This window comes from Pyrus communis, chromosome 5 (genome assembly GCF_963583255.1).
Source record: "Pyrus communis chromosome 5, drPyrComm1.1, whole genome shotgun sequence".
Lineage (NCBI taxonomy): Eukaryota > Viridiplantae > Streptophyta > Magnoliopsida > Rosales > Rosaceae > Pyrus > Pyrus communis.
Genome location: NC_084807.1, coordinates 16,835,685 through 16,907,773, shown reverse-complemented (window position 1 = coordinate 16,907,773; position 72,089 = coordinate 16,835,685). Strand labels below are relative to the sequence as shown.

At 37.2% G+C, this 72,089-nt stretch overlaps 3 protein-coding genes and 1 pseudogene across 4 annotated transcripts; 1 reads left to right on the top strand and 3 right to left on the bottom strand.

Moving 5' to 3' along the window:
• Positions 1 to 15,745: 15,745 nt before the first annotated feature.
• On the bottom strand, positions 15,746 to 17,564 carry LOC137735459 (putative UDP-rhamnose:rhamnosyltransferase 1). Its single transcript, XM_068474883.1, has one exon. The coding sequence runs from the start codon at positions 17,466 to 17,468 to the stop codon at positions 16,059 to 16,061; it is 1,410 nt and encodes a 469-aa protein (XP_068330984.1). The 5' UTR covers positions 17,469 to 17,564; the 3' UTR covers positions 15,746 to 16,058.
• A 19,589-nt stretch (positions 17,565 to 37,153) lies between these two features.
• On the top strand, positions 37,154 to 48,402 carry LOC137734824 (probable polygalacturonase; annotated as a pseudogene).
• A 104-nt stretch (positions 48,403 to 48,506) lies between these two features.
• LOC137734825 (mitogen-activated protein kinase homolog MMK2) lies at positions 48,507 to 53,575 on the bottom strand. Its single transcript, XM_068474115.1, has 6 exons — positions 53,140 to 53,575; positions 51,866 to 51,995; positions 51,251 to 51,388; positions 50,087 to 50,419; positions 49,557 to 49,740; positions 48,507 to 49,208 (listed from the first exon to the last, which is right to left on the bottom strand). Exons 1-6 carry the CDS (start codon positions 53,301 to 53,303, stop codon positions 49,036 to 49,038), a joined length of 1,122 nt encoding a protein of 373 aa, XP_068330216.1. The 5' UTR covers positions 53,304 to 53,575; the 3' UTR covers positions 48,507 to 49,035.
• A 10,209-nt stretch (positions 53,576 to 63,784) lies between these two features.
• Positions 63,785 to 66,559, bottom strand: LOC137734164 (protein BPS1, chloroplastic-like). 2 transcript variants are annotated; one of them, XM_068473475.1, is made up of 2 exons: positions 66,432 to 66,559; positions 63,785 to 65,069 (listed from the first exon to the last, which is right to left on the bottom strand). In XM_068473475.1, exon 2 carries the CDS (start codon positions 65,054 to 65,056, stop codon positions 63,998 to 64,000), a length of 1,059 nt encoding a protein of 352 aa, XP_068329576.1. In that variant the 5' UTR covers positions 65,057 to 65,069; positions 66,432 to 66,559; the 3' UTR covers positions 63,785 to 63,997. The 2 variants fall into 2 exon arrangements, with proteins under 2 accessions (XP_068329576.1, XP_068329575.1); XM_068473474.1 differs by lacking the exon at positions 66,432 to 66,559 and adding an exon at positions 66,184 to 66,350.
• Between the last annotated feature and the right edge of the window lie 5,530 nt (positions 66,560 to 72,089).

Below are 72,089 nucleotides of genomic sequence, written 5' to 3'. Positions count from 1 at the left end.
TTTGAGGCGAAGATGCAAGATTAAGTCATCACTTTGAGACTAAGTCTTTGAAGTTGTGCAGCTAAATCATGAGCAAGTTTTCCAATGTCTTCAATGCATCAATGTCTTCCATGAATGAGTAAGCAGTAAGAACAATGTGAAGCAAAGAGTCCCGGAGGCGGTGCAACCATAGGCGTAATGTGCATCAAAGGCAGTGCTGTCCCAGAGGCGGTGCAAGCGCAGAAGTGACACCTACATCAGTGGTAGCTAGTAGTAGCATTTCAGCTTGTCATCGTAGCGGCATCAAAGCTTGTCATCACACCAACGTCACAGCTTGTCTTCATAATGATCTCACAACTTGTTGTCACTGTGGCTCATCCTCCAAGGGAAAAGCAGTACATGCAATCTGACGACTTCCTTGCAGCAATGGCGATACGTGCAGTCTAGCAACTCCCTTGTGGCATGCACACTCTCTTGCGGCAAGCACATTCCTTTACGGCGAGCAACCTTTTGCAGCGAGCACTTTATCTTGCAACGAACAGCCTCTCTTGCGACGAGCACACTCCCTTGAGGCGATCAGCCTCTCTTGTGACGAGCACACTTCCTTGCGGCGAGCAAGCTTCCTTGTAACAAGCAGTCTCCATTGCGATGAGTAGCACTCATTTGCGACGATCACACTGCCTTGCGACGATCACACTCCCTTGTGGCGAGCACACTTCCCTTATGGCAATCACACTCCCCTGCCGCTTCATGTAGGCACCAGCATCTTCAAGAGCGGAAGTTTGAATGACATGCTTGTTGAAAAAAACTCAAGCAATATGGGGCAATCTTCGCTGCAATCTTTAGAAGAAGGTTATTTCCCTTCAAGCCTGCGGTTCGCGATCAATCTCTGCCCTTCAATTTCAGCACTAACTACCATGCATTCCGCTCTGCGAAATATCAAGTACGGCAAGGCATCTCAAGACTCGTTTTGGAAGGAGGCGGTGCTTCGCTAGAAACTGGAATGATGCAACTAATTGGTCGTCTGATGGCACATGTTCCTAGAACTCGTCGAAGAAGGTAAGGGCAGCAGCTGTGAAGAGCCTTTAGAGCCGATGCCATATAATGAAGGAAGAAAGTCATCACAGATGTCAACCCTAATCTAATTCTACAAATTAAAAAAGGAAAATCAGGAGCAAAAGTGGCATTTTCGTCCAAGTTAGGAATGAAGACGTGATTTTTGTCTGAAAACAGGAATGAAGAGAAACGATCAATACAGAGGCAAATCCGGCAAAAGAAAAAATAAATAAATAAAAGGGAGTGATGGTTGCTGCGGAAAGCAAATGTAAAAAATAAATAAATAAATAAATAAATGATGGTCATCATTTGATAAGTGATGGTGGCGTGTGGGAACCCAACAAAATAATAATAATAATAAAAAGAAAAAGAAAACTTTAACGAAAGCTTTCAATACTGTTTACTTTAACGAAAAATTACATTTTTACACTAAAAGGTCAATTCTGGTACTATTTACTTTTCTTTATTTTGTCCTTATCGTTAAAACTTTTCAAGTCATTTTCATTAGTTTTCCTTAAAAAAAGAAAAAGAAAGTGATGGTGCCGTGTGTGTATATATATGTACAGATATGTATACGTTATATATATACACGTGGATGGCACAAAGCAGCAACTCAAGTCTAGCTTCAATTGGGTATTTCAAATCAAGCCAAATTCCTTCTATATAAATATTAGGCACTCATTCAAAGCGGGGAAGCAAAAAAAAAAAAAAACAAGCAAGTGCAAGCCCCAGACATCCAGAAATCTCCTAAATCTCCAAACAATCATGCTCTTCATCAAGCTCGTGCAGAATCAATGAGCACAACAAATATACATGTCGATTCATACCCAACAAAGCCAAAGACCATGCACCACGTGAAACTCCTCATGGTCCTATTACATTTAAGATCAACCCTTGGCGACTCTTGAAGAAATGACAAGTCCGATTCAAGATCAAGTGTCAACCACCTTTGGATCAATTTCGACTCCAAAGAAATGAAGCAAAGCCAAACCTTTGGAGGAGACCAAAAAGCTCTCTGGCCAAAGAAAACACTCGTGTTCTTCATCCAACTCATGGAGAATCAACAAGCACAACAAACATGTGCCGATTCATCCTTCACCAAAGCAGAAGATCACCCACCACGTGAAACTCCTCGTGGTCCCATTTCATTCAAGACTAAGCCTTGATAGCCCTTGAAGAAACATCATGCCCAGTTTAAGACCAAGCCTCGACGATCCTTGAAGAAACTTCCATCCTAATTCAAGACCAAGCCTCTACGACCCTTGAAGAAATTTCCAACTCAATTCAAGATCAAGTCTTGACGGTCCTTGAACCGACATCTATGTTGAGGGCCTTCAAAGTATAGTGGTCAAATACATTCAATATGCGAGGAACTTCGAAACACATCTTCTACATGTGACAAGCACATGCATACGACGTGCCATGAAATGGGGGCATTTTTAGATGTTGAAATTTCAATCAAATAAATGTTCACCAATACATTAAAGTTTCGACATGCCAGGGCATACGTGGCATGTGCCAAGTGTGTCCCAAATTGTATACATAGATGTGGCCCATCAAAATCAGACGAGTCATCAAGAAGGCCACGTATCAACACTTGGCGAAAAGAAATTATTTGATTTTAATTTAATTAAATCAAATATTAATTGATGGAGATAAATCACAAACTAGCCCACAAATTGAGTCCTAGTTCTTTCGTCAATTAATCAAGCCCACAATCAAGGTCAAATCCATCCGTAGTCAAAACTTGGAAAGTCTATAAATAGGAGGCTCCAAGACAAAGAAAGGCGTCTAATGAGTCAATATTATATTATATATTCTACCATATTCTTAGTATAATTTGGTAATTATTTTGGTAGAAAATAGTGATTCAAATTGAAGGATGTTCGTGTGTTCCTTAGCTTGTTCGTGTCAAAATTTTAGCAATTTCTACCAAGCGGTTATTTTATGGCGATTAAATAAAGAAGCAATGCGCGTTGCTGGAAAGTGACGCTTTTGGGCTTAAATGCAATTTTTGGAGCCCAAGATCACCTCAGATGGGTTCGTGGCTTTCTGGAGAAGTGTTCAAAATAGTCCAAGCTTTAAATCCAGCTATTTTGGGCAAGTTTTGGAACTGATATGGGTCCATAATGTGGCTATGCAAAATTTTGGACGAATTTATCATGTCAATTTAGGATTATGTTTCCTAATTTATTTGGTTTCCTAGTCAATTCTAAGACCTTTTACTAGGAGGATTTTATTTAGAGTAGTATAAATAAGCCTTTTGGCCAGCCTTAGAGGGCTCTCTTTCATGCAATATCGAAGAGAAGAATTTGGCTAAATCTTAGAGATTTTCAGACTTTATTCAACAAGGTGTTTTCAATCTTTTTCTACTTTAATATAACTCTTTTGATTTTAATTATGAATATGCGTAGCTAACTTTATTTTGTTAGGGCGATGCCTTGGGCCTTAGCATGAATATGTAGTTTTTATTTAATGGCTTATAATATTATGCATGCATACTTTGAATTATTAATCACTGTGTTTGAAACTATCTTTGTGTCTTAATGATTCGCAACCATTAGGATGTTTAGATAAGTATTTGGATGCAATTCGGTCGAAATACCACTGGGGAATTGAGTATTGCTTGTTGTGATTAATAGTTGTAATTTCACCTAGGGCAAATACCACGTCTTAGGGGTTGCATGATTTTTCGAAGGGTTTTCACAAAGCGTAATGAGTCGTGCATGTTTATATTTGATCTGAATACCATAGATGGATTGCATGTTTGATATACATTCTAACTTGAATACCATGAGTAGAATATGCATTAGGAAAACTAACCTTCAAAGTTGCATGGGTAATTCATAAGTAATTAGTAAATCTACATAGAATGTTAAGGGGATGGCGGAACCCTAGTGCTTTTCCAAATTTGTTTCTCAAAACCTTTTCTTTTTGTTTTGATTTCTTAATTGGTTACTAGTTGTTTATCCTAAATTACTTTTATTAAATTCGTTTTTATTACATTTAAATTCAAAATCAACCTTTTACAATCTTTGTTTTCAAATAATTAACTAAGATTTTGGTCTTGTATAAATTGTTTTAAATAATCTCTACGGAAAACAACTTTGCTTGAGCCGTTTATACTACAACTACCTTGTTCTCTTGTAAGTATTTTGTGTGATTTTAATCTCTTTGCGCAAGTACCTAAAAATCCTATCAGGGTCCAAAAATCATTTCACGCCCATACGCTGAAGTTTTGAAACTCTGAAGCTCTCAAGCACCCAAATACTAAAACACTCAAGTAAACTCGAAAAACCCTTCATGTTCTTCGTCAAATCTTGTGAAGAACCACCAAGCACCCCTACACATGCTGGTTCCTCCATTGCCAAGAGCCAACCTTGTGGCATTCGTTCATCCAAGATCAAGTCATCGCGACCCTTGGATCAACAACTTACACATCCACACATCTTTTGGAGATTGAATCAGAGGAAACCTGTAAACAGAGATTGTAACCCTACAAATTCATTAACACAAACATTTACTTTCTACACGTGTTCTTGTCTCATTTGTCATGAGATTTTCGTGTTTACAGGGGCCAACAATGAAAATAAACCCCATTTGAATTTTGAATTAGAATACTATGAAGACCACATTATTGTAAGAAAAGAAGCACATGAGCAAATGAGATTCTTTGCATTCAACTTTTATAGCCAGTAGTGGTGGAGTCATGATTTTTATATAATGGAGTCAAGATATCGACCAAAAACATCTCATTGGACTATTTTGTCAAGCACTTAGTAGGCAGCTGCTAATTCTTAACAACATATGCCGAAACCTTATGCCAACATATGTTGAGAACTACCATGATCGGTAAAGGCTGGTCGATGGTAGTTTCAAAACACTATGGAGTAATTTTGAAGACTGACAAGGCTTGAAACAAATTTATTTCGTCGAGCACATGGTGCGCATAATAGAGTTGCACATAAGAAGAGAGAGAAGGAAAACAAAGATAATAGAAGAAAATAAAAAAAGTAGGAGTAGGAAGTTGTAATTTTGGTTTACTCTAGCTATTTATAAGGATCAAACCAATACAAACAAATATACATGAGAGTTTTAAACTTGTTAGAGTCAAGGACAACCAAACACCCCTTAGCTAGCTCCACCACGGATGGTAATTCCACCAAACAGTCAACAATGGCATTCTTTGTGTTTCCACTTCACCTATCAATCGGTGCATGCACATGCTAAAAATCTTGGGATTTTTGCATCAGTTCACAAAGAATTTGATTTATATTATTTTAGAGTAATATTAAAGAAATTACATTTTTTTGGTTATATTGGTATATTACCGAATTTGATAAATGACGTGTACATATTACATTAATAAATAAATGGGTAAAGTATAAAAAACTACCTCAACTATTGGTGTCACGACACTTTCATATCTCATATTTTAAAATTGACAATGTCATACCTCATCTTACCAATTTGGGTCAATGTTATACCTTTCGTTAGTCTGCCATTAATTTGTCAGTTAAATGCTGACGTGACTTGATCCGGATCCCACTTTCTATTAAAAAATTTAAAAAATATTAAAAAAAAAACTATAAAAAAAATCATTTAATATTTTTAAATATTAAAATAATAAAGAAAAGTTAAAAACCAAAAAAAAAAAAAAAAAAAAAAAAAAAAAAACCTTTCGCCCCTTCCACCCACCTCCTCCCCCCCCCCCCCCCCGGCCCCCCGCCCCGAAGGAAGGAGGAGAAGAAGAAAAAAAAAAACCCCAACCCAGTTTGTAACCCCCCCTCCCCCAAAAAAAAACCCCTGCAACCCAGAAAGAAGAAGAAGAAAAAAAAAACCCAGATCTCGTTCACTAGGCCAATTCCGCGGGGGGGGGGAGGGGGGGTGGTGGGTGTGAGGTTGGGTGCGGAGGGTGAATGCGAGGGAAAGACGAACTGGGATTTATTTATTTATTTTTTCTGGGTTGCAAGTAGGGGCTCGGGTGGGGGAGAAGAGAGAAGGACGCCGGGGGGGGGGGGAAGGGATGAAGTTTTGTTTTTTTTTTTTTTTTACAGCAGGTAGATGGGGGAGGGAGGAAGGGGGAAAGGGATGAAAGGTTTTGTTTTGTTTTGTTTTTGTTTTTTTTTTTTTGACTTTTCTTTATTATTTTAATATTTAAAAAATATTAAATGATTTTTTTTTTGTTTTTAATAATATTTTATTATTTTTTTAATAGAAAGTAGGTCCTGAATCAAGTCACGTCAGCATTTAACTGAGAAATTCACGCCAAGCTAACGAAGGTATAACATTGGCACAAATTCGTAAGATGAGGTATAACATTCTCAATCTTAAAAGATGAGGTATGAAAGTGTCGTGACATTAATAGTTGGGTAGTTTTTGTACTTTACCCTAAATAAATTTATTTCATTGGTGTTGATTTTATATGCATCACTAGGCACATTACAGCTCATTTGGAAGTGGTTTTAAAATTAATTGAAAGAATTTTTAGAAAAATTGTTTCTGAATTCCAAAAGCACTTAAAATTACTAAAGATTTGTTTCTAAAATATTAAAAAATGCATTCAGCCATTTACAAAATAGTTCCAAACGAGCCCTTAGATAATATACCAATGTACTATATGTTGCCTCCTTACTATTACTCTTTATTTTCTAACTAATTCTAGATGGTACTTTTTATAAGTCTTTAAAGAAAAAAGAAAAAAAGAAAAAAGAATTGTTTCATTAGAATCAGGACTAAGCAGCAAGGAACTTAAAAAGTTATTATTTTTTCCGGAGCACTGTTAATGCAAGGAATTCTTGAATGGGAAATCACATCGTCACTTGGTATTTACTAATTTACATATGATAATACGAGGGAGTAATAGAGGTGCCACTTTTCCAACTTAGAGTATAACGCTAATAATTAAATACATATATTATGTTGAAATATGCCACATCTATTGTAACTGTGAGAAAAAATGAATTTAAATATCTCAATCCCACTCTAACTAATATTGAGGTATTGAGGTATTTGTGATAAAACTTCACATCTGATATATTGTGCGTGTGATAATTACTAAGTTTGAGAATATTAATGTTATTAGAAGTAGACTTTTTAACCTGTGTCCGTGATAATTCGACATTTCACCCCCAAAATCTTACGGAGGTGGAAATGGAAATGGATTTTGGATGTTTTTTTGGTGTAGATATGGACGAGACAGCTTTTTTCTTTTGTTAAAGCTATTGAAAGTTGGAAAAAGGGCACCATGTGGCCAAAAGCAGACCGTGGGATAGGATGGGACCATCACAATACAGTTTTTATGTGGCATGGAATTTGCAATGAGAGACTTCATACGTAGTTTTGCGCCAGATTGTCTAGAAATTTTTAGCTTTGACGAGAACACAGATGATATATCACGTGTTTTTATATAAATGATGAAAAATTTTAATTTTTAAATTATTAACATTTTAACACACATAACTCATTATTTTTATAAGAACAGATGGTGTATCATCTACAGTCATACTAAAAAATCTCTCTAGATTGTCGGTGTAATGGACTAAATGACGTGCGTTAACCGTTGGGGATTGTGCTCCTCCTGCCACATGTTCCTGATGTTAAAATAAAGTTCCGCCTATAAAATTACAGCGCAGATTTATTGCTGTTTAGTACAATATAATATTATTTCTTTTTATTTATAAATAAAAATGCCTTAAATTTAAATATCGTTAATGAAGATTTGATACCAATTTATTTTTCTCGGTCCTTAAAATAAAAACACTTTTTTGACATATACTATACTATTTATACTAAGGGGCTGGAAAATGAGATAAGCTTCACAATGGATTAGCCATAATAATTTAGTTCGAATTCGTTTTTGACGAAAATTAAACCTAAGATGTCTTACTTACAAGTAAAGAAAAATATAATTAAACTGTAACATCCCGTCCCGGGATTATTAAAATTCACGTGTAGTTTTGTGTTGTGTGGTGTTGTAGGACCACACACACTCATACCCTCTCTTTCTCTCCCAGGATTCCCTCCCTCTTTCCCTCACTTTTTGTCTCTCTCTCTCTCTCTCCCCGAGTTCTTCTTCTTCTTCTTCAACATACGGACACACACACAAACATACTCAAATCTTCACGAATCAAGAAACCAAGACCACCCTCGTGCTCGTGAGGCTGAGAGGAGTCCAGTGGTGCCATTTCCAGGTAAGAACTTTGACGTTTTCACGTCGATATCACCATGGCCGATTTGAGCACTGTTCATGCAAACCTAATCTAGCTTGTTTTAGGAATTTCTAAGCTTGTAGTTGTGTTTGTGAGGTTCCCAGGAGCTTGGGAGTAGCTCGTTGGGTGAGTTTGGACGTCGGGATCGTCCTGTTCAAAGTTGGCCGAACTTGGATTGTTGTTGCAGGTATGATCTAGTGAGTTTTAGCTTGTAAAAGTGGTCTAACGTTGTTCTACTAGTCCTAAGCTTCATTTTGGCATTTGAATCATGAAAAAAGGTGGAAAAACGAGAGAGAAATAGTGAGTTGCAGGTTTTCCGGCGACGGCGACGGCGCCGGCGTCGGTGACTGATTGGAGAAGGAGACGGAATATTCCGTCAAAGTTGACGGAATATTCCTGACGCCGTTAACGGCGGCCGATTAAGTCTAACGGAATATTCCGTCAGTTTAACGGAATATTCCTGACGGCGTCAGTTGACGCCGTCAGTGTGCATGGCATGTGGCCGCGCGTGGGGGCGCGTAGGTCCGTGCCTAGGACGGCGCGTGGGGGCGCGTGCGGGTCCAAAAATTATTTTAAAAATATAGGTGTGATCCTTAGGTTGTGTAGAGCACGTTGGTATATTCAATTGTCCAATTTGAGCAATGTATGAGAAGTTATTACGAGAAGTTGGTTATGTGCTTTTAAATTAACGTTTTCGTAGCTTTTTCGCGTATAGGTGATTCGTTTTCCGAGGACGAGCGTACACACTCGAGGCAGGGGGGCTACGACCCTTCCACTTATCAGTGAGTGGGCTTTTGTTTTCCGTATATACCTATATACATTTAAATTCCCAAAAGTAGATTAAAAAGAGTAATTGATTTATGCCATGCATTTTATTATTATCGCTTATGCATCATCACATGCATTAGTAGCGGCATACATTTATATATGTGTATTTGGTGCTGTGGACGCACAGGTAAGTGCCAGGTAAGTGGTATTCATGTTTGTATGCAGTAATAGTTTGAGATGTTTAGAGAGCTCATAATCTGCACCCCCGGTGTTAGTGCTCCCGCCCAGAGTTGGGGCATAGCCTTCACGTGTATGTTCACCCGCACCGCATGCTCGCCTTGGATCCAAGTTAGGTGCATAGGCTTGTCGTACAGACCACATTAGGTGGTTCCGACTCGTAGGTGACCCGCGATTTATCGCCCAGCTTCACGTGATTGTAGCACTAGAGCATACATATATATATATTACACCAAGCTTGTCGTACAGACCACGTTAGGTGGTTCCGACTCGTGTGCAGATTCAGTTATTGAGTTGAGATTGGAGCTCTATATGCAGCCGTACAGGTCACGTTAGGTGACTCCCGGCTGCCAGATTATATGTTATTGATGTGAATTACGCTTAAGCATTTACATTTGATTATGACATTCTGTTGTGGCATATTCTCGAGCATGAATGGCATATTTTAGAGCATGATTGACATATCTATACATACGTATATATGTTCATTTTCTGGGAAGTATACAGGTTTTACGGCGAGGGGTTAGAATGTATTTTGCTAAAGAGTTTTCAAAGAGCTTTGTTTTTGCCCACTCACGCTTTTGTTTTGCACCCCTCCAGGTTCTAGTGGTCTAGCAAGTTCGGTGGTTTTTCCCAAAGGGCGTCCCGGTATTTCTGACAGACAATCACCATTGTAGGGTCACCTTCGGGCGTATTTATGTCGTATCTTTTCCTTTTGGACTGTTGTAGACTTGCTTTGAATTGTGTCTCACATACACTAGCACTTGTTTTAGTACTTTGTATGCTAGTAGTTTTTAATTATTCGTACTTTTATATTACTTTCATAATAGCTTCCGCACGCGCACATGGCTACGTCACCTTCGGGTGACGGCCAGCACGCCCTGATCTCGGTCGGGGTGTGTCATAAACCGTAGTACTGAGATACAATATATATTTACATTTTAAATGAGGTCATTTTTCTTCAATGTTGTTCATCACTAGTAACTCTTGCTTGAAATATAGAAATTCCAATTTAATATTATATGTATGTGTGTGTGCGCGCGCTCGTGCGTGTGTGTGTGTATTTTAATACGTTATGATTGGTGGGCATATTTTTTAATACATATTTTGTAAAGTCTACTTTGTAATATGATTTTAACAACCCAACTGCCTATCTTTGAGGTCTTTCTTCAAATATCATGTTTTTCAAAAATCACTCAAATTCGACCATTGGATAAAATGATAATCATTTTAGTGTTTCTTTGCAAAATTGTATTCTTCCTTATAAATAAATGTCTTAATGGTTTTAAAATTGTCTATTTTTTTTTATAAGGATGATCTATAAATAATGAAGTGAAATATAGACAGTTCATATCCTTGAAAATTTTTATAGAGTGGCCATAAATATGGTGTTACCACGGTTGTGGGTCTGGTGTTGCGGTTGTGGTGGATTTGTTGGTGTTGCTGCAGTGATACATCTGGCGGTGGTAGTGAATCGTTGGAGGTGGTTTGAGAAGGTCAGTGGGATTGGAAATTGGGAGAGAGATGGTACAAAGTTAGAGTGGGTTTGAAAAACTCATAATTGAACAAAATCGAACCAAATGTGGGTGGTTCGATTTTGGTTTCTGAGAAATATGGTTATGAAAAAAAGTTGATGAAGAAAAGAGATGGGAAAGGAATAAGAAAAACTAATGAAAATTGCTTCAAATCTTTACATTTTAATCAAAAGCCATCCATTAACTTTATTTAGTAATAAGGACAAAAGCCATCCATTGCGCTGGGTGCATAACCCCCTTCCCCAACCCCCCCCCCCCCCCCCCCCCCCAAAAAAAAAAAACTTCAAACACTACACTTTTTTCTCCCACCTTTTTGTCCCTTCGTCAACTACAATAATATATATATATAATTTTTTTTTTGCGTAGAATAAGAAAAATACTTCGAATTGAATTATATTCTCCTGTTTTATTTTTGTGGTGTTGTTTTCCAATAATAGTCATGATGACGAGAAACTTTTCAATGTGCCAAGAACACAGGGTGGTACACTCTATACAATTGATGAGATTCTTGTGTTAAAAAATTAATAACATAAAAAATAAATTTTTGGCTTTTTAGCCAAAATGGTCCTTGAGATTTGCATAACACATCACTTTGGTCCCTAAGATTGAAAATCAATAGAAATGGTCCCTGAGATTGTCCACCATCTATTATTTTGGTCATTCCGTTAAAAACTCTGTTAAGTGTCCTAGAGCTCTTGGCCGAAAGTTGGGCAATTTTCAAAGCTTTGTAACTCAATTGTTTCTTAACCAAATTCGACCCATAATATATCAAAATGAAGAAAAGAAATTGTAGAACAAGATTATACCTATTTGGAAGCCCAATGGTTGCCGGAGATGGCCGGAAAATAGTCTGAAAGGTGATTGGTCCGTGGGAAAACTGGGTAAATTTTAAACGTTTATAACTTCTTCAATACTCAACAAAATCAAGTGATTCAAAAACAAAAATCATACTTATCGGTGAGATGAAGAGAATGGTACCTTTATAGATGGCTAATTTGCAGTGGTTTGGCCGAAAAATAGCCTAAAAAGTGACGGGTCCGAGGAAAAACAGGGAAAACTCGCCGAAAATTGGGTAAACTTTAAACTTTCATAACTTCTTCAATACTTAATGAAATTGAGTGATTCAAAACGAAAATCATGCTTCTCAACGAGACGAAGAGAATGGTACCTTTCTTGATTGCTAATTTACCGTGGTTTGGCTGGAAAACGGCTTGAAAATGGCTATCTTGGTCTTGAGTTAGCCACTTTCAAGCTGTTTTCCGGCCAAATCACGACGAATTAGCCATCAAGAAAGGTACCATTCTTTTCATCTCATTGAAATGTATGATTCATTTTTTAATTAAGTGATTTCGTTGAGTATTGAAGAAGTTATGAACGTTTAAAGTTTATGGCGAGTTTTCCAGTTTTCCTATGGACCAGTCACATTTCAAACTATTTTCCGGCCATCATTGGCAACCATTGGGCTTCTAAATAGGTATAATCTTATTTTACACTTTCCTATCTTCATTTTGATATATTATGGGTTGAATTTAGTTAAAAAATGATCGAGTTACGAAGCTTTGAAAATTGCCCAAACTTCCGGCCAAGAGCTCCGGAACACTTAACGGAGTTTTTAACCAAAGGACCAAAATAATGGATGGTGGACAATCTCAAGGACCATTTCTATTGATTTTCAATCTTAGAGACCAAAGTGATGTGTTATGCAAATCTCGAGAACCATTTTGGCTAAAAAGCCTAAACTTTTCCACCACTTATATAATAACACATGGTATACCATTTATGTTACAAGCACAAGGAAAATTTTCTCCAAGATGACACCCAAGCTCAAGAAATTGGATGGAGAAGTACATTTATTATTGCAGGTATATGAAAAAAGTGAGGATCAAAACAGCTTTTTAAATAAAATTACTGTGAACATAATCTTTTCAAGGTTTTGATCTAAAGAGTCACTTCTGGGTTCATTATTTTCGGTGCAATGGGTGCTTTTACAGGACCAAAAAGGGTCTAAGTTTCAAACCTTATGAAACTGAACTAAGAATTAAACACTATTTATAAAACTTCACCAATAAGCAGACACTATTCATGAAACTAGACCAATAAGTAGACACTATTTATGAAACTAGACCAATAAGTAAAGACTATTTATGAAACGAAAACAAGAATTAGGCATTATTTCCAAAATTAAACCAATAGGTGGAAACTACTTTAGAAACTAGATTATATACTATTTATGAAACTAAACAATATTCATGAAACATGACCAAGAACTAGGCACTATTTATGAAAGTGGATCAATAACTAGACACTATTTATGAAACCAAACTAAGAAAGAGACACTATTAATGAAACTGTACCGATTACTATACATTATTTATGAAACATTCAATAATCAACATCCACACTATTTGATTTAAAATTTTGATTTTCCTAACATTATATTGATTAAAATATGTAGGCTTTTTAATCAAAACGGTCCCTGAGATTTGCATAACACATCACTTTAGTCCATGAGATTGAAAATCAATAGAAATGGTCCCTGATATTGTCCACCATCGATTATTTTGGTTATTCCGTTAAAAACTCCGTTAAGTGGTCTCGGAGTTCATACCGGAAACCGAGATTTTTGGCTTGAAGTTTAGGCAATTTTCAAAGCTTCGTAACTCAATCGTTTCTTAACCAAATTCGACCCATAATATATCAAAATGAAGATAGGAAAGTGTTGAACAAGATTATACCTATTTGGAAGCCCAATGGTGTCAGAGATGGCAGGAAAATAGCCTCAAAGGTGACTGGTCAGCGGGAATATTGGAAAACTCGCCGAAAACTGGGTAAACTTTAAACATTCATAACTTCTTCAATACTAAATGACATCGAATGATTCAAAAATGAAAATCATACTTCTCAACGAGACAAAGAGAATGATACCTTTTTCGATGGCTAACTCATCGTGGTTTTTCCAGAAAACGGCTCGAAAATGGTTAACTCGATGAGACCAAGACAACCATTTTCGAACCGTTTTCTGACAAAACCATTGTGAGTTAGCCATCGATAAGCTACCATTCTCTTCATCTCATCGAGAAGTATGATTTTCGATTTTGAATCACACGATTTCGTTGAGTATTGTAGAAGTTATGAACGTTTAAAGTTTACCCAGTTTCCAGCGAGTTTTCCAGCGGACCAGTAAGAATTCAGGATATTGTTCGGCCAAACCACATCATGTTAGCCATAAAAAAAAAAAGGGGTGCCATTCTCTTTGTCTCGTTGAGAAGTATGATTTTTATCTTTGAATCACTCAATTTCATTGAGTATTGCAGAAGTTATGAATGTTTAAAGTTTACCCAGTTTCCGGCTAGTTTTCCAGTTTTCCCACAGACCAGTCACCTTTTAGGCTACTTTCCAGTCAAATTAGCCATTGAGAAATGCACCATTCTCTTTGTCTCATCGAGAAGTATGATTTTCGTTTTTGAATCACTCGATTTCGTTGAGTATTGAAGAAGTTATGAACGTTTAAAATTTATCCAGTTTTAGGTGAGTTTTCCAGTTTTTCCGCGAACTAGTTACCTTTCATTCCGGCCATCTCCGGCAACCATTGGGCTTCCAAATAGGTATAATCTTGTTCAACACTTTCCTATCTTCATTTGCTATATTATGGGTCGAATTTGGTTAACAAACGATTAAGTTACGAAATTTTGAAAATTGTCCAAACTTGCGGCAAAAAATCTCAGTTGCCGATATGAGTTCCAGGACCACTTAATTATGTTTTTAACGGAATGACCAAAATAATGGATGGAGGACAATCTCAGGGACCATTTCTATTGATTTTCAATCTCAGGGATCAAAGTGATGTGTTATGTAAATCTCAGGGACCATTTTGTCTAAAAAACTAAATATGTACGGAAGGCAAACCCGAATAAGGGTAACATGTGAACAATAAAAGGGTAACACTTGAGTAGGACCCCATGATTTATCTCAATTCAGAAGCAAAATGGTCCACTTGTTATAAAATCATTGGGGTAATCTGTCGAGAAGTTACGTCTTTGATGTATATTGTGAATAGTCTGAACCACTAATGTAGTGATGATTTTGAAGCATCTCATGCAACCATGAGTTGTATGCATTGATGAACAAGGGTGGGTAGGCATCTACAATGAGGTTTTGTTGTTGTCTTTGCAACTCTCGTCTCCTCTTACGATTTAGGAGGAGTGCTCAATTGTAACCTAAATCACCTATTTGGCACTGGAATATTAGAATTAAATTTCATCTTTCACAACAACCAAAAAGAAGAAGAGTAAGTATGAATGTTGGGCGTAAATTTTTGCACGTATAAAATGTTTTACGATTCACGAGTTTGTTACAAAGATAGATTATATGTGCCTAATGATTGGAGAAAGAAATTATTGGATGAGTTGCACACTTTCAGTGCCTGTTGGTGATCATTTTGGGTGTTTGAGGACTTACAAGAGGATACCCAGAAGTCTGGAATTAAGAAATTTGTTATGAAAGTAGCAAGGAGTGATTTCCAATGTCCACACCCTCTCTCTGACTATAGACATTTGCAACCAAACGTGCGAGAAATTATGTGGTATACACATTGATGCAATTGTCATCGTAGCCACCTTTTGCTATTCTACTAATGATGCTATTTATAATTTTTTTTTACCTCTTACACATTACATGATATTTTCTGTCATTTAGTCTTTCTAAATTTATTAAATTCGACGGCTTAATGCATGTTTTATAGCCTTTCTTTGTTTGGTCAATAAAGTTTGGGGCCCTTGGGCCAGGTTAAACTCAGGTTCTTACCGAAGACACCTTTTACTTTGTCAATTTGGTCGACTAATATATTATGCGACGGGGTACACATGGGTTTTTGTTTTTATACAAATTATATTTTGGTTTAGATTAATTTAAACAAAAAGGAGAGATATTAACATAGAGAAGAAGAGAAGAAGAAGCACATTCAATCAAACTTATGTGTTGTTTTCGTCGAGCAACTCTTATCGAGCAATCAAAGAAAAACAAAAGAAGAAAAACTAATTTCACAGTTTGAAATCTTATTACATGACACAAAAGAAAGAAGATAATAGCATATTGCCACGACTATATCTTGTCTGGGCAATGACAATATTACGCATCATTTTATATTAAGATTAAGAAAAATATTAAGAAGATTGAGTTTTTAAATTATATTTTGAAGAACACATGATATACTCATCGTCCACGTGACTAGACACACCATTTTTATTCCTTAATATCGTTCTTCAGGATGACCTTATGCTGCTACCTTACTCTTTAGAAAGTTGACAAACTGCCCGATGTAGTGGTCTTGGTGCAGCTTGTGATCACCAAAAACAGCTGCAGCTTTCCTTGCATTGGATCTCAGCTGCTCTCCTTCCTCTTCCACCATTGCATGTCTCAGGGTTTTGGCTATCTCATCTTTACTAAACGACCCATCTCCGCTGCATTGCACTTCCACAGCCAGACCCTTGTCTTCCAAAAGCCTTGCATTCAGAGGCTGATCGATAATCAATGGTAGCACAACAAGAACATGCCCAAATTGTAGAGTTTCAATCACAGATCCCCATCCAGAGTGAAACAAAGAACCGCCAACTGACGGGTGCCCCAGAATCTCGATCTGGGGCACCCACCCGAAACAAACAAGTCCTCTCTCTGATGTTCGCTCGGCAAAACCAGGAGGTAAAGCATCAGCATCACTATTTGCCCAGTTGGGTTTTCTGAGTGCCCAAAGAAATGGGAGTCCTGATAACTCCAGCCCAGAACCTATCTCAAAGACTTGCTCTTTACTCAACTTACACTCAGTCCCAAACCCTACAAACACAACTGACTTGTTTTTTCGCCTATCAAGCCATTCAAAGATCCCATCATTGGTAGAAATTCCCCCTTTTTCCCTCTGTGCAGGTTGATCTGGAGGAAGCAAACCTGTGGAAATCACAGGCTTTCCTGTAATTTTCTTGAAAACCTCCAAATATTCTCCTTCTACCTCATCGCAAGTTCGAATGGCTAAAGCTTGACTTGCAGATAAAATCTTGGCAAGCCTTGCAGAATCACTCATCCCACTTTTATTGACTCCAAAAAAGCCTCGCGCCACATAAGGTGCCACGAAGTCTCTATACGCAACCGATGAAGGAAAACTAACCCAATCCGGGGGTGAAGTTAGACTTTCCGGTGTTGGGATAGCATGATTTCTATTCGTACCCAAGAGGTTTTCCACTGAGCCGAAAAACACATTGCAAGCAGCAGAGAAAGGAGAGAACCACGCAATTGAAACACCATACTCTTTGGCAATGTCGACCACCCAATGAGCTGCAAAATCAGATATTATCCAATCCGGCAACTCCTCCCCAATGAACTGCTTAATGGGTTGCTGCAGCAGATCATATGCAACCTTCAAGTTTTCGAGTTTTTCGAAGGGTAGATCCACCGTGGCCTCCGCTCCTTCTGGCAAGAAGTCGGGATCCAGCGGAGGAAATGGGATGGGGACTAAATGGATAAAAGGGTTCAAATCAGATGGAATTTTGGGAAGCCTCTGGATGTTTCTTGGGGTGGATATGAAATAGACATGAACGTTGGACTTTGCCAAGGCAATGGAGAGTTGAAAGTAAGGCATTATGTGGCCGAAGGCGGAATATGGAAGCATCACAACTCTCACATTTTTTCCCATTTTTTTTTTTCTTTTAGCTGGAAATTGGAATGGGATTTGCAGTTGGAGGTTTTCTTTTTTTTATGATGCTCCGGAAGAAATGAGTAGCCAAGCTAATAAACCATGCTTCTTGTCCATTTATTTTGGAACCCAATTCAGAGGTCACCGGTTTGGTTTATGCGTACTGTTTGACTGTAGGTTGTGTAGCCTGGCAAGTGCCCACCGACCTGCCTGCATCAGTCACGTTTTACATTAATTAAGCAAGATGGTCTGCAATGCACAATCATCACATTTGGGTGAGCGGTTTAAATACCGAAAAAAATTGGAATTTCATTCCAAAATCAATTAATAAGATAGAGAATAGTCCAATTATTTATAAGTATATGTAATGTCTATTTTTTCATTAATGTAAGATTTATTATCAACACGATCCCTCACGTGTGATGAATTTTTAAGTCTAACACGTGAACAATACTACTCAGGTGACATAGAGTGCATGTGACTATTAAACTTCCCATATAAGACAATTTGCTTTGATACCATATAAAGTTTGAGATTGAAAAGTGAAAAAAATGACATAAATGAGCAAAAAATAAGTAAATCAATCACAAAACCACCCTCACTTATTCTCTGCTCCTTTACGTCGTCCATTTTTCCCTTTCCAATCTCAAACTTTATAAATATGATGTTATTTACGGACTTTTTACTTTGGACATACATTTTTTAGTTTTCATTCTTGGAATGAAATGAATTTAAGAAAATTAAAAAATAAAAATTAATAAGGTATGCATAGAAGAGTCACATCTATTAATGAGTGGCAGAAATATTAATTGCTCCTATTAGTAGTATTAGGTGCGTTTAAAATAGCATACAATATTAAAGAGGGATAGGGTGGGAAGATTGCTGCCGACAAAAAATTACCATAAATTTCCAGCTGTCATTTTAAAAAAATAGGTGGGGTATTATCTGCGCCTAATGTATTTATTATTCATTTTTAAGTATTTTGTGCTTAATATTATTTGTTTTAATTAAATTTCTTTTTTATTTTTGTGCCAAAATTATTTGGCTCGATAGAGAGCTTAATTTTGGAATTATTTTTGGAGAATCGTCGGCTGTGGAATTGCAAAGGGAGGAAGAGTCTTGTTAAAACTTCAATTCCCTCTCTTAAGTTTTTAATGAATTAAACCTAAACTAATTGACAATTATTTTAATTTCTTTTATTCTTTTTTTTTTCTTTTCATTTTCTTCTCTTTCCCTGTTCACGCCATCTCGGTTTCTCTCGTTTTCTTTGTGTCTCGTTTTTTCTTGATCGTCCTTATTTTCTACTTCATCCAACTATGAACGCTCCATGGTAAGCAAAATTCTTCTTTTTTTTTTTTTTTTCCTTTCTTTTTAACCTACTCTTATCATTTCTCCTTTTATATGATTCATATTTTTCTATTGATGAGTTGATTTAACTGATTTAGGGTTTGATTTTTAATTTAAAGGCCATTGACATATCGTGTGCGATTTTGAATGTGTAGTTGGCTCACAATTGTCAGCTACCCTTGTCGGCTACATTAATAGATTTCTTCTTTTTTTTCCTTTTTGTTTTTTTTTTCCCCTTAGAATAAGAAAAATATTTCAAATTGAATTACATTCTTGAGTTTTATTTTTACCGTGTTGTTTTCCAATAGTAGTTATGATGGCAAGAAACTTTTCAATGTGCCTGGAATACGGGATGGTACACTCTATACAAATTGTGAGATTCTTGTGTTAAAAAAGTAATAACATAAAAGATAAATTTTCCACTACTTACATAATAACATGTGGTATACCATTTGTGTTACGGGCACAAGGAAAAAAATTCTCCAAGATGAGTCACCCAAGTTCAAGAAATTGGATGGAGTGCTACATTTATTATTGTAGGTATGTAAACAATGTGACGAAATTTTAATTTGGTAATTGAAAACAGTTTTTTAAATATAATTACTGATAACATAATATTCTCAAGGTTTTGATCTAAATAGTCACTTATGGGTTCATCGTTTTTAATGCAATGGGTGCTTTTACAGAACCAAAAAGGGTTTAAGTTTTAAACCTTATGAAACTGAACCAAGAATTAAACACTATTTGTAAAACTTCACCAATAAGTAGACACTATTCATGAAACTAAATTAATAAATAAACACTATTTATAAAACTAGACCAATAAGTAGACACTATTTATGAAACGAAAACAAAAATTATGCATTATTTCTAAAACTAAACCAATAGGTGGAAACTATTTATGAAACTAGACTTTACACTATTTATGAAACTGGGGTAAGAAGATAATATTTATGAAACATGATCAAGAATGAGGCATTATTTATGAAAGTGGACCAATAATTGGACACTATTTATAATATCAGACCAAGAAAGAGACACTATTTATAAATCTGTATCAATTACTATACATTATTTATGGAAATGGATATAATAACTAGGCACTATTTATGAAACAGGACCAAGAACTAAACACTATTTATGAAAGTGGACAAAAAACTAGGCTCTATTTATGACATTGGACCAATAACTAGTATAGTACCGTTCAATTTCATAAATAGTGCAGTTTCATAAACAGTGTATAGGTCCCGCGCTTCAAGTTTTTTATTTATTATTTTTTTTTTAATTGTGTCATTTTCATTAAAACTTAAGTTTTTTTTTGGTCATTTTTATTAAAATTTAACGGTTTTTTCATTAAATAAAGTTATAACATGGTTTTTTTTGTTAAAATAAACTTAGCCCAAACCTTTTTCATGAAAATTCATTTTTATTAAAATGTATGCGATTCTACATTATAATCGAGTACCTGAAAAATAAATAAATAAAATAAGACACACACACACACATATATTTGTTGTAGGCCTAATTTACTAAACTATTTTGGAGGGAATAGGAAGAGGGGCCAGCAGCAAGAGAGAGTTGAGAGATTTAATTGTGAGGTGTGTTGTATTCCACCCCCATTGTGCCTTTATTTATAGTAGTATGGAAGATTAATTCCTTATCCTAATAGGATTATAACTCTAGTAGGATAATATCTAACCTTAGAGAATCTTCTAAAGATATCTCAAATATACTAGGATTTACACAATCACATTCCTATATTAAAGATGATTGCAACACTCTCCCTTAAGCGTGTAAATACTCAAACAAAACATTGCATCAGATCTTCAGCAGATAAAGTAGATTAGATGATAAAGTCGTCGGCATAATGGGCCAATTCGAGTGTCAAATTAAAAAAAGTATGAATTAGTAGTAAAACTCACAAAACCTCTCTACGGTAAAACATAAGGCAGGTACAAAACCCATAGACTAAGGAGAAAAGTGAGAAGTATGCATAATGTCTAAAACAAACGTCATACAAGACGAAAATAATGAACCTCAAAGAGTATGATCATCCCAAGATGGGTGCCTCATCAAAACCTCGTTAGGTAGCAAAAATTCAGTTGGAAAAATGCTCCTAATAGTAGGAAAAATAGTACATTAAGTTCAAGTGAGTATACTTTGGGATACTGCCCCTGAGTTAGACATAACTTCCAAATAAGAGAACTATAAGCAATTCAACTCAGATAGTTTACACATACTGATTCCTTGGACGAGCATATGAAAAGTAGACTTGGGCAATGACTTCATGAAGAGATCAGCCAGGTTATACCAATAACAGATTTGTTTGTCTTCAATGTTCCGATGATGTTGTTGTTGGTGAAAGTAAAAAAACTTTAACGCAATGTGCTTGGTGTTGTCTCCCTTGATTTATCCCTTCTTCAGTTGCTCGATACATGTTGCATTGTCTTCAAATATCGTCGTAGGAAGGTCAATGATAGTACAACGACCACTAGTGCTTCGAATGTGTTCCATGACTGCTCTCAACCAAAAACATTCATGTGAGGCTTCATGCAATGGGAAAATCTCAGCATGGTTCGAATAAGTTGCAACTAGTGTTTACTTGGTAAGCCTCCAAGATATTACGGTGACTCCAACGGTAAAGACATAACTCGTTTAAGAATGTGTCTTATGTGGTCGGACAGATAACTTGCATCTGTATAACCAATGAGGCAAGAATCAACCAGAGGACCAAGGAGGCGGCGGGTTCTCTCGAGGATTCATGGATGTAGAACAAGCCCAAATTCATCGTACTCTTGAGGTAGCGGAAAATGACTTTAACACCATTCCAATGTCTGGGTATAGGTGCATTTTTGTATCTCGCGAAAAGATTAACAAAGAATGAGATGTTGGTTTAGTGCATTGACCTAAGTACAATAAAGCACCAATTGCACTTAGATATGGAACTTCAGGCTCCAAAATCGCTTCTTCATCTTCCTTGGGACGGAAGGGATCTCGTTTAGCATCTAGAGTCCAAACGATCAAAAGAGTACTCGTAGACTTCGCTTTATCCTCATTAAAACATCGTAGCATATTCTAGGTGTAGTTTGATTGACGTACTAAGATTCCATCCGAATAGTTCTCGATCTCCATGTCAAGACAATATCGAGTTTTCCCAAGATCCTTCATCTTAAATTTCGACTTCAAGTGAGCAGTAGTCTCCTTAAGCTATTCGGGAGTTTTGATGAGGTTCATATTGTCGACATAAACTACAATGATTGCAAAACTGGAATGTGACTTCTTCATGAACACGGAAGGGCATAGATCATTGTTCACATAACCTTCACTTGTCAAATATTCACTCAGACGGTTATACCACATCCGATTGGATTATTTCAATTCATAGAGGGATCTCCTCATTCTAATTGAGAGGGTGTTCTGTGGTCTAGAACTATTTGAACAGTCAATGGAAGTCCTTTAGGAATTTTCATATATATTTCTGTATCTAGATCCTCATAAAGATATATGATTATCATGTCCATAAGCTGCATATTCAGTTTTTTGAAAACTACCAAACTGATAAGGTAGCAGAACATTATGACGTCTACTACAGGGGAATACATCTCCTCGTAATCAATCCCAGGGCGCTAAGAGAAGCTTTGCGCTATGAGGTGTGCTTTGTATTGCACTATTTCATTCTTCTCATTACGCTTCTTTACTAAAACCCACTTGTAGCCCACATGCTTCATATATAGTGGAGTAAGAGTTATGAGCCCAAACACCTTACATTTCACAAGCAAATCAAGGTCAACTTGGATTTCTTGTTTCTAGTTTGACCAATCAGTTCTACGTCGCATGATGTTAGTAGCTACTGTGTATGCAAATGCATCGTCGATGATCATCTTATTCCAATTCCAAACCTCTTCCAATATTTAATAGTAGACCAAAATCTCGCGATTCTCAGCAGGCCAGTTTGTCTCGCCTAAAACAACACTGTAATCTAGAATAACCTCATGCGTTGGAATAAATGAGTAAGCCATGGTCGGATTCAAACTAGATTCACTCGTTTATGCTATTTTTGTCTTCCAGCGTTGTAAATCCTTTGAACCAGGGGGTCTGCCACGTTTCAAGGTGGGAGTAGATGATTGGCTAGCCGCTAGTGTATTAGGCTGTGTGGGAGGTGCAACCGACCCTCTTTTGGTGATGACTCATCCTTCTGGGGTGATATTACGGCGTACTTTAGGTACGTTGATCTTTGCAGGTGTGTTTGCAGCAGGTATATGTGATCTCATTGTAGACATATAAATTTCGATGCATACAAATGATACATCACAAAGCTCCACGTGACATATGACTCATCGCAAATGGACGAGTCATTAATGACATGTGGCACAAATCAAGCAAAGAAAGTGTAAAACATTCCCAAAATTCGGCAAAAGGGAGAAAATCCCCCTTAAAAACGGCAAGGTGCCCAAAATCTCTCAAAACAGGAAAGAAAGCCAAAACATCTTCACAAAATAAGCAAGAATTGAAGATTGCTCACAAATAGGCAACAAAGCCTATAAATTTCGGCCACTATGAGGAAGGTGGTTGAAATTAAGACACAAAACATGCCTAAATTCTCCCATGGACAAATCAAGATACAAATCAAGGCCAAATTCATCCAAAGGCATGGTTTTGGAAGTCTATAAATATAAGGATCCAAGACACACAAAGGGGTCGAAAATTACACATGGTGAAGAACCTCTGCACAAATCTTTGAAGACGAATACGCTGCCAAAGCTCTCTTCAAAGAACGTACAACTAAAGCCGAAGCTTTCTTTTGACCAAAGCCGAAGCACTGCCCTTGAAGAATCAACAAGCACTCGTGCCGATTCCTTGAAGACTGTGTTGCAAGCTCAAAACTTGTTACAACGTTTGTTTCAAGATCAAGTTGCCAAGACCCTTGAATCAACGAAATCCTGCATCAACATCACCCTTTGCCACAACTTTGAGGTGAATACTATCCAATCGTTGTTTCAAGCTCAAAACTTGAAGCAATCGTTCAATCGTTCTCTGAGATCAAGTCATCGCGACCTTTGGATCAACAACCTACGCTACATCAAATTTGAAGACTGAATCAGAGGAAAATTGTAAACAAAGATTGTAACCCTACAAATTCATCAATACAAATCTACTTTGTACACGTGTTCTCGTTTCATTCGTTACAGAATTTTCGTGTTTACAAATTTGGTACGCCCGGTGAGATCATTTCAACCTCTCATCTCTGTCTTCAAATCCACAAGAAACACATATGCCATTAAGAAATGATTAAGCTAATCCCGCAATCAACACGAAGAACAAGAATATCCTTGCCGTAAATGGTGGCACTTTGGGTGTCACAACCTGAAGTAAGGCAAGAGTTCCCTTTGCCTTGCCTTCCACCACTACATCAACTCTATTGAATAAGCAAGTGCACCCGAGGCACAAGCTCGTGGTCACCCTGGCCTTACTAAGAGCGCCAAGGGAAGAAAGCCCGAGAAGGTACTCTGAGTCGTTAACTTCTGATGTCGACTCAAGCAATAGCTCGTATCCTGTAGCTATGCAAGTCATAACTACTGGTGCAACGTCCATCGAATAGCAGCTGGCCCAAATGAACGAAGACATTGCAAGGCTGACAAGGACCGTGGAGGAAAAGAACTTGCAGATTTCTACACTTGTCAATCGTCTGGAGGTGCATCACGACGAGAAAGCTAACCCGAAGATTGATCCACCAAATGAGGAAACTGACAAAAGAAGGAGCCTTTGATGGACAAAGCTGAAGAGAAGCTAGAGGTAGACCAAGTTGCGATGCTCATGAAATCTTTCTCTATCCAACAGCTGCAAGAGATGATCATAAGCACCATCAAGGCATAGTACGAAGAAAGCTCACATGACTCCGTGCTGTATTCAAAACCTTACTCTAAAAAGATTAACACCTTGAGGATGCCAAGGGGTTATCAGCTGCTAAAATTCTTGCAATTCGATGGAAAAGGCAATCCCAAACAACATATTACCCATTTCATTGAAACTTGAGCCAATGCTAGGATGGAGGGAGACTACCTCGTCAAGTAGTTCATATGCTCACTAAAAGGTAATGCCTTTGACTAGTACACCGACTTCAAGCCTGAGTCCATCAACAGCTGAAAAGGAATTTCTCAACTGCTTCTACAGCACCCGCTGCACCATAAGCATGTTGAAGCTGACAAGTATGAATCAATGGAAGGATGAACCTGTCATTGACTACATCAATAGATGGTGTTCATTAAATCTGGATTGCAAAGATCAACTTTCTCAAACCTCCGTCATTGAGATGTGCGTTCAAGGCATGCACTGGGGGTTACATTACATCCTGCAAGGCATAAAATCGAGAACATTTTAGGAGCTGGCAACTCATTCCAAAGACATGGAGCTGAGTATCTCCAATCATGGAAAGAAGAAGCCGATCACCGACTTCAAGAAGAATAATGTGTTCGCCCTAAAGGTATACAAGACTAGGAAGAAGCCAGCTAATGAAGCTTTTATCGTCAATACTGCCCCATCGAGACCTCCTATGCCCCCGTCAAGATCTCCCTCAAGAACAAAACGAAGGAGATGAAGAAATGTGAGCCTTCTCGCACCCAGGACAAGTACAAAAACACCTTGAGGGAACTAGAGCAGAAGACATACCCTTTTCTAGACTCTGACGTGGCTGCAATGCTGGATGACTTGTTGGAAAAGAAGGTGGTTGAGTTACCTGAATGCAAACACCCGAAAAGATGAATCACATTAACGATCTTAGGTACTGCAAGTACCATCGTATTGTGAGTCATCTTGTTGGCAAGTGCTTTGTCCTTAATGAGCTCATCATGAAGCTAACACAACAAGGGCAAATCGAACTTGACCTTGAAGACATAACCGCAACGCATACTACTATGATTGCGTTTGGATCTTTCGAACATATGCCTCTCCAAGTGACGCCTGACCATTCATGTCCATGCTCAAGCTACACAACACCTTCTGCACAACCATCACTGGGGGCAAACGACCAAGATGCACCTACCGACAAAGAAGCAGGGTAGGCATTGATGACCTATAAAAAATGAAGAAGCCAAAACTGCAAGCCACAAGGAAAAAGGTGGAGCAAGGGAGAAAGCACCACCGCCGCAACAATAGAAAGCCTAAAAGAAGCATAAGAGCTGCTAAGCCAACGTACGTTGGGGAACCTATGGAGCAAAAGCCACACATTCCTATTTCCTTGCATGAGTACTTCTCGATAGACTTCTTCCAATAGTGCACTACCGCTACCTGTTAAATGGTTGAAGTGGAGATAGAAGAGCCCTCAAAAGGCAAAGCTATCGCCATTGAGGAAGAGAAAACTTCCACGCATAAAGAAAGCCTGTCGGCATACTTTAGCATCAAGGAGGCGCTGCGATTGCCCAAGTAAATTCGAAGAGTACTAGTAATGGTCTTCGCGAGTCCTAACGATTACGAGGTGTAAGAAAGCAAGGACGAAGGCTTGAAGCTTTAGCCACATGAATATGCGGCATGTTATGCCAGCTATGACGCTATCAACTTCATTGACGATGACTTCCTGCTAGGGTTAAAGCCTCATAACCATCATCTCTTCGTTTCTGGGTACATAAGGGAGCACAAAGTCAACCGCATGCTTGTGGATGGTGGATCGACCATAAACATCGTGCCGAAGTCAACAATGATGGCAATCAACATCAAGGTAGATGAACCATCCAGAAGCCGCCTCCTAATCCAAGGTTTTAACCAAGGACAACAAAGAGCAATGTGTATGATCCGAGCTGAGATGACCATTAGCGAACTCAAGTCAAGAACGCTATTTCACGTGATTGATGTAAGAACTCAAGTCAAGCACGCTATTCCATGGAAATGGAGTAGTACCGTCCACTCTCGACCAATGCCTAAAGTTCTACCGAGAAGGGGTGAAAGTGATACAAGGCAACACCAAGCCATTTACCAAAGTTAAATCACACTTCGTGGATGCCAAGTTCTACATGGATGAAGACATGGTACACAAAGCTCTTCCAAATAAGATCAAATCCACTGGCAAAGCTGCACCCAAAAAGAAAGAGTGGTAAGTCGTGCCCAATAAGCAAGAAGAGGAAGTAGTGTCATCTTCAAGCAAAGATGATGATGAGCCTGCCAAGCTCGCAACAATCAAAGGGAGTGTGATTCCCTCAAGAGGATCAAACACACTTGTTTTCCGATACATCCCAATATCGAGAAGAAAAAATGGGCAATCCCCATTCAAAATTAGAACAAGCAAGGCCGACACACATATGCACAAGGATGATGTAAAGCTGCTCAAGACAAAAGCAATTTTACCTCTGATATGACTAAGCGACACTAAAGTTTCAAAAGCACCGCAAGGTATCATAAAACCCCAACCAAAGTGGGCAGAACCAAGCTTTCTTCCAACCAAGAGGACCGAAGAAGGTCTCGACCCAAACGTATACAAACTCATGTTAAAGGCTGGGTACGATTTCGCCTCCCTTTCAAATCTTGGAAAGAAAGTTTCAAACACCATTAACAACAAAGAACGTGACCTCACCGAGACTCAAAAAGAAGTTGAGGGAGCATGGTTACGGAGTGAACAACAACAAAGCTGAACTTGGCTTCACACTAAATATGCCCGTGAAGATTTCAAGAATAGCGGAAAATGCTAGCGCTCAACACATCAGTGTGAGGGTTGACCAAAATCAAAAGAAGCCTAAACCTGCCCCGCAAAGGTCAGTCTTTGATAGACTAAATTGTTCAAAACCCAAAATTTCGGCACTTGATCGCATTGGTGGTCAAGACCGAACTTCCTTCTTCAAGCGGCTTAACACACCAACATCTCAAAGCTTTATTTTCGAAAGGTTGTCAAAATCTAAGAAACAAATCAACATGGCTAGCTCTCCTCCATGATAGTCGGCCTTGGAAAGACTTAAAGAAACTAATAAGCATTCTAGAAAGAGGAAGATAACGCCAAAAAAAGAAAAGCTCGACGGTCTAGTAGAAAAAGACGACGTTCGAAGCTCGATTCCTTCAAGGATGAAGTGCCAAGCAATTTTGGAGGTTAACACAAATGAACAACTAAAGGTAAAAAGGCACACCATCATCCACACTGGCCAATCTTCACGCCAAAAAGCCTAAGAAGACGGCACTGGAAAGGAAGTCCAAAACATCTTTCATATCACAATCCAAGAAGACAAAGAAGACGAAATCCCCGAGGAGGACATCACTGCTGCACCACCACAACTCAAGGATAGGGGTAAGCTACGGTTGATGATCTCAAGGAGCTCAACTTAGGCACAAGCGAGGAACTGAAGCCTATCTTCGTAAGTGCACTACTAAGTACGGACAAGATCGAGGAATACTACTAACTGCTCTTGGAGTACAAAGACGTCTTTTCTTAGAACTATAAAGAAATACCCTACCATCGTTGTGCATCGTCTTGCAGTCAAGCCTAGAACGTAGCTGGTAAAGCAAACTCAACGATGCTATCAATCTGAGCTCATCCACAAATTGAGGCTGAGATTGACAAGCTAATCAAAGCAGGCTTTATTTAAGAGGTGCAATACCCTAAATGGATCTCCAACATCATCATTTTCCTTTAGAAATCTGGCAAATACGTGTTTGCGTAGACTTCCGAGACCTCAACGATACTTGCCCGAAGAATGACTTTCCCTTGACAATCATCAAAATCATGGTGGATGTGACAACTGGCCACGAGGCGTTATCATTTATGAATGGCTCATCTAAGTATAATCAAATCCTCATTGCTCTCAAAGTCGAGTAACTAACAGCCTTTCGTACTCCAAAAGGTATCTACTTCTACAAGGTAATGCTCTTTAGCTTGAAGAACACTGGAGTTATATATCAAAGCGCCATGCAGAAGATCTTTAATGACATGCTACAGAAAAACATAGAATGTTACGTAGGTGATGTAGTTATCAAGACCAAGAAAAGATCTGATCACTTAAAGGATTTACGAATGGTATTCAATAAACTACGACACTACAACCTCAAGATGAACCCATTGAAGTGTGCATTTAGCATCACCTCTGGGAAGTTCCTTAGCTTCATTGCCAAGAACTGTGGCATTGAAGTAAACCAATCAAAGATCAAAGCCATTCAAAGCATGCCTAAGCCAAGAAACTTATACGAGCTGAAAAGTCTACAAGGGTGGCTTGACTTCATCAGATGCTTCATCTCCAACCTCGCTAGATGCTATCAACCCTTCAGTCGACACATGAAGAAGAACACTTCATTCATATGGGATAACGCATGCCGTAATGCCTTCGAGAGCATAAAACGGTACCTAACAAGCCCACCTGTCTTAGGAGTACCCATGCTTGGAAAACTGCTCATCTTATACATTACTGCACAAGAAGGTTCCGTTGGGGCACTCTTGGCACAAGAAAATGAAGACCAAAAGGAAAGAGCACTCTATTACCTAAGTAGAACTCTCACTGGTGCCGAGCTTAACTACTCACCAATCGAGAAGATGTGTTTGGCCTTAGTCTTTGTTATCCAAAAGCTTAGACACTACATGTATGCTTACACCATCCACTTGGTTACTAAAGCCGACCCGGTGAAGCACATTATGTCCAAGCTGGTTTTGACAGGACGACTAGCTAAATGGGCGTTACTTCTTAACCAACATGAAATCGTCTACATCTCAACTAAAGCTATCAAAGGACAAGCCCTAGCAGACTTCCTTGTCGATCATCCAATCCTAGTTGATTGGAAAATCTCGAACGACTTGCGTGACGAGGAGGTTTTCTACATGACATCTTCTCGACGTGGACAATGTTTTTCGACGGATCTGTATGAGCAAATAGAATGGAGGCAGGAGTAGTATGAATGTCACCACAAAGACAAGTACTACCTTATTCATTTTAATTAAGCGAGTTGTGCTCCAACAACGTCACTGAGTACTAAGCACTGATTATTGGACTCCAAATGTCAATCGACATAGAAATCACAACGCTAGAAGTGTATGACGACTCCAAGCTCATAATCAATCAACTCTTGACTGAATATGAAGTGAGGAAAGATGATCTCGTCCCATACTTCTAGCTAGCAACTCAACTGCTACAAAAGTTCAAGGCCATGAGGCTAGAACATGTGCCAAGAAAAGAAAATCAAATGGCAGATGCTCTCGCTAGCTTAACCTTAAGTATGGCGCTAAAAGAAGATGAAGCTGCAGACGTGCCAGTTTGCCAAAGATGGGTGATCCCAGTCGTCATTGAAATACTATTAGATGACACAAACGTTATCTCGATACTTCCAGTCGATACTGAAGATTGGAGACAACCACTGATCGACTACTTGGAGCATGGAAAGCTTCTGGAAGATCCTAGACATCACTCTGAAATACGTCAACAAGCACCTCACTTCATCTACTACAAAAAAACACTCTACCGATGCTCTTTTGAAGGAGTACTTCTAAGATGCCTAGGTGAGGAAGAGGCCAATCAAGTCATAAAAGAAGCACACTCAGGCATATGCGGAGCGTATCAATCTGGACCAAAGCTACACTTCCAACTTAAAAGAATGGGTTACTACTGGCCAAGCATGGTGAAGGATTGCTTGGAATACGCCAAAAGATGCCAAGCTTGCCAATTCCACACCAACTTCATATATCAACCGCTTAAGCCATTACATTTTACGGTTGTTTCATGGCCATTTGATGCATGGGGATTGGACGTCGTGGGACCAATCACACCAAAATTATCTGTCGGAGAAGCCTACATCCTAGCCGCAACAAACTACTTCTCTAAGTGGGATGAAGCCGTACCCCCTAAGGGAAGTCAAGAACGAAACTTCATCTGTTTCGTCAATAAGCATATCATCCACCAATATGGTGTGCCTCGGTACATCATCACGGACAACGGAAAATAGTTCTCCAATCGATTCATGGACGAGCTCTGCGAGAAATACAAATTCAAGCAGCACAAGTCTTCTATGTATCATGCTCTGGCCAACGGTCTTGCAGAATCATTTAACAAAACGTTGTGCAACCTCTTGAAGAAGGTGATCAGTTAAACAAAGAGAGACTGTCACGAAAAAATAAGCGAAGCACTTTGGGCATATAAGACGACACATAGGACTCCTACCCAAGCTACGCCTTATTCTCTCGTATATGGCATAAAAGCTATTCTGCCACTCAAAAGTCAAATCCCCTTACTAAGGATAGTTATACAAGAAGGCTTGATTGAAGAGGAAAATGCAAAGCTACGACTACAAGAGTTGGAATCACTTGATGAAAGGAGGCTCGAAGCTTAACAACACTTGGAATGCTACCAAGCACGGCTATCTAAAGCATTCAACAAAAAGGTTCACCCAAGGTCATTCCAAATTGGAGATTTTGTCTTGGCATTACGAAGGCTCATCATTACAACTCACAAAACAAAAAGCAAGTTTACATCAAAGTGGGATGGACCTTACGTAATACAAGAGGTCTACACCAACGGAGCCTACTTAATCATGGTGGAAAACGGCTTAAAGATCAGCCCCATCAATGGTAGATTCTTAAAGCATTATTACCTCTAAAACAAACAAGCAATGAACCTCGCCTGTACAAGCCTAAACTACACACGGCAGCAATGCCCCTTATTCGCACGAGCATAAAAGGCGACACTCGATACTCCTTGTTCTCACAAGTTTAAAAGGTAACACTCAATGCTCCTCGCCTGCACGAGCCTAAACTGCACACGGCATAAAGCTCCTCACCTGCATGTACCTAAACTACACACAGCACAAAACTCCTCACCTACACGAGCCTAAACTCCACATGGCACAATGCTCCTTGTTCGCACGAGTTTAAAAGGCGACACTCAATGCTCCTTGTTCACAGAAGCTTAAAAGAAGACACCCAACGCTTATGGCCCGCAAGAGCATAAATTGTGTACGGCAAAATCACCATCAAAATCATCATCAAAACCATCATCAAAACCATCGAAAATCCATCACTCCTTTGAACTACGTCATGACTTGATCCCTCCTCAACCTTGGGTATGTAGGCAAATTGAAACTTCAAAACTTCAAGTACAGCCACATCATCAACAAAAACACAAACACTTTAAAGAATAAATAGCAAACTCAAGAATGTGAATACTTTATTTCTTTAAAGGAAAAATTCGACTACAAAACAGTATTACAAAATGAGCAAAAAACAAAGACGGCTTCTCCAGTAGTCGACAAGGTACTATTCCAAGTCATAACTCCACTACAGATGCGATCGCCAAGAAGCTCAAACGAAGCTGGTGAATTGTCATGAATATGGTGCGAAGGATTCAAGATAAGAATCTTTGATCTACACACCCTCTTCTTCATAGTTGGTCGACCAAAATCTGTCACCTCCCAAGATACTTTAGAAAACCATGACTTGATATGCATCGAGTTGTCTTTCGCAATAAGAACAAGCGCCTTAGGGCTAGCTAACAACGCACAAAGCTTCAATGTTGTTCCTCTATCTTGCAAATTGCCTTTCTTCGAAAGAATGGTGATGGTATTGCTCTTAAAGCACTTGAAAAATACCATGGCTGCAATGAAGAAAAAAGAAAAGACAACATAAGCACAAGGTGGGACGACAAGAGAATAAAAGAAAAAGAAAAAAAAATTGCTTCACTAAAGCAAAAGACATGCAAGACAAACCTCGTAAGCGTTGAAGGATGACGATGACAAAGTCACCATGACAAAAAGAAATCAACCACAAAAGCTTGAAGAGCATGCAAAGAGGGTAGCTACAAAATGGTCCTTCAACGCACACTACAGTAGCAAAGAAAACCAAAAAGCTACGCAATCGCACTACGCAAACCCGCAACGATTACACAAGCAGTTTCTTACACTGCACGGCAAAGAGGGCATCTACAAGACAATCCTTCAACGCATGCTACAGTAGCAAAGAAAACCAAAATGCTACGCAACCCTGTAGCGATTACACAAGCAGTTTCTTGCACTGCACGGCAACATCACCACCGAGGGAAAACTGTGACCAAAAGGCACTACATAGCGCAAACCCGCCGCAGTCTTTTGCACAACACCACACGATAGAAGTGACGCACTGCAACAAGCTCCAAGCAAGTAAAACTCACGGCAAAGCACAGTAGCAAGCACACTGCAAGGATGTGAATTGTGAAAAAAATACACACCCAATTGTCCTATAAATAGGGGTCAATTGTTTCCTAATTCTATAAGGGAAATACATACCCAAATAGCAAAAGGAAAATCAAAACAAGGAAGCAAATTCCAAGCAAAAAATGGCAAGTTTTAGCCAATCTGTGCAAGCAGGACATTTTTGGTGATAATTCGACTTTCCGGAGGAATTTTGATGCAAGGCTAAGTGGAGAAGGAAGCTAAGAGGCTGATGATTGTTGTATTAAAATTTCATAATTTTTCCTAAAGCCAAACGTTCCAGTTTTCAAAGTTAATCCCACAGAAGTTGTTTTCCCGTTAGAACTGCACAGCTGTAGAAAAATGATGAGCTGAAGGCTTTCCCGATTTTTCCTAATGGTGTGCGATATATGCCTGAAAAGATAAGAGATAAAACTACGTTTCCCATATTTTTACAGAATTTTCCAAAAGAGAAATCGACCTCAAACTTGACATGCAAATCAGATGACATGTTTCCCAAACCAACAAGGGAAATGCATGCTGTTTTTTGCAACAAAAATTATCAAAGAGAAGAAAAGGAAACAAAAACAAAAAAAACAAAAGGAAAGGGCATCAAAATTTCCAAAACAACAAAGGAAAGAACCCCTCCTTGCCATGGAAAACAAAAGGGGAAAGGAAAGAATCCCTCCTTGCCGAGGAAACAAAAAGGGAAAGGAAAAACACCCTCCTTGCCGTGGGAAAAAGAAATGGAAAGGAAAAAATGCACATCCTACTTACCCAAGGACAAGCATTAAAGCTTTCCAAAACCTTGAAGGAAATCATCAAAGCTTTCCAAAACCTTGAAGGAAATCATACAAACTTTCCAAAATCTTGAAGGAAATCAACAAGGCTTTCCAAAACTTTGAAGGAAATCACCAAAGCTTTCCAACATTTTGAAGGAAATTGAAGGAGGTTCCTGTTGGAGAACAATTTAGAAACAATAAAATAACAAAAATACATAACCTAAATACTTATACTTAATTATTCATAAATACTTGCAATACATAATTCAATTACACAATAAATACAAAAAATTAAAATGATACTAACTTGAATGAATCGAAGGTAGAGGCTAGCGAAAACACTATGTCCTTCGAACAGTATTTCCGTCCCACTCATGTGCTTGTGGTTCTACAACGTCTGCTCGACCATGATACAACTACCTAATTTTACAACCCGCACTGGATTATAAAACTCTAGCGAATTGCTTTGTGTGTTTACTCTCTGGAAATTTGTACAGAAGACAAGGAGGAAGAAAAGATGATTGTCACTTGGATACTGTGATTGCAAATATATAGGTTGTTTCACACCCTTTCAAATACCTATTCAGTGTATTTGAAAGTACACAACTCTTTCTAATAGCTGTGTCTTTTAATCAAAACGTACAACTCTTTCTAATAGATGTGTCTTTTAATCAAAACGTTTTTTAATTAATAAATTAATTAAAAAACTTAATCCGAAAATTAAAATTAATGAATCTGATTAATTTTAAATTCCAAGGCCCTTGTCTTGATTAATTAATATTAATTGTATTTAGGCTATATTATATTCAAGCCTAATCCACACAAGCATAAGGCCCAAGCCTTCAATCCATTTCCAAATGGTCCAAGTTCTAATTACTAAGAAAAAGGAATAAGCCTATATAAAGGCTAGTGAAAAAATACTGTTGACCAATGTGGGACAAGAGGGTCTCAAACTCCTACAGTTCCTACCTAAGAAAAGGAAAAAAAAAAATATATTTACTACAACCACAAGGAAAAAAATTCAAAAAAATACACCAAATGTATTTTGCCAAAGATTATGGAAAATCAAATACGCACAATACGTATGTGCCGATTTGTCCATTTTCAAATTTTCATTCAAGATCAAGCCTCTACGGCCCTTGAAGGAAAAAAATTTCATTTCTTTCAAGATCAAGCCCCTACTGCCCTTGAAGAAATGTTTTGTCCAAGAAATACGCCTCAACGGCCATTGACAAAATTCATCATCTTAATTGAAGATCAAGCCTTGGAATATGTTGAAATCGACCCTTGACGAAATTCATCATCTCAATTCAAGATCAAGAAATGCGCCTCAACAAACCTATATATGCTCCAAAACCGTCCCAAAATAGCTAGATTTAAGGCTTGGAATATGTTGAAAACTTCTTCAGAATGCCACAAACCCAAGTCATCTTGGGCTCCAAAAATCACAATTAAGCCCAAAAACGTTACTTTCCAACAATGCGTATTGCTTCTTTATTTCATCGCCAGAAAATAACCGTTTTGTGAAAAAAAATCTGATATTTTGACACGATCAAGCTAAGCGACTCACGAACGTCCTCCAATTGGAATTACTTCAAAAATCATCCATTTGATCACATTTTTCCCTAAAGGAAGTTGAAAATTGTATATTAAAAATACAATTTAAAGTATCAAATTCTTCTACAATAATAACCAAAATAAACTAAAGTTAGGATAATATGTATAATATAATATTAACTCATCATCAACGCATATATAGCAATGTGAGCTACAACTTCATCATGTCTTATAAGTTTTATCTACATTGTAAGACTCAATACGTGTCATGAAAATTCCAACTAAGTTTTTTCTCCTAACGTCAAACTTAAGATCATGAGATTCCATAAATGTACAGATTATATGAACAAAATGTCCAGATGACGATTTCATATATATACAGAGATACGTAGACAAAAATGCAGATGTCTCTTAACCTAACTAGGAAAAAGAGGAATGGTAACCTAATTACGAATTCACAATATCGAATGGGGTTAGTTAATGTGGGGGCCACCAGTTTGTGACCCGTGAATCCATGGAGTGGGTTGGCAATGGCAATGGCAATAGCAATAGCAATCCAATCCATGTCTGGGCTGAAGTAAGACGGGTGAAAGTAAGAGACCAGGAGATTGGATGAACATATGCAAATTTCAAGAAGGTGCATGAATAGTGGGATCCGCTAACTACTTTCCAACGCAGTAGTCAAAAGACTCCAAACCACAAAAACACATGAGCTGCAAAACGTAGGTGTTAGAAGAGGTCAAATTCTAAATATAAAACTAAAATTTGGCAGTTTATGTAACATTTTGATATTTTTAACTTTTGCTTTCTATTGATATGTCAAATTAAAATATTATTTTATTATCGTAAATTATTATAATAAATATTTTAAAACCAAAAACAATACTAAAAATTAATAAAATGCATTTGATAATCAATTTAAAAAAAATTGAAGTTGTTGTCAATTTTGGCACCAAGGTTTAAGGCTGCCAATCCATATCATGCCATTTTAGGTTTGGTTTTTTCAGTTGGAAAACATTGTTGCTCTATTTTTTTACCGTTGGTGTTGATTGGACATTTTAATATCACTTTTAGAGATGCTCTTAAATTGTTATTGTATGCCTAGTTAATTAACTACTAATAAATTAGGGGTGAAAAATGACATAATATTTCTTTCAATGGTTATACGCCGATATTATTATTTTAAGGTACATTAAGACATAAAAAGAATTTGAGCTCGAAACATGACGGGTTGAAAAAAAATGTCTTATCGGCCAAGGCGATTACATGCAAAATGATATGTTCTTTTAATCGTTGAGAAATTATAAATATTTGATTAGTTCAGAGGTTTGACATAAATTTCCAGGTTTGAAAGTAACTTTTTGAATCGTCTTAAAGGGCATTTGAAATAGGATAGTGGATTGTCGGCAAACCCATTGAAAATTTTGTAACCAAAAAGTAGTTCTTCTTTAAGAATTTGTAGGTCTTTCTTTTCTGCTATATATGTTGGGATCGATCCAATATAAGAAAATATATAAAACTCAGAGTTACACGATGAATTAACGGGATTGGTCTTAGAGTTCGACGCAATGTTATTAAAGAAAACTTGACCATTCATCGGGATTGTTTTTAGAGTTCGACGCAATATTATCAAAGAAAACTTGCTTATGGTCAGGTCATTTGTTAAGAATTTTGGCGAATAGATGATTCATGCAAGAAACAAACTTAATAAGTTATGCTGTCATTTTTGTCAAACTTTCTAAAGAGAGACTGTTATAATCGTCATTCTTCATTGGTGTCATCAGGCATGTCATTTTTGTCACAACTGAACCTTAACCCCATAAATACTCCATTTATTTTATTCTCCGCAACAACTAAAACAAATTCCAAGCTGCCTTCTTTTCCCGAATGGAGCTGTTGGGGAGGAGTCCTATGAAAACCCAAGTAAAACTTCAAACCATATTTCTCTCTTTAATTTCATTTCCCTGCATTTTCTCACCAACCAAACATTAATATTTTATGCATTTTATCTCCAAATTTAAGTGACTCGTCTTTTTTTTCTTTTTCATTTTAATCTATGGAAATCAGTTATAAGAAAGCAGAGAGATCTCTACACTCCCTTTTAATCTTCTGCATTCGAGCCATTAGATTGAATAAATTAACAAAGAATCAAATGGCAAAATTAATATAGGGAGTGCATGAGGTTAAAATGGAGTGCGGAAATCATTCCCTATAACAAAAACTTAAAGTGCTAATTGGATTTTTTTCCCCTTCTATTTCCTATTTGTTTCCTAATTTTTCAGGTGATTAAGTTAGTGCTAGTAGTACTTCTTGTGGTGGCCATGCTAAGAGGGGTTGAGAGCAGAAGAGCAAAAGTCCAAAGATTTGAATCGTTCGAGTGCACTGCAATGAACTGCAGAGCTCACAGTGCTTCACTCACTGATTTTGGAGGAGTTGGAGATGGAAAGACATCAAACACAAAGGCCCTTCAGGCCGCCATTAGTCAGCTGAGCCAATATGAAACAGAGGGCGGTGCTCAGCTTGTTATTCCGGCAGGGAAGTGGTTGACTGGGAGCTTCAACCTCACCAGCCACTTCACTCTCTATCTCCACAAGGATGCTGTTCTCCTAGCTTCTCAGCTCTCTCTCTCTCTCTCTCTTGTTTTTTTCATGTTTTCCCAAACATGCATATATATTCACATATATATTTCCTATTTCCTATTTGTGCGGCTTAATCATGTTGAAACTATTTGAGATAAAGGGACTTATTTACAAAATATTAGATTTTTCTTTTGTTACATTAAAGGAATTAGAATGTTGGATTAGACTTTCAATTAGTGTTGATTTCGAATTTATGTCTAAAACAGTATTATTTGGAGTTTAAGGTTAGGGTTTTAGTCTGAAGGTATGGGTAGCATAGTCACATTGGTTAGAGTATGTGTTATTTTCTTATCCAAGTTCAAATCTTTTTCACAGTAGTTTAAACATGAAATGTGTAGAATTTTAGTTTATCGAAAAATAAAATCACGATAGAATGCATGATGTTAAAAAAAGAGTTAATTAAATGTTAAAATCACTAACTTAAGAAACTAGTGTTATAGGCAGTGTGGCAGATCTATATAGGGATCTGGGAGGTCCCGGACCCGTCAACGACCTTGAATCTTTGCTTGAAATTTTTTGAGGACCCCCCGGATCGGAAGAGGAAGGCATATGCAAGCTGCAACGGCAGCGTCTTCACGAAGAAGACGACTGGGTGAAGAAGAAAGAAATGTTCTTTTTTTCAACCCTGGCCCAAAACGCTTGTTTTGGTAAATTTTTTTAATCTTTTAAAAAAAAAACATAAAGATTAAAACAATTGGCAAAACGCTCGTCCCCCATAGTCCCTTTTTTGTTTTAACTCCCCAGCCCCCAGCTCGTCCCCCATAGTCCCATCCTACTTTCAACATCTTGATGCCCCCATTTTTACATGTTCACCGAATCTCCATTTCCCAAAATTTTCAAAACCCTAACATTCTAAATCCCACCCAATATTTTTATTTTTTCTCCAATATCATACCTCAATTTGTTTCATATCTCCAAACCATCATCACTTGGTTCAAAATTGAAGTTTGTTTTTCGGTATTCTAATCTAATCTCAATTAAATTATATTAGATATTGATTGAGATTTATAGTCTATTATTGATAGTTTTATGTTTGCCTACTCATTTGATTATTGGAATTTTGTTTATTGGTTAATTGGTATGTGTTTTTGTGTTTTTTTTTATTATTAATAGTGTATTGTAAAAATAAGAAAATGGGAGATCAATAGATGAGTGACAACTTAGTTATTTACATTGAGAAAATGTTTTTTCATGTATTGGTAATGAAGATATCATACACTATTTTCAGACTGTGAAATCTCATTAGTGGATGCTTGAATTAGGATTTTATAGCTTTTAATGTTGTTATGCGTATGATTTATAAATGAAATGTACTATAATTTAAATTTTAAATGTTATTTTTGTATACAAATTTTTTGACTTTTACTATTGGGACCCCTCAAGTTTAAAATCTTGGATCCGTCACTGTAGGAATTAGTATTAACTATTCCGAAATGACGTAGTTTTAGACGTAAGCACGTAGTAATCATCAAAAAAATCCAGAATGATGTAATGATAATGTGGTTTGTTTTGTCATATTAACTCAAAATAATGAAATGTGTTTTAGGACATTAATGAATGGCGGCCTGTGCTCAAACCCCTCCCATCTTAGAGCAACTCCAGTGTTGCAAAGACCCCCTAAAGCAACTCACTATTGAATCTCCACAGTGAACAATAACTACCTTTAATGAACAGTAAATACCTTTTACATCTCTACCCCTAAACTGAATAGCCATGGCAATGGGCAATAAAATATTAGTATTTTTTATTTTATAAAATAATAAAAAATAATAAAATCAAATTTCGGATATGATATTAATCGGTCTCTTTGTACCACAATTCATTAAATAAGAAATTACAACCCAAAGTATTTGAGAAAATATAAAATTGTGGTGTAAGGTGGAAGATAAATATAAGATATTTATAGAAAAATTTAAAATTTTTTTTAATTTTTAAAATTTTTTATTTTTGATTAATTGTTTACATTTTTTATTACTTTTTTACATTTTTTTTTAATTTTATAATGTGATTGACGTCATCCTAATGTCAGCCGTGCATCATGTGGCCTCAGGCTCTCGATCCACCAATTCGAGCCGGGCCTCTCATTCGGGCCTCCCCCGATCCCCATTGCCCATAGGCTGGAGTAGATTGCTGGGGCTATTGGATCATTTCTGTCGTCGGTCCATCAGGCTCCACCTCCCGCTAGAGTTGCTCTTATGGCCGTGGAAGGGACGCGCAGCTGGAAGGTACACCAATCTCATATGGGGAACAAATCTCACTGACATCATTGTTATAGGTACCTAATTTATTTAGTTCAATTTAACTCTACACCTTTTAATTATATATGTTACGCATATATCGACTAGGCACTGTTAATTTCGCAACCATCCTGATTATTGAATTTGAATAAAGGACTAAATTTATTGAGGTCCCTTGATCATTGTAGGTGATAATGGCACAATTGATGGTCAAGGTGAGTTCTGGTGGCAACAGTTCCACAAGAAGAAGCTAAAATACACCGCCCTTACCTGATCGAAATCTCAAACCTCACTCTCCTAAACTCTCCATCATGGAATGTTCATCCTGTTTACAGCAGGTAACCAAATATACTCCTACCTAGACATGGTAATTTTTTTCACGGTCTATTAACACAACACGTAATCGATACGAAAATAACAGGTTTCAGGTCAACACGATAACCAATCGGGTCATTATCGAGTCACACCATAAAAACCCGTTAATAACGGATCCTTAACAAGTTTACATAAGAGTGACATGCGGGTAACCCATTTCGACACATTAAAAAAAGTTACTTTGATTATTTTATTTTTTTAACTACTAAAAAACTAATATATGTATATATGTATAATAAATATGTGTTATTGTATTATTATTCTATATAAATTTAAAAAAAAATTAAGTTTTATTTATTTATTATTTTTATAGCATTCTATAGGCAAAACGTGATTGCATCCTTTACGCTTTGAGGAATGGTAAATCATCATTTGAATTTTTAAAACCATACAAACCCTCACGAATGGTATTTTTAAGGGAGTTCAAAATAAATAAAGTTCATAATCATTAATGTACTAGTCTGAAAAATGTGAAAAACAATTTTTTTTTTGTTTTTGTTTTTGAAATAATATTTATGTGACAATATGATATGTATATAATAATTTAGTATTATGTTTTCCATTTTTTTGGGGTCAAATTGTGCTTTTTATTTTCATTATTTATTGATATAAAATATATTTTCTTTAACAAGTAACGGGTTTGGTCATATTATCCGTCACAAAAACGACACAAACACGAAAAACACGATACGAATTTCAGGTGTACTCCTACCAATTAAATCATTTGTAGGACATTACTAACCACATATCTAACACAAGAGCGATTAGCGAATACAGTATAGTTGCATACGTGAGATGACTATAAGTCATTGATGTATTGTAATACACAGACACTTGCATCAACGGTTCACAGGTGGTCATGAGAGCATCTTTAACAATGTAATGCAGCAGACAAATAAGATAGAAGGATCGATAAGTGCCAAATCCAATAACATAAATTTAAATCCTCTGTATTTGATTAATAAATATATGAATAATCTGCAATTAACTCCAATAGAAGCCTTTATATAGGGAAAGGAATATGGTAGTTGATGGTTTAGCAAAGTTGAATTTTTCTTTGGACTTGGGCTATGTTATGTTGGATGATCCTCCTCCTTCAATCGTTAGCTTACTTCTAGATGATATTTCCAGGGTTACTAGGACTCGGGCTATTTGTATAAGCCTTTTGGGCTGATGTTCTACCTTGTTTAATAGTTCTGCTTGGACTTTGGACCCCTTTGTAACAAAAAAAAAAAAGCTTTATATAGACATCAAACCCTAATTCTAGTAGTGATTGGAAATCTAATGAATAAAGAAACATAAAAGAAAATTCTAATTAACTAGAAAAAAAAGAAAAAAAAAGAAACCTAATCCTTGTGGGACAAGGAAAGATAGAATTACCTAAATATTCAACTTTTTCAAAACTTATTCAAATAACCCAATTATTCCAACAATATGCCTTTATGTTATAGCCTATTTTATCTGACAGGGGAAAGGGGCCGGCGGCATAGGGAGAGAAAATAGAGAGAGATGTGTTTGTAGAATTGTGTAGAGGAATGTGTGTTATTCCTCCTACGCAATGCCTTTATTCATAGTAATAAGAGGGAGAAGAAATCCTTCATCCCCAAGGAATACAAGTCCATATAGGAAAGAATAACTTGAATCAAATCAAATCTAGGATTTACACAATCACAATTAAACTAGAAAGTTTACAACACTCCCCCTTGAATGTGTAAATACTCAAATAGATTCGGCATCATGTAGAGGTTGAGGAAGTTGACATGTTGGAACTGATTCTAGGAACATGTTATTCTCAATAAGGTAGGAACTTGCATAAGGAAGTAAGTCTCACAAAAAACCCTATGGCTATGACAAAACCCAAGTAAGGACAAAATCCATAGTCTAATGAAAAATGTGTGAGTAATGTAAAGTCAAATGAAACGTCTATGGGATGTCATTAAGGATATGATCAACCCAAGGTGGGTGCCTCGTTCAAACCTAGTTAGATAGCAAAAATCTAGTGGGAAAAATGTTCCTAATCGTAGGGAAAAAGAGTACATTAAGATCAAGCAAGTATACTTCAGGATACTCCCCCTGAGTTTGACACAATTCCAAAAAGAACTAGCAATTTTACAACTCAGAAAGTTTACACATACGAATTCCTTGAACAAGCTTCTGAAACATCGCCTTTGGTAGTGATTTGGTGAAGACGTCGGCCAAATTGTCTTGTGAATGGATATGCCTGACTTCAATCTACTGATGCTTTTGTTGTTGATGTGAGAAGAAGAACTTCGGCACAATGTGCTTGGTGTTGTTTTCTTTGATGTAACCCTTCTTGAGCTGTTCGATGCATGTTACGTTGTCTTCATAGATCGTCATTGGGACATCAACGACGGGGTAAAGATCGCAAGAGCTTCGAATATGGTCCACAACTGCTCTTAACGAAAAGCATTCCCAAGTTGCTTCATGTAAGGCAAGAATTTCAACATGGTTAGACGAAGTGGCAACTAAGGTCTATTTAGTTGACCTCCAAGAGATTACGGTGCCTCCAATTGTAAAGACATAACCCGTTTAAGAGCGCGCTTTATGTAGATCAGATAAGTATCATGCGTCGGCATAATCAACAAGGTGAGAATCGACTAGAGATAAGGGGGTGCAGCATCACTTAATGATCCATAGTGATAAAACAAGCCCAGATTCGTAGTACCCTTAAGGTAACGGAACATGTCTTTAACACCAGTCCAATGTCTGCATGTTGGTGCATTACTGTGTCTTGCCAAAGATTAATAGCGAAGGAGATGTCGAGTCTAGTGCATTGAGCTATATACAATAAAGCGTCTATTGCACTTAGATAAGGAACTTCAGGCTCCAAAATCTCTTCAGCTTCCTCTTTTAGATGGAATGGATCTCATTTTTCATTTAGCAATTGAACGACCATAAGAGTACTCAAAGGCTTCGCTTTATCCTCGTTAAAGCGGTACAACACTTTCTGGGTGTAGTTTGTTTAATGTACTAAGATTTCATTCGAACAGTGCTCTATCTCGAGACCGAGATAGTATCAAGTATTTCCTAGATCTGACTTCAGGTGTGTAGCAGTTTTTGCGAGCTCTTCAGAAGTTCCAATGAGGTTCATGTCATCGACATATACTACAGCTATCGCAAAACCAGAATGTGACTTCTTAATGAACACACATGGGCATAATGCATTGTTCACATATCCCTGACTAGTCAAATACTCACTCAAACGGTTATACCACATTCTTCCGGATTGCTTCAAATCGTAGAGTGAACACCTCAGCCGAATTGAGAGCGTGTTCCGGGGTTTGGAAATATCTGATCCAGTCAATGTAAGTACTTCGAAAACTTTCATATAAATTTCCGTATAAGATCCTTATAGAGATACATAGTTACTACGTCCATCAGCTGTATACTCAGTTTTTCAGAAACTGCCAAACTGATAAGCTAACGAAAAGTAATCACATCCATAACGGGTGAATAAGTTTCGTCATAGTCAATCCCAGGGCGATGTGAAAAACCTTGCGTAACAAGATGAGATTTGTAACGCACAATTTCGTTCTTCTCATTACACTTCTGAACGAAAACCCACTTGTAGCCAACGGGCTTCACATGTGGAGAAGTAGGAGCTACAAGCCCAAACACCTTATGTTTCGCAAGCGAGTCAAGTTCGACTTGGATTGCTTGTTTCAAGTTTGACCAATTGGTTCTACGTCGACAGTCATCAACGGAACGGGGTTCAATGTCATCGCTCAACATGATCTCAGTAGCTACTACATATGTTGATGCATTGTCGACGATCATCTCATTTCTACACTAAACGTCATCTAAGCTAGCATATAAAACCAAAATCTCACGATTCTCGGAAGGTGGATTTGTCTATTCAAGGACGCTTCTGTAATCTAAAATTTTCTCATGAGTTGGATAGAATGAATAAGCGACAATCGGATTCACGGTAGGATGTTCAAGTGCCTGTGTCGTGGGTTTCTTCTTCCAGAGTTGTGAATCCTTTGAACCAAAAGGTCTGTCACACTTTTGTGTAGGGGCAGATGATTGGCTAGTCACTCATGTACGTGGATCACCAGAGTTGGTGTCCCGGGCTTCCAGGAGAAAAGTCTGTCGTATATTTGGTACATCCATCTTTGCAGGCACATTTGCAGCTAGAATATGCGATCTTGTCATTTACGTTAGATCGGTGAAAGCATCTGGCATGCTCTGAGCTATACTCTAAAGATCTAATATGCACTGCACTTCAGTTTCAAACTGAGCGGTGCAGGGATCTAAATGAGACAAAGTGGGAGTTGTCCACGATAATTCGCGTTGTTCTTCAGGAATGTTGACATTCTTATCTCCCCCTAACGACGGGAAGACTGTCTCATAAAAGTAACAATCCGTGAAACGAGCGGTAAATAGATCACCTATCAAAGGTTCTAAGTAATGAACAATCAAAGGAGAATCATATCTGACATGGATTCCCATCCTTCGATGAGGCCCTATTTTTGTACGTAAAGGCGGCGAAATCGGCACATAGACTACACAACCAAAAACGTGCAGATGCGATATGTCGAGTTCATATTTGGTAACCAACTTAAGGGTCCTATATGGTTGGGTCACAATAGGCCTTAGGCGGATCAACATGGCTGTGCAATATTGCATGACCCTAAGCAGCGATCGGGAGCTTGGTACGTATAACCAACAATCAAGCAATCATTTGTAAGCGCTTAATGAATGCCACTACCAGGCCGTTTTGGGTGTGAACATGAGGTACATAATGTTCAATTTCAAACCTAGCTGACATGCAATAGTCACCAAAAGTTTTACATGTGAATTCTCCAGCATTATCCAATCGAATAGATTTGATCGAATAATCAGGGTGGTGAGCCCTAAGCTTAATAACATGAGCCAACAGTTTGGAGAATGCAGCGTTCCTTATGGACAACAAGCACACGTGTGACCAACATGTGGAGGCGTCAACCAAAACCATAAAATATCTAAATGGTCCACATGAAGGGTGAATTGGTCCACAAATGTCCCCTTGAATCTTTAGTAGAAAAATAGGAGGATTCAAACGAATCTTGTCATAAGAAGGCTTAATAATAAGCCTTCCAATGGAACATGTTTGACATGCGATTCCTTGAGTCGAACCTAAACTTCGGGTTAGTGGATGCCCGTGTGGTGATTTAAGGATACGGCGCATCGTTGCTCGTCCAGGGTGTCCCGAACGATCATGCCAAAGTGTAATTTCGTGGTCCCAGAGGTAGGGCTAGCCACATAGTGGCTTTCTATAAGGCGTATAGTCATAGTATACAGATCACTCGGGATATGCTTCATCTTCTCTAGAATGCGCTTTTGGCCATATTCGTAGAAAGTTATGGACAAAAACTTAACTTCATCTTCTACATAGGTTTCAGTGTGGTAATTATCATCTCTAATGTCCTTAAAACTTAACAACGTTATTTCGGAACGTGGAGAATAAAGTGTCTCATCAATGGTCAAAATTGTACTATTGGACAACATTATATGTGCCTTACCGTATCATTCGATCAAGTTGGATGGGCCTGAGAGGGTTGTCAGACGTGCATTCTTAGGTATGAAGTTAGTGAAATAGATGCGTTCACGCAAAATGGTGTGTGTGGTTGCATTATCTGCCAGACAACTAACTTCCCCACTAGTCATACCTAAGAATACGAACGGAGATATAGGGATCTCAACGTTTCAACCAAAATCCTAGAAATTTGAATCGGAATTTCAAAGAAAATCTGACGAGATTTGAAGGAATCTCGGTCAATCTACGTCAGTGGACGAGCTTCAGGGTGTTGGGATGGTGACCCAAGGTCAAGGTTGGGTTGCAAACCCACCTGTGATGGTGAAGACGCCATGGAAGGCATCAGGGTTTCTGTTTCAAACCTAGAGCCCTTGGCTCCAACTTGTGGTCTCGTGGCTTGGCGTGACTGAGCCATACAGACTACAAGCCTGGGCTAGCAGCTCGGGTTTGCAACTCATATCGTGGGTTCGAAGAACCCTAGCAGTTTGCGACTTTTTTTATTATTATAAAATTCAATTGCATGCACATTCAATTCAATAATTTAATGCATGGATATATATTTGATGCAATTCATGGCAAATATAAAATTCACATAATTCAACAATTATGGATATAATCCATACACAATTTATGTAGAATCTAAAATTCGAAAAACGTAAAGTTGAATCGTGCATTATGGTGAATATTCATACTATCAAGGCTGCAAAAATATCGAGATAAAAACCGTTGTTCTGGAAGAACCTAATTGCATGATGATATGGATGAACTGGTTTGATGTAGAAAGCTTCCACCGTCAAATTCTTAAGCGCAGCGGTAGGAGCGTGCTGATAACGTGTTGTAGCCTATTTTATCTGACAGGGGAAGGGGGTCGGTGGCACAGGTAGAGAAAATATAGAGATATGTGTTTGTAGAATTGTGTAAAAGAATGTGTGCGCATTGCATTTATTTATAGTAATAAGAGGGAGAAGAAATCCTTCATCCCCAAAGAATACAAGTCCATATAGGAAATAATAACTAGAATAAAATCTAATATAAAATTTATACAATCACACTTAAACTAGAAAGTTTACAACACTTTCAATATATTTTTTTTTTCACAAAATACTTTATCGTTGAATGTAATTCTTTTTTTTTTTTTTTTTTGCATCGTAATTTTAGCCACTTCAATCGAGCTTATTTGTACTACATCACCATGTATTCATTATGAGTTCAACCACGTGGCACTCAATCAATAGTATTTTTATTTTTGTTTCCCACTTTCAAGATTATTAGATGATTAAGATTATGAAATTATGTTGTTGCATTAATATTCTTGTGAAAGGGATTACAATCATAGCTCCAATTTCATCTCCAAACACAGAAGGCATCAACCCAGGTTATAGTCAATTGAAATATCATTTCAGACACCTCATTAATTGAACTTTAATTTGTGTATTTCTTTTTACAAAATCGATGTTTTAATTTACTCTAAGTTGCATGAAAGTAGGTCTGAACTTAGATACAAGCGGCCAAGTATACTAACTGACCTAATTCATATCTCGAACTTTTGGTATTTTATTGCAGATTTTTGCACCAATACGAGAATAGAAGACTGCTACATAGTCTCAGGAGATGACTGTGTGGCTGTTAAGAGCGGATGGGATGAGTATGGCATAACATTCGGAATGCCTACAAAACAACTAGTAATCCGGCGGCTCGCATGCATTTCTCCCTACAGCGCCACCATCGCATTAGGCAGCGAAATGTCCGGCGGGATCCAAGATGTCCGAGCCGAAGACATCGTGGCCTTCCGTACTGAATCGGGTGTTCAGATCAAGACAGCCGTAGGGAAAGGAGGGTACGTGAAAGGCATATACGCGTCAAGATTCACCATGCACACAATGAAATGGGCGTTTTGGATGACCAGCAATTACGGGTCACATGCTGATGGCAAATATGATAAAAATGCAGTGCCTGAGATCAATAATATTAACTACAAGGACATGGTGGCAGATAACGGAACAATGGCTGCAAGGTTGGAAGGCATTGCCGACCACCTGTTTACCGGGATTTGCATCTCGAATGTGACAACTGGACTAGCGGCAAAAGCGAACCAGCAGCCGTGGACGTGCACTGATGTTGAAGGGATTATGAGTGGCGTGACGCCTCGCCCCTGTGATCTGCTGCCGGATCAGGGTGCTGAGAAAGCTACCGCTTGTGATTTTCCTGCAGATGATCTGCCAATTGACTTGGTGGAGCTCAGACAGTGTACGTATAGGATGAGCTGTGTAAACAATCCTGAAATCCTGTACTATTACTAGTGTTTTTCACTGTCTTCTAGTAAAAGCTAAATTATCAGACCGCCATAAACCTTGGCTATTTTTTTCCCTCCAGCAATATTTCGAGTACATGAAATTCGGAAGGAAAATGATTGTTGCACACCCTCTTTCTCCTTCGACACACCCCTGTTATTAGAAGCTTCTAAGCAAGGCATTTTATTAGATTTTCACAACGAAACAAAGCGGCAATTTGTCTCGGAGTCCTAACAGTGGAAAGAAGCCCGAAGGCAAAACGCATAATATACAGAGTCGAGGGTTTTCATGACAAAAGGCAACTGTTCACACTAAGACCTACCATTCTAAACAGATACAACTGCAACACTAAAGGATCTTGCATCGGTGCCGGTCGATGATCGGATTATAAGCCGCTAACCAGCACGAACCTGCACCACTGAGGGATTGGAGCTCTAGAGACTCACAGATTAGACCAGCTAGGCAGCCTTCAGAATCCCTTTCACACATTTAACAGTTACAGACATCCAAAGACGTTAATGTTGAATGAATGACATTTCAGGGCGATTTCTCAAGAAATCCCGATTGTTCCAACAAAGTTTTTATAATTTCATTCTCCAGGAGGATCCAGTGGATTCTATGTAGAATATGATTGTAATCTGTTTTGAGATTACTTTCTAAGAGTATACAACAGATTATATCATGACCCTCATTGAATAGGATCTGGATTGAACCTTACGGACTCTCTCCAGATGAGCTCCTTGATGTTCTCTTCAGTAAACGAGGGTTGCTCAAAACCAAAATTGAAAGGCATTGGGCAGACAGGCTCCTCGTTTATATCATGAAGAGGCGCCAAGTATGGGTGGCAAAGAGCCTCATCAACTGCAAAGCACCGGGGACAAAAGCAATCGTCAATGCAATTAACAAAGAAGAAAATCATCAGCGAGTAAAATGGCTCCAGTTGCTCTATTAATAAGCTCTCTCACAAAAGTTATATGCACAATTTGTTTACCAAGCATTCTTAAAGTACTGCAGAACTCCGTATTTGAGAATGACAATACATGCACTGCCATTTCTAAATCTAAACATCACAAAACTTTCCGCCAGAAGATACAGGAATTGTAACTAGTAAGTTCCAGTTCATAGAAAATCCTGCAGGATTCTGAGATCCCCAATATCATTTATGCCATAACCAAACTGGTTGAAGTGCAACACAATAACTAAGTATACCTGTAATACGCCTGTTTGGGTCAAAGATAAGCATCTTCTCTAGCAAATCTATAGCGCTAGGAGACATATCAGGAAACCCAAGAGAGAAGTTCCGCTTTGGGTACTGAGGTAGTTGTCGAACATATCTTCGAGCATTATCACTTCGTAAAAATCCAAGGCTGGAGTCATCAGGTGAGCCTAAGAGCTGTTGAACACAAAAGGAAAACATTGCACCAGTTGGCCAAGATCGTTTGAAAGATTATTATTATGAGACGCGTTCATTGTCTACTTCACACCCTTAACTATACAAATTAATCGTATTAGAAATTCATTATTAATACTTTCCACAGAATCAGTACGGTTTATGCACTGTCTAACACTTGGCAACAAGAAACATAACCAAATGTAAAGCAGATGGAACCTCTTCCACTCGTTAAGTGAAAAAAAAAAAGGGTTTTCGGAGAATTCTCATTAAAAGTATGACATGTTTGTAATGTAGAAACCAGTGGCATAACAGTCTAAATTCAGTTAGAAAGACCTAGAAATCATACCTCTGTTATGAGTCTCAGCTGATGTACATAATCTTTGCCAGGGAATAGGGGTTTTCTGTTCATGATTTCACCTAGAATGCAACCTACAGACCATATATCGATTGCTGCAGTGTACTCCGAACAATTAAGCAGCAATTCTGGTGCACGGTACCAACGAGTAACAACATACTCAGTCATGAAATCAGTTTCAGACGTTGTCCTTGCGAGACCAAAATCTCCAATCTTAAGGTCACAATTTGCATTCATGAGCAAATTGCTGGGCTTTAAATCACGATGTAAAACACCTGCTGAATGTACATATTTGAGCCCTCGTAACAACTGGTACAGAAAGTACTGCAAAGGTGGAATTTAAACAACAAATTAGTGAGATCTCAAACATGTATAACCGAAATCATGCTCATGAGAATGGTTGATAATCAAGGCTAAAATGCAGAGAATTTTAGCTTAGTTATCGCAAGTAAAAGTTCTAAACTATAGTCACTCCGAATATGAAAGGTTCAGAAAACTAGGAAATGTAAATCCATTGTTGAAGTTCCAACTAAAGAATAAAAGAAACATGTCATCTCATTGATCTACAAGCTACCAAAGCAAAGGACCAGAACCTTGTTTTTAAGATGAGACGAACATCATTTCTCACGATTTATTATCAAGCTATGGAAAGATATATGAAAAGATTCGACTGCATTTAAAGCTATCAGTGTGTACCATATTCATTAGTTGCTTAATTCAACCTACTTCAGTGACAAGCATATATTGCCACCACCGATAACCTAACAAATAAAATCTGGAATATAACTATGAAATCTTGGTTGTTTGAACAAACAACAACAACAACAAAGCCTTTTCCCATTAAGTGGGGTCGGCTGTATGAATCCTAGAACGCCATTGCACTCGGTTCGAACAAACAGAAAAAGAAATTAATGTCAACGGCTCATTGCCCTCCTGAGGATTCTCATCCATATGAACTACAAGCACGTACAGTTACTATATTCAAATGGCATTACAAACATAATATAAACCAAGAAACTATTCTTAAAAGCTGAAAAACTTTCCATAAGATGCTCAACAATACTAGCTTCAAGAATCAAATGGCATAGCAATTATAACATAAACAGATTGACGAAAAACAAAAAGTACAACAAAAATTAAGAAAAGAAGGCCAACCCGACAATGATCATCATTTAATGGTTGGTTGGACCGTATAATCTGATGAAGATCAGTGTCCATTAATTCATAAACAATGTAGACATCATTGAAGTTCTCCTTCTGTGGAGGCCGTATGATGTCTTTGATGGCAATAACCTGCAGAAAGAACTAACTTGTAAGCCATTGACTCCAGAAATACAGGAAAAAATTATTTAGCATGATCTGGATTCTTAAGTTTTTTTATCAAAATATGTGCAAACAGGGAGACTTGAGTTCATGAGAGATCTCATTTAGGTGCTTAAGGCAGGGTTTTATTGCAGGGAAACACTGCCCATTCTAGAAACCCTTGTATGAAACCCGCATTGCGGCTAGTAGCGCAGAAGTCAAAACATGACCCCTCAAGGCCTCTGAAAAATATTTGTATATCAACAGAACTACACAAAATAATCATTTTAAGTGAGTCTTCTACCACAGGTTGCAAAAGATGGAATTCTTTAAACACATGTACAAGAAAAGCCAATTGTTTTAAGGGGCCAAACACAAAATATCTGCAAGCCTGTTACATAGGATGTACATAAATGACATAAGAGATCCTCATAGGAACATGAACGACAGAAGGTCACAAAAAATTACATTTTCATGATCCATGTGCCGAAGAAGTTTAATTTCTCGTAAAGTCCTTTTGGCATCTATTCTGTTGTCAAATGCATTACCAATCTTCTTAATGGCAACCTCCTCACGAGTCTCAGCGTTGACAGCAGCACTGAATGCAACCAAAAAAATCATCTACTTTCAAATTTGTTATAACTCATACGATGTAAGTCAAATGAATAGAAAACAAATTCTCATTGATAAACTTTAAATATCATATCATTCACACGACCAAAAAAATGAAGACTGCATCTGAGACACACTACTTCACTAAGTCACAATGACCCAATACAGAGAGATATAAGACTTAGAGATATACCAAGAGGGAAGACAGAGTCAATTTCAGTAATTGAAAGAAGGGGCAAGGGGAGATGGAAACTAATATGGGTGGACTTTGCAAGGAAGGATTTCAATTAGAGATGGAATAAATATTTGAGCTATGAATAGGCTAATAGGCAAAAAGATTCACATTGACAACTCTAAATAACACGGAATACAACTTGATGTGCTCGATCCTGATTTTCTAGAATAATGGCTTAGCTGAGCTCAGCAGAGCATATATCTCTTCAAGATATACTCAAAAGCACATTGACGACGCATGGTTTTTTTCAACTTCAATATTTTCACAGAATCGCAATCTCATTGAGACAGCTAAAATCCACTTGTGGACTACAACTTCCACCAAAGGATACATAGCACATAACTAAACCCAGCTTAAAAACACAAATCAACAGCTTTAAAATCTCATTTAGACCACACGGAAATATGAATAAAACTGGATTACTGTAAACAAAGAAACCAACTAACCTTCCGTACACCTCAAGTTATTTCCTGATTACATACCCAAAATTCCCCAACCAACAAAACTTCCCTACCGCAAAACACCAAAAATCGCTTTAACTCCACAAGAAAACAAAACCCACAAAAATAAAAATAATCCCTAACAAATCCAGATAAATTTCCTGAGTAAAATCTCAAAAAAAAAATCACAATCCACGTATACTCAGATTAAATTAACTAAAGGTTCGATCACAATCAGAAAGTGCTTTTCCCGCTTCTTGAACCAAACTAACTCAAATCCACTTTCTATCAACAGCAGGAACTTCAAATAGTATAACCAAACTATTCTCAAAGATTTCAAGCAACAGCAATCAAATAATCAAAAGGAAATCCAAAGATAACAAATTAAAACTACAATCTCAAAACCCAGTAAAGATAACAAGAAAAGCTCAAACCCAATAAAAATTGAATCTTACCAGACGATACCATAAGCCCCTCTGCCGACGGGCCTAATGGGCGGGACATACTTCCTGGAAACTTCAAAGAGGTTGCCATACACATTGTACTGAACGTAGCGTCCGCCGTGGGTCGGCACCCCTCTGATGTTGTGGTCACCAGCCGGAGCAGCGCTGGACTCCATGGTCAACCCGGGGGGGTCCGAATCCGAAACGGTTCGAGACCCAGATAGGATTTCGGATCTAGAAAGCTGAGAGAGAGAGAGAGAGAGAGAGAGCTGCGGAGGAGCTTTAGAGGTAATGGAGGAGGCGAGCTGCTGCTAATGCAAAATTTTTGGAGGGGTGTCGGTAGCTGTAATTTGAAAAGGTTTTCACATTTCTTTCTTTCTTTGTTTTTGGGGTTTTTGGGAAATTCCAAAGAAATCTGGGGAGTAGTGTGTAAGGGGGGAGAGAGAGAGAGAGAGAGAGAGAGAGAGAGCGAGAGCTTTCAAGGAGGGCTTTTGAACTGGAAAAAACTTGGGTGACCCGTGAAAGAAATGGACTTTTTAACTCTTCTTTTTGTGAGGTTTTGGTGTGGCATCTTGATGTTATGTGCTTTGAATTTACCTTTCCCTAAAAATTAGCTGAAAATAATCACTTAATACTAAAACCTAGTAGTATTGTTCTTATAAGCGATAAGTTTTAGGTTTGATTCTCGTCAAAAAGAAATTTGAACCACATTATTATTAGTTCATTATGAGGCTAAGCTTATCTCTTTCCCTTAATGTAGATGATATCATTTGTTAAAAAAAAAAAAAAGCAGAAAATATAACTAAAATTTAAAATCGTGTTGGGTTTTGATAGGATGGCCTTCCTTGGGTCCTTAGATCTTTGTTTAAAAATATAAATATCAAATCTAACATTAAAACAACTAAGAATGCTTTTCTCCAAAGTAGCTAAGAATTTTTGTTGAGGGAAAAGTCAAAAGTCTTCTCATGTTATTGATTGTCATTCGGATAGTGTTGATTGTCATTGAGTAAGAATATTTAACACTCAATGGTGATGACTCAAGTATATTTACCGATGAGTGGAATACTTAATACTCAATGGTGATGACTCAAGTATATTCAACGATGAGTAATTCAATGGTGATGACTCAAGTATATATACCATTTAACAGTTTCAAAATGAAACGAATCTAAACTAAGTTATTACTAACTCATTGCGAGCAAAACCTACTATCTCACCCCGAGACTATAAAAAACAATTTGAGAAAGGCTAAAAGTTGAAGTTTTGAACTTTTGACCCTTTTACTTCAAAGGAAGTTTGGTTTTAGTATGTCTCTTGAGTCGTATCATACCAATTGAATTCTTGAAATAGATGAGTAGGGCACTCATGCCCTTTGAGTAGGTGGTGGGTGGGGGTGGTATCTTGAGAGGGTAGATGATTTCTAAAGAGATTGGATTTGATCCATTGGTTTGGTAGGTGGAATATGCAATGTTGAAAGTGACCTAATTAAATTACCACTGTATGAATTTATGTATGCATACGTTCACATTATGCAAAAGCAAAGTCTTTCATTCACAAGTCAAATCGTAACGCTTATGCCATTTCTGACATTTTTGTGTTGGACAAATAAAAGAAATTACAAAGCACCAGTCTCTGCGTAATGGAAACGCAGACTGGAAAATCACATTCCACATTCCACTTTCTTCCTCCTGGTGCATATGATTCAACCTAAACCTTTGAGTCTTACGTCTTGGTTGGGGGAAGTCGTATCATACATTTTTATAATATACAAACTATCAGGCCCTTAAAAGGAAAGAGATTTTCATTTTTTTTAGAAAAAATGAGAATTAGTTGTGGAACTCACTCCACATTCAACTTTAATGATCCAAACCATCAATTTTGTAAGTCTCAATTCAAAAATCATCATTGCAAAAAATTAATTCAATCCAAAACAATTTGTCTATTTAATTATTACGGTGAAATTTCAATGTTTTTTAGAGAACAAGTGTTCGTTCATTTCTTTAAACTCAATTAGATGCCTCAAATATTTCTAATTTGACTAATATTTTGCAAAAATGATCCTTGAAATACAACTTGAAAAAATAAACGGTTTAGATTTTATAAAATATGAAGATGTCTTTCCTTAGAAGCTTCGTACAAACTATATATACATTCATTGACTGGTGGCATATTCTTGAAGGAATCATTTTAATGCACTTGTCGCCTTACGTCTTCATTCAATTAAAACATTGAGTGATTGCAAACGTAAGTTAGCTTAGTTGGTAAGGAAAATGTTCGCCCTCTTTTAATCCTCGTCAAATCGAGTAATCAAGTTATATCATGTGCATAAAGACCGTTATGATTATGCGTGTGCATACACATTGTCTAAACTTTGTCAAGTGATGAAACCAATAATACTTTACCAAATTCCAACCGTTGCCATTTGCCACCAATCCTACTTTACTTGCGCTTCCACTATGGGTAGTGTCAAGATCAGTCGCGTACCAGCGGAGATTTAGGGGCTAATCTGGCCATTCATTAATGGCCAGAATCTACCAAAAGTGTGCAACTAAATATCTTGATTCTAAATTGAATACTCATGCAAGGCACCCTAAGACTTGTCTTCTAAAACCCCATGTTCTTAACCAAAACTTGTAAAGCTTTTTGGAATTTCTGGAATCTCATCCAAGCCAACTGTAGATGAACATTTGATCTGATAAATCGTTAATGGCACATTTGTTTGGCTTCGTTAAGATTCACTTGACTATACTGGCTTACCAGTCTGTGTTTGGTGCGAGAAGGGACTACGTTTAATGACACTAAGTCGGACTCGTGCCAACTAATTCCTTCGCTAGCTGTTCTCAGCAAGACCTCGAAAACTAGGGGATTGCTAATCCCGTCTCCACCACCTACGCCCCATGAACCTAGTCACCAAAATCACGCTTTCTCACCGATCTCCATCATCTAGCGAATCCAACCCTTTATTTGCTTCCCAAGAACCCACAGCCCAGATTTCCCTTCTTTGCTTCACAAAGGAACACCTTTATCGATATGTGGAAATGGGTTTTCATTTTCGTCGATTGAACAGGAATCAGACCCAAAAAACTTAGGACTTTAGAACGATCTCCGCAATTCAGCTTCCTCCGCTACCCAAGAGCTCCAATTTCTGCGCCAAGTCATTTCCTTTAAGGCGAAACAAATAAATACAAAGTTTCAAACTTTGAAGAAAAAGAAGACGACCAAAGTAATTTGAGGTGAAGCGGGAGGAAATAGGGAGAAGGGAGGAGACAGTGGTACAGAGAACAGTGGGCGAAAATGGGGGAAACAGGGGATAGGGGAAGAAGACAATGAGCAGAGAAACAAATAGGAAAAAGATGATTCTAGAAAAATACAGTAATAAAATAATATTGTTATAAATAGGCAAAGGTTAGATAAATAACCTTTGCTAAAGACAAGAGTGAAACGAGTGCAAAATATCACATTATAACTTTAGTAGCTATAACGCAAAAGATGGCAGATAAAGAAAGGGAGGGAGATATACTGATATTATTTCTTTAATTCTTTCTTTCGCAGTTTATATTTTGATAACACACGGATCACTCTATTTATAAAGCTACTTTTATGAGAACATTCAAAAATGATATGATGGCTACTTTTGACAATATTACAGAACAACAAATATATCACTATCCTTTTTCACCTTTTTCCAAATGCATATGGGTATATTAATGCATGTGGGATGTGGGCATATACCATACAGTTTTTACAACACTCCCCTTGGATGTCTACATATCACCATCAGTTGCCTTGTTAAAACTTTACTTGGAAAAACTCAGTGGGAAAAAACCATAATGAAGGAAAAAGAGTACAACTTTATCTGAATTGTTGATATAGTGTTATGTAAGCTTATGTTGCCTCGTTAAAACCTTGATAGGAAAAACTCAGTGGGAAAAATCCTAATCGAAGGAAAAAGAGTACAACATGCATGTATCATGGATGCTCCCCCTAATTCTGCATTCTTCAAATGTAGTTGATTGGTAAGCCGACGTAATCTGATTTCCTGCACTAACTTCTTAAATGTGCACTTTGGCAGATTTGGTGAACAAGTTTGCTAAATTTTCATTGGAACGGATTTGTCTAACTTCAATAACTTTAGCCTTCTGAAGCTCATGTGCACTGAAAAACTTAGGAGATATGTGTCTAGTCTTATGGCCCTTGATGAATTCTTTCTTCATTTAGGCAATATAGGGTGCATTATCTTCATGGATGACAGTTGGAGTGTCTGTCTTTGAAGTTAGACACATGAATTCCGAATATGATGGATCATTGATCTTAACCAAGAACATTCATGACTTGCTTCATGTAAAGCAAGTATTTCTGAATGATTGGAAGATGTAGCAACTAGTGTTTGCTTTGTTAAGCGCCATGAGATTGTTGTATCTGCATTAGTGAACACATATCTAGTTTATGAGCGAGCTTTATACAGATCAGAGAAGAAACCAGCATCTGTATATCCATCAAAGATCTGGTCATTTGTGGATTTCTCTGTATAGAAGAGACTCATGTCTTTTGTCCCACGTAAGTATCGCAAAACATCTTTGAATCCTTTCCAATGACGAATTGTTGGAGCAGAGTTATACCTTACTAACAGGTTAACTGAAAAAGTTATATCTGGTCGAGTACACTGTGTTAAATATAATAAAGTACCTATTGCACTCAAATATGGTACTTATAGACCAATGACCATTTCATCATCTTCTTTTTAGATAAAATAGATCTTTCTTAATGTCCAAAGAACGAACGACCATTGTCGTGCTAAGTGGATAAGCTTTGTCCATTCCAAATCGTTTCAGGATTTTTTCAATATAAGCTGATTGGTGGACCAAAATTCCACTAGCACGATACCCGATTTGCAGGCCGAAACAATATTTTGTTTTCCCAAGATTTTTCATTTCAAATTCACTTTTCAGATATTCAGCAGTTTTATTGAGCTCTTCAAGAGTTCCAACTAGGTTCATATCATTGACATATACTGTCACTATAGCAAATCTAAAATTAGATTTCTTAATGAACACACAAGGGCAAATGACATTGTTGATCTATCATTTTTGGATCAAATACTCATTAAGACGATTATACCACATTCGTCCAGATTATTTCAGCCTATATAATGATCATCTTAATTTGATTGAGAGTGTACCTTATGGTTTGTTAGTCGTTTCAGGCAACTTAAGTTCTTTTGGGACTTTCATAAATATGTCAGTATCTAATTCTACATATAGATACGCGGTGATGACATCCATAAGTCACATGTCAAGTTTTTCTGAAACCATTAAACTTATTAAGTAACGGAAGATAATTGCATCCATTACAGGAGAGTATATCTCCTCATAATCAATTTCAGGTCTTTGTGAAAAATCTTGTGTAACAAGTCGTGCTTTATATCTTGCAATTTCATTTTTCTCATTGCGCTTTCTTGTGAATACCCATTTGTAACCCACGGGATTTACATCAGGCGGGGTTTGAACTATCGGTCCAAAAACACTTCGCATTTCCAAGGAATTTAATTATGCCTGAATTGCATCTTTTCATTTAGGTCAATCTTGTCTCTATTTGCATTCATTAACAGAGTAGGGCTCAATATCATCGCTTAATATGATCTTACTGGCTACTAAGAATGCGAACATGTTGTCGATGATTATTTCATTTCGATCCCACAATTCGCTAGTACATGCATAATTTATAGAGATTTCTTTGCTTTCATGCACTTCTGTCTCTTCAGAGACATGTGTCTCATTAAGGACATTTTCTTTTTTAGAATCATGAATTGGGGATTTATCATTCATTTTTTCTTCTTGAATGATTTCATTTGGATCTGTACCCTCGTCTTTCTCTTTCGAGAAACTGAATCTTTTGAACCTTGTGGTCTACCATGCTTCAGGTGTGTACCAGATAATTCATTCGCTACTACTTTATTTTGTCTAATAGGAACATCTATTCTTACAGGTGCATTTGTAGCTGTAATATGTGACTTTGTCACTTTTGAAGCATCATTAAATGCATCTGGCATTTAATTAGCAAAACTTTGAAGGTGAACGATCATTTTCACTTCATTTTCACATTGAGTGCTTCGTGGATCAAAATGAAATAAGGTGGGAACAGCCCATGTCAACTCTTGTCATTTTTCTGGAACGGTCTTTTCTCACCTAATAATTGGAAGACTATCTCATCAAAATGACAATCCGCAAAACGAGTTATAAATATATCATCTGTCAAGGGTTCCAAATATCTAATGATAGATAGTGAATCAAAACCCACATGAATTCCCAGTCTGCATTGAGGCCCCATTTTAGTGTATTGTTGCGGTGCAATAGGCACATAAATAGCACAACCAAAAACTCGTAAATATGAAATGTTTGGCTAATGCCCAAACACGAGTTGTACTGAGGAGTACTGGTGGTTGGATATAGGTCTCAATCGAACCAATAATGTAGCATGTAAGATGGCATGTCCACATGTAGAAATTGGCAATTTTGTTTTCATGAGTAAAGTGCGAGCTATTAACTCAAGCCGCTTAATCAATGATTCTGCTAAACCATTTTGAGTATGGACATGAGAAACAGGGTATTCAACATCAATACCCAATGTCATGCAGTAATCATCAAAGGTTTGAGATGTAAATTTACTAGTGTTATCAAGTCGAATTGACTTAATAGGGTAATCTGAGAACTGTGCTCGTAGCATAATTATCTGAACAAGAAGTCTCATAAAAGCTACATTTCAAGTAAACAAGAGACAAACATGTGACCATCAGGTATATGTATCAAGCAAAACATAAAATAATGAAATGGTCCACAAAATGGTTGAATAGGCCCACAAATATTCCTTTTAATTCTTAGAAAAAATGATGGAGATTCAGCATCAACCTTTAGTTATGATGGTTTAATTACCAACTGCTCTTGAGAACAAGCTTTGCAAGGGTTCTCATTTCAGATAGAAATGTGTCTGCTCAATAATGGACGTCTATTAGAGTTGATAACGATCTTACGCATTATGGTAGATCCTAGATGGTCCAAACGGTCATGTCAAAACATGTAAACTTTTGAACTAATGAACTTCTAGTTCATGACAGTATGTGATTAAACTATCTTTATGTATGTATAATATAATCCATTCGACAAACCACACAACTTCTCCAACATACGCTTCTTGGTATTATTGGAGGTAATGCATAAATACTCCATATTTTATGCATTTTTCGTTTCAATGGAGTATTAATTTAAAATTATGTCTTTGAAACTCAACAAATTTTAAGTAGATTGAGGATTGGTTTGGTATTACTGTGCTTTAAAAAACAGTTGCTTCTGCTGTGTTGTGAGAATAAGCAACTGTGAAATAAAGTAATAGAGTGTTTGGTAATTTTTTTTTGTAAAAGTGCTTTTGAAAAAAAAAAAAACAGTATTATAGTGTTTGGTAAACTTTTATGTAAATCAGATGTGAAAAAAAAGCCGGTTTTTTGAAAGCTGAGTTTTGCAGCTTCTTGTTTTTGGCTTTTTTTCACCCAAAACTGTGAAAAAAAAACTGAAACTGAATGTTTACCAAACACAAAAACAGCTCACAGCTTTTTTGATACTAGTTTTTTTTATCAAAATCACCTTAGTACCAAACCAGGCCTGAGTAGCATACAATGCATTTTGTATGAACGATATTGTTTTATTTAGTAACATAATTTGAGTTTTTCCTGAGTCTTCAATTACATCTGATTGATCTGATATTGTTGTTACCTTTACTTTAGCAAGCATTAAGCTTAAGAAATACTTTCAATCACGAAGAATTATATACATAGTTGCGCTGTCTGCAAGACAAATATATCTGTTTCTCATGTTTTGAGAATAACTATAGTTTTTATCCATACTTTCTGAGTAAAGGAGATCACAGTTAAAAACAACTTATTCATAATAAAAGGAAAATTAAAATGCCACTTTTATTGAAATGAAATACGAGTTTAAACTACAAGTTTAGAATAAAAGATACATGAAACATAAATAATTTAATCGAACAGGTACACTTCATTTATTCTTTTCGTAATTAAGTCTAAAGCATCTAGGTAAGTTGTGTTAAACTGCCCTGAAAAGTTTAGCACTAGATCAGATATATCCATTGGTTTAGCCTAGTCGAGGAAATCGATCTCAACACACTTTTTCTTGAGCGAGACTTGATATAGATCCACCAGATGTTTTGGGATACGATAGTTACACGTCCAGTGCCCATTGCCATCACACCTGTGGCAGACTCCTTCAGAGTTTCTAAGAATATTGTTCATATGAGTTTTGCTTTTGTGGCGATTTGTATTCTTCAAGCTTGGGCCTGAATTATGCCTTAGAACCTGATTGTGAAACTGGATACCATGGTTCTAACCTTTCCTGTTCCATCGACCTCATTTGTGGCCACGTCCTCGTTTGCAATTATTGCCACGAGAGGATGTGGTATTCCCTTCAAGGGAAGCATCATTCACTTTTGGGAATGGTGCCGATCCAATAAGTCGAGGCTGATGATTTTTCATCAATAGCTCATTATTTTGTTCAGCTACTACGAACACAGATATCAGTTGGTTATATGTATTCAGTAAAACCTTGTTTTCTATACTGTTGCTGCAAAAGTACGTTGGAGACATGAAAGATGTTGAAAATCTTTTCCAGCCTATCTTCCTTAGTTATGATTTTCCCACAGAGCTTCATCTGAAAGCTAATTCTAAATATCGCAAAATTGTACTCAGCTACTGACTTAAAATCCTGGATCATTAGGTGAGTCCACTCATAATAAGCTCTTGGAAGAATCATCATTTTCGGATGATTGTATCTGTTTCTCAATGTCTTCCAAAAAGCTAATGGATTTTCAACCGTTAGGTACTCGCTCTTTATTCCTTTGTCAATATGGCGATGAATAAAGATCATGACTTTCGCCCAATCTTGAGAGGATGCACTGTTTTCATCCCTAATGGTTTCTCCAAGATTTCCTGTCTTCAGATGGATCTTGGTATGAATCACCCAGGTAAGGTAGTTTTTCTCATCAATGTCCAATGCAGCAAAATCAAGATTTGCCAACTTCGTTATTTTCTTTTCTAAAAGAAAAATGAGATGTGTAAGAAATTACAATAATATGTATTCCTAGAGGAATATAATGTTAGAACTTCTGGTTCTTACAAATTTTTCATTTTAACCTTCAGGCCAAAATGATAAGCACTCGAAACTTCAAGTTCCAGATTTACATAATTAATGAGAATGACGATTGTACTGCACCATTCTCATTGAAGTAAACATAGGATGTGGATTATTTTGCACCACTCAAACTGTAGGAAAATTCAAATATGCAGAGCAGGATGTGCGATTATACCGCACCACCTAAAATTGCAATAAAATTAAATAGCAGGCAAATTTAAATATGCAAGGTCGACGATTATATCACACCACCTAAAATTACAGTAAAATTAAATATAAATACTGGGTTAGTAATCAGGAACTGCACCAAACAAGAAATCAAACATATAAGTAATTGTTAAATTGAGAACGAGAAGCAAGCATGGTGCAAACAGTTTTTCACAAGGGTATTTCTAGCAGGTAAAGGAAGAATAGTAAAATCCTAGGAAGAAACATTTTCTTTTTCTTTTGGCGAAGGGAAATGAGAAATGATTAGAGAATCATGCTGATAACGTGTTATAAATAGGCAAAAGTTAGAGAAATAACCTTTGCTAAAGACATAAGCGAAGCAGGTGAAAAATATCACACTATAACTTTAGTAGCTATAACACAAAAGATGGCAGATAAAGAGAAAGAGAGCGAGATATATTGATATTATTTATTTAATTCTTTCTTTTGCAGTATATATTTTGATAGCACACAGATCACTCTATTTATAGAGCTACTCCCATGAGAACATCCAAAAATGGTATAATGACTACTTTTGACAATATTACATAACAATAAATATATCACTATCATTTTTCACCTTTTTTCCAAATGCATGTGGGTATACTAATACATGTGGGATGTGGGCATACGCCATACAATTTTTACAACATATGTTAATAGATATAGGTTAAATTAATAATAAAATATTAATAGATAAGGATTAAATAACACAATATAAGAGTCCTGCATCTTAACTCAATTATGCACCAAACGTTTCACCGAATCAGTTCAGTTTAATTTATTCTAAGCAAGTTCAACTAAATCCTAAAGCTAGTCCAGTTCAAGATAGTCCGGTGCAACAAACGCATTCTAAAAGTCCTAAATGATAGTTGGGATTAACCGAGAACTTCCATGGAAAACGTTTGAGGATGATGAAGCGGCAAGTGGTTAGAACCCGATACAAAGGACACATTCTACGAACACCTTCTGATTGCAAAATGCACACCAAAGTCATGTCTACAAAAATTCAATGTATCAAATATATGTTTGTCACACCGAGTGAGAAACTTACCGCTGGTAATCATCCACGGCAAAACCTAGACATCAAAAACTGTCAGCGAGAGAATTTTGATAATAAACTATAGCGAAAAGAAAGTAAATGCATCTTCAAACTTAAAAGACCTCCGGGAAAAGCATGAAAAAAAAGGCTCGAATGATATTAACCGAGGTATTGACGATGATTCAGGCAGTCAAATAGCAGACTCCCACAATTTCAAACCAAACCCTTTTATATATCATTAGCAATCCATAGTACAACATTACACTTAGACACGCCAGTACAATAATAATATAACTACTATAACTCACAACATACTGATTGCAAGCCATACACGATCGTACACTAACAAAAATAAGAAAACATAAAACCCCATACCTAAAACCATCTTTATATACAAGAGAGGTTGGCTTGCTAAGATCATCATTCATCTCACCGACTGACCTTCCACATTTCGCGTCAGCATCCGTTCTGAGACTGATCCACCTGATCTTAGTTTGGAAAGCAATGTGTCGCGTCCTGCTAAAAGGATTTGGAAAAAGCCATCCACTTCGTTTGTAAGAAGATCTAGCCCTTGAGAAAGTTTCTGCGCCTTCCTGTCCAAGTCTGAAACAGAATTCTTGAATGTGTTCCCTTCAGTGAGGCCAACGCCATCTTGAATCTTGGGATACAGTTCCTTAACAACATCATCAACTGCTTCCAGCTCTTTCAGTACCATGACTCTTCCACTAGAAAATACATTTCTAATTTCCCCATTTACATTACCCTGTAAATCGTTAAATGCTTGTGCCCACAAATATGTCTCTGCAACATTCAATTCTAACAACTTCTTTGCGGAACCAGAAAAGGCAGCAGCAAAGACACTACAAACAGATACTGTCAACACCTTAACTCCATACATAGCACGCATCAAAAGTTTCCCTTTTGCCGAGTTCTTAACCTTTGGAAGGTCAAGGGATTCCACAAGCTTGTCCAAAATGGTGCTACAGTTCTCAACTCTGGGGTTTGTTGAACCAATATGATGCCTCCATCCATCAAGTGAAGAACGGGCCCGAATAAATTGGTCCGAAGAAGTTGAATCCAAATTATGCAAGACGCATTGAAGATAAAGATGCCCCTGGTTTAAACGTGAGATCTCAGAGCTAAAAGCAATGCACACATCGAGCAACTTCACACTGATGTCCAAGTACACATCAATCCATTTCTCATCCCAGTTACTCACAGGGAGATCGATTTCAGCTATGAGGGATTTTATGTCATTATGAGTTCCACAGAGAGACTCCATAGCTAATTTCATCCATGACAAGCTGAGGACATCATCCTTGTCTTTTGGGTTAAGCTTTCTTAGCCTCCCAGCTAATGTTTCCTCAAAAGTATTCAACAGTCCAAGAAGCCTTGGAGACAGCTGGGAACCCTTTGGTGCAATCATCTTAAAGGGATTTCCGAAATGGAAGAACGGTCGGTGTGGTTCTTGTGGACGACTCATTGTTGTGTATTCACTGCAAGAAGAAGAAAATGTGATCGGATATCGTATAGGAAATCAACCTCAAAAGGCATCCAAAACCAAAACTGAGGAAGACTTAAACATGATGAGATATCGCATTGTATATCAGCCTCTCTAGTCATCCGAGAGATGACAGCAGAAGAAAAAGTGAATTCAACAAACATTTTATCCGGGAGACATAAACATGATGAGATATCAGGTTGTAAATCAGCCTCTCTAGTCATCTGGGAGATGACAGCAGGAGAAACAATGAATTCTAACAAACATATTATGCAACCTTCCACATGATTCCAGGCAGTAGAATAACAAAATTAGGTAAATGACCAACTAAGCAGTAATCACCGAAAACATAAGCCTAGTTGAGTTGACAAAATCAGCCGCAAACAGATAAACCGAAAAGCACAGGTACGTCCCATTCATTTTTTCCATGGAATTTCAACAGTTCAAACAATTTCAAGTGATGAGTTATTATCACTCTTCAAGCAACATTCATAATCAATTTAATCAAGTTAAGCATATACGAAACAATAAGCTATGACTCCCTCCCCCAAACCACCAAAAAACAAATCCTCTTCATCCCAAACCACCAGAAAACAAATCCTCTTCATCTTATGCTTCTCTTTACGGAATTAAATTTTTTTTTTTAAAAAAAAAAAAAAAAAAAAAAAACACAGTTAATCTGAACCTTACCTGAAATTCTGTATTCCACCTGACAGAACCAAAATACAACGAAGCAAAGAAAAAACTGTATGACAACGAAAATAAAAATAGCTTCCATGCTTTCCTACCTATTTTCTGCCATTTCGTACAGTACCAAACGGGCAGCGAACAAATACCAACACTCAAAATCCTACCCATACCTAATTAATAACAAAACCCCCAAATTTCTACCCAAACGTTTAAACTTTCAAGTCACAAATTTCTTCAAAGATATAAACACCAACCTCACAAAATTATAAGCTTCTAAAACAAAATTAAACAAAAATTAAAGCTAGCCTAATCAAATCACAAACAGATTATTAAAAAAAAAAATTTCAAATCAGAAATACAAGCATAATCAAACAACATATACGAAAAAAATTAACATTTCTAGGAATAGACCCACTCACCTAACCATTAGATCTTCAGAAATCTACACCGATCCTTGATAAATTGAAAACAAAAATCCCTAACCCTAGAGTCAATCTATGCGAAACAGAAATTGGGAAAGAAAAAAAAAAAAAGGAAAAAAACCCTAACCCTAGAGTCAATCTATGCGAAACAGAAATTGGGAAAGAAAAAAAACAAAAGGAAACTTGAAACAATTTAGCCTAATTATATTTTAAACAGATAACGAGAGAGAGAGAGAGATTTGTACCCGATTCAGAGGAGAAATCGAGAAATTTCGATGAAAGATTGGAGCTTTGGCGACTCGGTATTTGGATGTCTTCGTTGAAAATGTGAGGCTGCTGTTTACAAGTAGGTGAGGGACAGTAATAGGCTCACCCGAGGATGTACGGGGAGAGGGCGACACGTGGGCGTGGGTGATATTTCCGTTGAGGTTCGAGGACCTTCGGTTGTTCTGCTGGGGTTGCACGTAGACGTAATGGACGGTTTTGATTATGCTTTGTGTGCGACGCGGCCGGGTTACGTGGCTGTGATCACTAGATGAACGGTATTGATGGTTAGAGGATGGGTTTTGTTACGGGCCTTTGGGCTTGGGCCCTGATTTTTTTCGTGCACGTTTTCTTCCATGTATGCATTTGTTCATTTTTCACTTTTAAATTGAATTTCAATATAAAAAATAGGATTTATATCATAAATGATTTTTGAAATTGATTTACACCATTAAAATTGTCTCTGATTTTGAAAATAGATCAAGGTAGTTCCTGAAAATATGTGTTACAAATAAATGTGGTCATTCCGTCACAATTCTATCAAAAATTTTGTTATATGCTGATGTGGCATATAAATGAGTCATATAAGATGTAAGAGTTTTTATCACAATTGCTCCGTGAAATTAACCCACATGATCAAGATGGTTCCTGAATTAGAAAATCGGTCAACGTAGTCCTTAAAAAATAGGTGTCACAAATTAATGTGGTCATTCGGTCACAATTCTATTATGTGCTAATATGGGTTTAATAATTAATTTAAAAATTTGTCAAAACACCTTTTTATCTCAAGGCAGAGTTTGCCATTCTCCGCGTCACTAAGATCACCAGGAGAGCGCCCAACAAGCTCTCCGAGATTAAGGTTGTGGGGCTGTCGATCACCCAAATATAGACGATGTAGTCACAAAAGTCGTCACCAATCCAAGCCGTAACAAATTTTTGAGAGAATTAAGACAAAATGACAACATTCATTTGATACATCTATTTTAGGATTACATTGATCAATTTTCGATTTCAAGAACCATTTTCATGGTGTGGATCAATTTCATTGTGATTAAAAAAAAAAAAAAAAAAAGGACTTGTGGGACCCATGTATGTGCCACATCAGTACATAACAAAATTTTTGACAGAATTGTAACAGAAGGACCACATTGATTTGCGATACCTATTTTTATGGATTATATTAATTGATTTTTAATTTCAAATATCATCTTAATGGTATAGGTCAATTTCAAGAATCATTTTATATAAATTCAATAAAAAAAAATTGAAATCATTTCTAGAAGAGAAAATTTGCTAGTGTCTAAATCCAATACACAATTTTTTTTTATTTGGTACTCTAAAAATTAGATTGACTTTTTTTTCGTTGATACAAGTATTACTAATACGACTAGGGAGTGGAATAGAACATATAACCTCGAATGCAAAGATAGTTACTTGATTTACAAATTTCTTATCAAATAACCCCTGTTTTTTTTCGTTTGAAACTTTACATATTTGAATTGTGATTTATGATATAAAGAAACTTGTCCGTTATTATCACTCGTGAGGTAATAATTGTAGAATGGTGATGAAGCTCATGGTGGTGACAAAACTTATGTGTCGAAAATAATTATCCTTACAATTGAGAATTTGTGTTAATATCTATTTTGTTATCGCTTATATTAAAAAACAAAATACATTTAAGATTTTTTTTATTTTTTATTATTTTTTGTTGTTGTTGTTGTTGTTGTTGTTACAATGTAGCAGTCTTGCAAGGTTGATATAACTGGTGTGATATATAATAGCACACAAATTAAATCTTCTTTTTGACAATTGTAGTATGGATAAATAGGGATCGTTCTAGGCCGGGGATTAAGAGGAATTGCTAATCTACTCTAAACTGACTTAAAAATACAAAACTTAACTTAAAAACAGAAAACTAGACTCTAAGACTCTTAACTAGACTTATATGACTCAAAATAAGCTAATCAAACTCAAAACTGCACAAAATAATAAAAAAGACTCAAAACAGACACTAGGACTTACTTTGGACGAAAATTGAATTGATTTTGACTCAAAACACTCAAAACACAAATTTGGACAGATTCTAACTAATTTGACACAATGAAGTAAAAGGGATTGGGTTTTTGATGAATTTAAAGTAAATACAAGTAGATTAAAGACTTAAACAAGTTTGGCACGAAATTGGGAGAAATTATGGGTGATTGGCTAGCTAGAGGGTCCTTCTCCACACATGACACACTTGCATACAAATCGATTTCCAGTTGCTTTTCCAATAAACCATGAACCTCAACGCCCCAGATTAACCATGAACAGCACTAATTAACCCTCAGATTTTCCTTAAGTCATTGAATTTGATGGAATACGCATTGGCAACCAAATTATTCTTCAATAGTTCATTACATGAACAGCATAATAGAGATACAATCAAAGATCATTAAGTTTTGTGAAAATCATAAGCATTGACAAGACATTTGTAACTATGAACAGAATGATACTCCTGCAAGGAATCTACTTAACACGATTGTGACTAGCAACCTCCACTACTTGCAAATATAAGTTCATAACGATTAGGTGAAAATCCCTTTTATTTTAGCATCAAATTCATGCATGCAAACTAAGTGTGCACCCTCAATCAACATACAAGAATAAGTTTTGAATCAAGCAGTTAAGCAAATTGCATTCACGATTTATGAAATCACAACTGGAAGTAATTAATTCATATTGCAAATATGTTCATGGATTTGAATTCTCCTCTAGCTAAAACGGGTTTAGCTCCTCATGTTCACAATTAAACAAGGAAAACTTAAATTAAACACTAAAAACAAAAGATTGAATACACCTAGAAACGCTCCAACAATCCAAAACTTGAATGGCAGGCACGGCTCCAAGGGTCTTCTCTCATTTCTCCTTGAAAAGTTGCGGCACAAGGTTAGTTGTGGCTGAAATTGGGTTATGGTGTATTATGGATAGGTGGTGCGGAATTGTGTTGAAGGATGAATGGTTGAATGAATGGTGAATCCCCCCAATGATTATGTGAGTGAATTCTGTTAATAGGTGCGGCAAAATGTGTAAAATAAAGGAAGAAAGGGCAATGCATTAATTAAATGTTTTGGGAAAGATTTGGACTCTAAATCCTCAAGGAAAAAGGGTAATTAAATCAGAATCCAAGAGAGAAAAGGGTAACAAGGGTGCGGCAAGGAATGGAAAAGGGGAAAGGTGGTGCCTTGCACGGCAAGGGAAAGGGAAAGAGAGAATTGGTGCGGCAAGGACTAGGAAATAGGACTGAGTCTTCTAAAACATATATATTTAAGTGTCCCAATATAATTAGGGATCCTCTTGCAGCTAGAAATTAAGTAGGAAAACATTAGGATTGACTAAGTCAAAATAAGATAGTTTGACTCATGTTTCCTTCTTTGTAGCTGATTCCTAGTCTTCCAAGTCTTGAATTAATTTCTTCAACTCTTTAGCATATTCCTAGCCTCCTTTGAACTTCAAATTCGTCCATCCATCTTGCTCCAAGCATGTGCTATACATTCCAAGCCCAAAACTGCTCCAAAATGCTCCAAATTGCCTTTTCTTGCCACTTTAGTCAATTGGACCTACAAACACATGAAAATAACTTATATCACTATAATAAATAGAAACTAACAACATAAATGCAAGAAAACAAGCTAACTAAGTCGCATAAATATGCTCCTATCAATAACCAAGGTTTTTAATAATAATTCTCTCTCCAAAATAAGCCATGTCAGAAATGAGTTAAGACAAATTTTTGTATAGGTAAACACTCTTAACTACTTGAATCTCAAATTATAATGTTAAGGGAAATTTTATTTGAACCCATGTAACATTTCTCTACACTCAACTTAAACTGTAAATGTTATCTTATTGCATAATTATCATAAAGTACAAGATAAAACTAATAATAAAAATGCTCCTATCAATAACCAAGGTTTTTAATAATAATTCTCTCTCTAAAATAAGCCATGTCAGAAATGAGTTAAGACAAATTTTTGTATAGGTAAACACTCTTAACTACTTGAATCTCAAATTATAATGTTAAGGGAAATTTTATTTGAACCCATGTAACATTTCTCTACACTCAACTTAAACTGTAAATGTAAATTACTTTATTATCTTATTGCATAATTATCATAAAGTACAAGATAAAACTAATAATAAAAATGATTATAAACCCACACCCAATAATCAAACCTAACCATCACCATCATGTAAACCTTCTTTTTCTCTCCGCCATGAGAGCTTTTCCCTCATCGGTAAGTGTCCTGTCTTCTGATTACAATTAATTTTTGTGTTCAGTGCTTCTTCCAGTGAATCCATATTTGATTTCGGTCTTCCCTCTCTCTTAACTCCCTATTACCCCTGCATTTACTCTCTGCTTTGGTCGGTGGATGGATACTGGCTGTCAGATCTGTAGGTTTTCTTGATGGTTTATCCAGGAAAAGGGATATATCTCTCAGATCTAAATCCGAGTGGTTGCTTAATGTCCTGCTGTTGTGGTTTGCTTCTTCCCCTGGCTTTTATCTGTCAGATCTGTTTCCCAGGTATTTTCAGCCCCTTTCTCTGATGGGTGTCAAGGACTTAACTGCTATGTTGCTCAGTTTACTTTGAGGGACGGATCTTTGGTACTTTTCTAAGCGGTGAATCTCCATCCGTTGATTTAGTTTGTTTGGTCTTTTATTTCGTGATCTGGTTTCTGGGGTAAATGTTAACCCCCATCAGGCTTCTGTGATGGGTGGGGTGGTTAGGGTTGAGAAAAGTTCTAAACGTAGTCTTTATGGCGATTACGCCTACTTCCATATTGGCAGCATTTATGACTAATTAGTCTGTATCAAATTACATTTCGAGAATAAGTAAGAAGTTATTTCTACCCATTGTTATTTGACAACTTTGTGAAGCTGAATCGTAACTCACTGTGATAAAGATTGAGCTACGCAACATGGTGCAGACAGAGATTGAGGAGCTCTCTGTCCAACTTGAAGGGGCTCTGGAGTTGGATAATATAGAGCAAGGGGTTAAATTGGTGGGAGAGGCTCTAGTCAACCACCCCTTAATAAGTAGGGGGTTAGGAACATCTTAAGAAATGCTTGGAAGGAGTTAGGTGAGATTCAGATAAACTGGGTCAAAGAGAATACTTTTATTATCATAGCTAGAGACGAGGACATGGCATCCAAAATTCTTGACCAGGTTCCTTTGGCTGTAATGAAGTAAAACTTCTTTGTGAAGAGATGACCCTGTGACCTAGCTATGAAGGAAATTCTGATGCATCTAGTCCCATTTTTGGTCCAGATGTGAGATGTCCTTATGTATCTCAGCTCATTTGCGAATGCTCAGCGCTTGGCTGGAAAAATTGGGGAAGTTCTGGAGGTGGAAGACTTGGCACATGCTAGGGGGTTCTTTACCACTAACCCGTTATTACCTGGGTGTTGGTTATCTAGGGAGGAGGATCGAGACTTATGGGTGGAATTCCAATATGAAAGACTGCAGAATTTCTATTATAACTGTGGGAAAATCGAGCATGATAGTACTAAATGCTCCTATCAACCAAATACGAATAGTGACGCAGGGTATGAGGATTAGACTCGAACGAAGATGGTTCGTGAAGTGCCGGACAT

Coding starts and splice junctions, on each gene's coding strand:
- LOC137735459 (XM_068474883.1), bottom strand. CDS start 17,468: ATGGGAAAAAATGTGAGAGTTGTGATGCTTCCATATTCCGCCTTCGGC.
- LOC137734825 (XM_068474115.1), bottom strand. CDS start 53,303: ATGGAGTCCAGCGCTGCTCCGGCTGGTGACCACAACATCAGAGGGGTG. Junction 50,420..51,250: donor TAAATGATGATCATTGTCGG/GTTGGCCTTCTT, acceptor CCACCTTTGCAG/TACTTTCTGTACCAGTTGTT. Junction 49,741..50,086: donor AGCTGAGACTCATAACAGAG/GTATGATTTCTA, acceptor TGTGTTCAACAG/CTCTTAGGCTCACCTGATGA.